At 34.3% G+C, this 72,089-nt stretch overlaps 5 protein-coding genes across 6 annotated transcripts in view; 3 read left to right on the top strand and 2 right to left on the bottom strand.

Annotated features, from left to right (window-relative positions):
• Nucleotides 1-40,243: 40,243 nt before the first annotated feature.
• On the top strand, nucleotides 40,244-45,071 carry LOC126656903 (uncharacterized). The gene is made up of 3 exons (XM_050351527.1): nucleotides 40,244-40,720; nucleotides 43,461-43,664; nucleotides 43,728-45,071. Exons 1-3 carry the CDS (start codon nucleotides 40,244-40,246, stop codon nucleotides 45,069-45,071), a joined length of 2,025 nt encoding a protein of 674 aa, XP_050207484.1.
• A 9,597-nt stretch (nucleotides 45,072-54,668) lies between these two features.
• Nucleotides 54,669-56,605, bottom strand: LOC126656902 (uncharacterized). Its single transcript, XM_050351526.1, has 2 exons — nucleotides 55,598-56,605; nucleotides 54,669-55,442 (listed from the first exon to the last, which is right to left on the bottom strand). Exons 1-2 carry the CDS (start codon nucleotides 56,603-56,605, stop codon nucleotides 54,669-54,671), a joined length of 1,782 nt encoding a protein of 593 aa, XP_050207483.1.
• An 8,668-nt stretch (nucleotides 56,606-65,273) lies between these two features.
• Nucleotides 65,274-66,835, top strand: LOC126656900 (uncharacterized). Of its 2 annotated transcripts, none has more exons than XM_056106459.1 (4): nucleotides 65,274-65,984; nucleotides 66,054-66,175; nucleotides 66,252-66,450; nucleotides 66,618-66,835. In XM_056106459.1, exons 1-4 carry the CDS (start codon nucleotides 65,757-65,759, stop codon nucleotides 66,720-66,722), a joined length of 654 nt encoding a protein of 217 aa, XP_055962434.1. In that variant the 5' UTR covers nucleotides 65,274-65,756; the 3' UTR covers nucleotides 66,723-66,835. The 2 variants fall into 2 exon arrangements, with proteins under 2 accessions (XP_055962434.1, XP_055962433.1); XM_056106458.1 differs by having other exon boundaries at nucleotides 66,252-66,528.
• A 379-nt stretch (nucleotides 66,836-67,214) lies between these two features.
• On the bottom strand, nucleotides 67,215-68,405 carry LOC126657654 (uncharacterized). Its single transcript, XM_056106484.1, has 2 exons — nucleotides 67,911-68,405; nucleotides 67,215-67,596 (listed from the first exon to the last, which is right to left on the bottom strand). The coding sequence occupies exons 1-2, from the start codon at nucleotides 68,049-68,051 to the stop codon at nucleotides 67,420-67,422; spliced, it is 318 nt and encodes a 105-aa protein (XP_055962459.1). The 5' UTR covers nucleotides 68,052-68,405; the 3' UTR covers nucleotides 67,215-67,419.
• A 3,173-nt stretch (nucleotides 68,406-71,578) lies between these two features.
• LOC126655276 (polyubiquitin) overlaps nucleotides 71,579-72,089 on the top strand; it is a 1,972-nt gene continuing 1,461 nt past the window's right edge. The window contains exon 1 of the mRNA XM_050349393.2: nucleotides 71,579-71,686. The gene's annotated coding sequence lies outside the window, so the exon portion shown is untranslated. The remainder of the gene's footprint in view (nucleotides 71,687-72,089) is intronic.

The following is a 72,089-nucleotide window of genomic DNA, read 5'->3' as shown; positions in this document are numbered from 1 at the left end:
AAAAAATTACAGAAATCTAAAATCGAGTTGAGAATGTCATAGCGCGAACGGAAGAGACGAACGGACTAGCGTGAATGGAAAAGACGAACAGAAAAACGACTGTAAACGACGAAAAATTCATCGGAAGTAGACGAACGGAAAACGAACGGAAAAGACGAACGGAAAAGTAACCGGAGGACAAAAAACAAAAAATCAAACGAAAAAGAAGAAAAAAAGAAGAGAGAACTTTGAGGGAGAAGAGAGAGAAAAAAGATTGGCTATGTAAAATTTTAATCTAAAATGAGATAAGACTTCTTTATATAGTGGGTATTTTTGGTAACTAAGTTAACTTATTAGGTAACGTAGGAAATAAGGAAAAGATGTGCCAAAATAGTGTAAATACTTTGCCAAAAATGGGTATTTGAAAAATAATTCCATATTTTAATAATAATTAACAGATAGTACTCCCTCCGTCCCAATAGAGTTGTCCACGATGAGAAATTTTTTTATCTCAAATTTTTTATCCATTTTCAAAAATTAACTAATTTTTATACTCAATTTTTTTATATTATCCCTATTTAAAATTCACTAGTGAGTAAATTGAAAGTGGATACTATATTAAATAGGGTTATGATAAGAAAGTAAAGAAAATTTTACAAAATCCATAAACAATAATTGCTTTTCTTAAACTGTGTGATAAATGTAAAGTGAACAACTCTATTGCAACGGAGATAATATATTATATATAATTTAAATCTATTAAATTAAATAAAAACAATAATTAATATAAACTAAAATTGTTCAAAAATAGTACATAATTTGAAATAGAATAAGTACAAAGCAAACTGCGGTTATTGTTATGTAATTTTTAACTCTTGTTTCTTCTGGTATTTGATGTAGAAAGCATTGCATTTGTCCGCACACTTGTAATACCACAAACTACTTATAACCTAAAATATATGCTTAGATAATAATATTACTAAATTACACAACTGACTCAAACAGCTCACGTTCTTTGATTAATGTTGCGAGCATATCACACAGTTCCCTGTATTCCGGTTTACGTTGACCAGGAAATTCGTCACGAAATACACACAAAAAATGCTCTACAAGCCACAGGTTACAGTGACAAAAATTGATAATACGCAATCCACAAATATGTTCTAAGAATTCAAGAGCTAACCTGGACACCTTTTCCTTGGCATCTTGTGCATTGTTATATAATAGCACACAACACTGAAATAGTAAAAATTCAAAAGCTAATAGCACACAACACTGAAATAGTAATCTGTTATCATGATGGCTATTAGTACTTTATTAAAAAAAAGGCAACACAATTACCAAACAAACCAAAGTTCACGTATTACAACATGTAATAATTAAAAATTCATGTGTAACCAAATTCGAAGTGCGCAGTACTACAAAAGTAAAAGAAAAACTGGAAAAAAAGAGCACATTAAATTTTCTTACATTAAATAAGAACAGAACAAAGAATAATAACATAATTATCACTTTGAAAAATATAAAATATAGTAGAATTTTTAAAATAGGTCAAATTTAACTAATACTTTAATTATAGTACCTGAAGGCTCAAAAACTTACAACAACTAAATTATTTACTAAATAATAAAGATTTTAAAAATAATTTTAAAACTACGCATGTCATATTATAAAATAAATCTAAACAATACTTGGCATCCCAAATAAAGGTGAAAGGTCCAATTTTGATGATCATATCCTTTAAATCTTTTATATTTTTACCTCAGGTCCTTGAATCTTAGCATCATCTGTATATATAACATGTCTTCCCCGCCGCAGTGTTCTAGAATATCCTCCATGCATTTTGTTAAAACTTATAAACATTTTGTGTTGTAATGATAAATTGCGACGTCAAATTCGCTTTTTAAAAAATTGACACCGCACTATGCAGTCATGTCTTTTGCATCCTCTTCGGAGATGTTGCTATGACCATAAAAATCAGCATTAATTGGACATTTAGTAGAGTTGATAAATGTAAAAACGATAGTCGCATACCATAGGAATGTACCCGCCCGATTAACAACATTATAAAAATATCGAGGCAATTTTAATTCCGATAACGTTATTGCAAGCAAGTAATTATACATAACAATAAGTTTCGGCATCTTGTTTAGGAAATACCTAAACGAATATGACCAAGTAGCGTGATTTGCAAAAAAAAAAGACGCGGATATATATGTTTGATTAATTAACAATTAGTAAATATCTGAAACACATGAACTTAAAATTATAAAGAAAAGTAAGGCACACTAACCCTTGTGCGGAGCAAGTTCAAATGTAGTGGGGAGTGACTATGTACACTATACTAGCCAATTAATATTTGAAATGATAGTATGCTTCGAAACAATACCAAATATAAATGTGAGTATGAGAAAAATGAAGCCCATATTAAAAATCATGTATTTAAGAAGCACAGGCTAAAACAGAGGTACTGCTTGATTTACGGTGAACAAAAGTATATTTTAGCCCATAAAAATGTGAATTTAACAATTCAGTCTACGTATAGACACGTAAAGGAAAGTTATAGCAATAACAATTGTTTTGAATGCCATTGATTTTTAAAAGAGTGGTAAATTGGAGATGGAATTGAAAAGTTGACGAATGAATATAAAAATTTATTTGTTGGTGTCCGGGTGTAAGACATCTATGCTTCAAAGCTTGCAAAGCCATTATTTTTAAAACAATCATATCCATTCCATGGAAAAAATATATGCTCATGATGCGTTTGAAAAGTTAACATGTAAGAAAATACCTTAAGGGTCCTTACTTGACCTTCAAGCCTATTTCCTTTCCCGTAATATGGTCTAATTAGGAATCTTATTTTCTATAGGAAGTAAGATATACCTAATTGATTTGGTTATTAAATAGGAGATCTTTTCCAATTATGACTCTACCTTGATGGACGGTTGAAATTAAGTTTTAGGGGAAACCCTAATTGGAATTTCGGCCCTCTCTTCTCCTATATATAGTGCTTTTGGACCATCACAAAATCACACAAAAAAACAAACACATAACTAAAAGATATATAGGCAAGAGGAGAGAAACCGAAACTCTTCATTATAGTATTTATTTTATTATTCCGCACTCTCAATCGCCATGGAAGGAGGTATTCTTCTATCCCTCCTTTATATTAGTCTATTTGTGATTATCATGTTTGTTCAAAGATCTTAGGGTTCATGTAAATTAACTTACATGTGGTATCAGAGCTTAGGTTAACGAACGCATGATTGTCCATTAAATAAATAGACCTATGTTAAAATTGTAATCAATTTGTTTTTCGCAATGATTAATTATGTTTCTAATTATTATGTTGCACTACGCCAATTTTAATTATTTTTTGTTTGCGGTCAAAATTTTATGATTTAAAGTTGTATAATGTCATTAAATGTTTTGTTTTTGTTTGGAACGCATGATCATTAATTTTTATGTGTTTCTATTGGCTATGAGTTATAATGTTGGATTAAAATTAAAGTTGATGTTTTGAAGAAAAGGAATTCTAAGTCTATTAAAACTGTTGATGATATTTTTATTCTGATTATGTTGTATCTTTTCTTAATCTTTAAGTTTCTTTATATTTTTTTATTTCTATATATAAGTTTACATACCATAATGTTCCATCTTTTACTTTCCTAGATAGGATTGTATTAATTACGAATATTATGTCAGTAATTTATATAACTAAATCAACTGTATTAATTTAGGAATTTAATATATTAAATTACAATATTAAATCCCATTAAAGATCACATATCACATTTTTGTATTACCATTATTATGATCTATTAGTCAATATATAAATTAATTAATTGTCCACAGATAATTAAAAATTATATTTTGATTAATAATAAAGAAGTGATGTATATATAGACTAAGAAATCCACAGATTTTTTTTATGCCTAATTAAAGTAAACATATTACTTAATTATGCATGATGAATATAATGACTTTAAATGGTATTATTTGTAGAATTTATCGTGACATCCCACAGGAGCACTATATTTTCTTGTCATATATATTCAAATTTTATGTGTTGCTTATGTCTTTTAAATGCCTTAAAATTTAATGAATCTCTACAAATTGCAGCATCTTTTCCTGCGCATTTGTCATCATTTGTCTCATCTGTCCCACTTCTCACGGGAATTAACTTATCAGAATGGAAAGAGAAAGTTGAATTCACCTTGGGAGTACTTGATTTGGATTTGGCTCTTCAAATTGAAGAGCCAACTCCTCTTACAGAAACAAGTAATGATGAACAAAAGACACTCCATAAAGCTTGGGAGAAGTCTAACAGATTGAGCCTTATGTTTTTACGTATGACAATTGCTAGCAACATCAAAACTTCCCTACCTAAACCGGTAAATGCTAAGGATTATTTACAAGTAATAGAAGATCGGTTTAAGACTGCGGACAAATCCCTTGCTGGGAAACTTATGGCAGATCTTACAACCATGAAGTTTGATGGCACACTCTCAATGCATGATCATGTCATTGAGATGACGAACCTTGCGGCGAAGCTAAAGAATTTAGAAATGATGGTGGACGATTCTTTTCTCGTTCAATTTATCCTAAATTCTTTGCCTTCTAAGTATGGACCTTTCCAAATTCATTACAACGCCATTAAGGATAAATGGACGGTGAATGAGTTGGCTAATAAATTGGTTCAAGAAGAGGGCAGGCTAAACCAACAAGGTATTAAGGTTGCACATCTTGTCCAAGGAGCTGGATTTAAAGTTGGGAAAAGGCATAACTCAAGCCATAAAAGAGCACCACCCAAAATCAATGATTCTAATCAATCAAAAGAGAAGAAGGCAAAGAAAGAGGCCAGGTGCAATTTTTGCAATAAACCTGGACACTTTAAAAAAGATTGCCAAAAACGAAAGGAATGGTTCGAAAAGAATGGTAACCCCATGGGTTTCGTAAGCTTTTTTTAATCAAACTTTTCTTATGTTACTTCTCATGCTTGGTGGATTGATTCTGGTGCTAATGTTCATGTTTCAAATTCCATGCAGGGATTTCTTACGACCCAAACCATAAGCCCAAGTGAAAACTTTTTATTCATGGGAAACCGAGACAAAGCGCCAGTTGAAGCTATTGGCACTTATCGTCTTATTTTGGATAGTGGATTTCAGTTAGATTTATTTCAAACTCTTTATTTTCCATCTATTTCTCGTAATTTAGTTTCAGTAAGTAAACTTGATAGTGCTGGTTTTAAAGTTAATCATGGAGATGGTTGTTTTAATTTATTTTTAAATTCTAGCCGTATTGGTTCTGGAATTCTAATTGATGGACTTTATAGATTTCATCTTGCTAGTCAAATTTCTGAAACTCATCTCACCCTGCATACTAATGGTGAAACAAAACATAAGTCGTCTAAAAACGACTCTTATTTCTTGTGGCATAAAAGGCTGGGACACATTTCTAGTGAAAGAATAAAGCGATTGGTGAAAGATGAAATTCTTCCAAGTCTTGATTTTACCAATCATAAAGCATGTGTAGATTGCATTAAAGGAAAGCAAACTAAACATACAAAGAAAGGAGCCACAAGAAGTACATAGCTTCTTGAAATCATACATACAGATATTTGTGGACCCTTCGACGTTCCAACGTTTGGAGGTGAGAAGTATTTCATTACTTTTATCGACGATTTCTCACGTTATTGTTATCTCTATTTATTGCATGAAAAATCTCAGTCTGTGGACGCTGTACAAGTGTTCATAACTGAAGTTGAAAGGCAATTAGATAGAAAAGTGAAAATCATAAGATCAGATAGAGGTGGTGAATTTTATGGAAGGTATGATGAAACAGGACAACATCCTGGACCTTTTGCAAAACTTCTCCAAAAACTTGGAATTGTTGCCCAATACACAACGCCTGGTTCTCCATGGCAGAATGATGTAGCTGAAAGGCGAAATCGTACTTATATGGGAATGGTTAGATCAATGATGAGTCATGCCAATTTACCAATATCCTTGTGGATGGATGCTTTACGAACCGCTGTTTACATTTTAAATCGGGTTCCTAGCAAAGCAGTTCCAAAGACCCCTTTTGAACTGTGGAAAGGCTGGAAACCTGGTTTAAAACATCTCCAAATTTGGGGATGCCCAGCTGAGGCTCGAATTTATAACCCACATGAAAAGAAATTGGACTTCAGAACGATCAGTGGTTACTTTATTGGTTACCCTGAGAAGTCCAAAGGATATAGGTTTTATTGTTCTAACCATAGTACAAGAATTGTTGAAACCGGAAATGCTAGATTCTATGAAAATGGCAAAATCAGTGGGAGTGATAAAGTACAAGATGTGATCATTCAGGAAATAAGGGTACCTATCCCTTTACCCTCAATTCCGAAAGGTGTTGGAAATCTCCAAGTTGTCGAACAAATTGACAATGAGGAATACCCAAACAATGATCCACAACTCCATAATGAGATTATTGCCAATAATGATCATATGGCTGAAGCACCAGAGGAACCAGCATTAAGAAGATCTACTCGTGAGAGAATATCAGCTATTTCCGATGATTATTTGCTTTACCAAGTAGAATCTGATATTGGGATTATTAAAGATCCGATTTCATACAAACAAGCCCTTAATTCTAATAAATGGATTGATGCCATGAAAGATGAATTAAAATCTATGGCTGAAAATGAAGTCTGGGACGTTGTTCAATTGCCTACAGGACATAAGCCAGTCGGGTGTAAATGGGTCTTCAAGACCAAATGCGACTGCAATGGCAATATCGAACGACATAAAGCTAGACTTGTAGCCAAAGGTTTTAATCAGAAAGAAGGCATTGATTATACTGAGACTTTTTCCCCAGTGTCCAGGAAAGACTCTCTTAGAATTATCTTGGCATTAGTAGCTCATTATGATCTAGAGTTACATCAAATGGATGTAAAAACCGCCTTTCTTAATGGAGACTTGCAAGAAGAAGTCTACATGCGTCAACCTGAAGGCTTCATTATCGAAGGTCAGGAAGACACGGTCTGCAAACTTAAGAAATCAATATATGGACTGAAACAAGCTTCGAGGCAATGGTATCTAAAGTTTGACGAAACCATTACTGTTTTTGGTTTTAAGGAAAACATTGTTGATCCATGTATATACCTCAAGATCAGTGGGAGTAAGTTCATATTTTTGGTACTGTATGTTGATGACATCTTATTGGCCAGTAGTGATCTTGGTCTTTTACATGAGACTAAGCGTTACTTATTTGAGAACTTTGAAATGAAAGATATGGGCGAGGCATCCTATGTGATTGGAATAGAGATATTCCGTGATAGATCACTTGGAATTTTGGGACTGTCTCTGAAAGCCTATATTGATAAAGTTCTTGAAAGATTTGGCATGATGACATGTTCTTCTAGTGTTGTTCCATTGTATAAAGGAGACAAACTTGATCTTGATCAATGTCCGCAGAATGAATTGGAACGTAAAGAAATGGAAAGTTATCCTTATGCTTCACTTGTTGGGAGTTTGATGTATGCACAAGTTTGCACGAGACCTGACATTAGCCATGCAGTTGGCATGTTAGGCAGATTTCAGAGTAACCCAGGACTCGCTCATTGGAAAGCTGCAAAGAAAGTGTTGAGATATTTAAAAGGAACAAGAAATTACATGCTCACATATAGAAAATCAACACATCTACAGATGGTTGGATTTTCTGATTCAGATTTTGGTGGATGTTTATATTCTAGACACTGCACTATTGGCTATATGTACCTCTTATCTGAAGGTGCAATATCATGGAAAAGCCAGAAATCTGAGTTGCTCTATACATCTACTATGGAAGCTGAATATGTGGCATGTTTTGAGGCTGCAAATCAAGGAGCATGGTTGCGAAATTTTGTCTCTCAGTTCGAGGCTTTGAGCTTCATCTCTAAGCCTTTGACTATTTACTGTGACAATAATGCTGCAATCCAATTCTCCAAGCATGATCGGATATCTAAAGGAGCCAAACACATGGAACTTAAATATCTATCACTGAAACAAGATGTTAGAAGAGGAAAGTTTGTCATTGATCACTTAGGCACGAATGATATGGTTGCAGACATATTTACGAAAGGACTACCTCCAAAGACTTTTCAGAAACACATTGAAAGTATGGGCCTTGAAGATAGCTCATAGTTATTACTTTTCTGACCATTTATTATGCTTGTATTTAACATTTATTATTGAGCTCTTAATAGAATTCTACATCTTTTCCATTCTGTTTTCCATTGTGTACACATATTATTTTTTGGACTAACGATAACAGAATTCGTCTTTTTAAGACATTATGGGACCATTATGAAAACTCCTGATAATGGCCTAATTATGATAGTTGTTAATGACGTGGTACATGGAAGGAAGCATGTTGCAAAATGATGTAACCGCCATGACTCACATTAACTACTAGATTAATCAAGGCACTTATGACAACCGACTAAAGACAGGTTTATCTTTTTATGCGCGCCTTATGATTTCTAATGAAAATATTAATGAATATTCCTAAAGACCAAGTGGGAGACTGTAAGAAAATACCTTAAGGGTCCTTACTTGACCCTCAAGCCTATTTCCTTTCCTGTAATGTGGTCTAATTAGGAATCTTATTTTCTATAGGAAGTAAGATATACCTAATTGATTTGGTTATTAAATAGGAGATCTTTTCCAATTATGACTCTACCTTGATGGACGGTTGAAATTAAGTTTTAGGGGAAACCCTAATTGGAATTTCGGTCCTCTCTTCTCCTATATATAGTGCTTTTGGACCATCACAAAATCACACAAAAAAACAAACACATAACTAAAAGATATATAGGCAAGAGGAGAGAAACCGAAACTCTTCATTATAGTATTTACTTTATTATTCCGCACTCTCAATCGCCATGGAAGGAGGTATTCTTCTATCCCTCCTTTATATTAGTCTATTTGTGATTATCATGTTTGTTTAAAGATCTTAGGGTTCATGTAAATTAACTTACATAACATTCATTAATTCACCATCCCCATAAAAAAATAACAATTAACAACTTTGCTACCTTAGAAAAATCCTTGTACAATGCACATGGATGTTCATGTTTTATGTATAAACTTTCTCAATCTATCATGAAACAGAAGTTCTAATTGCCTACACTTATTCTTTTATTGTACCAATATGTTAGATAAGAGATGTGTAAACTTTCATTTTAGCTAAATTACACTAAAGACATGTGAACTTTTAAAATCTGCTATCTAGGCGTTGATTTTTTGTTTTATTGGTGTTTATTTTGTTTAAAAATACAAATTTTGCACCGTTTGGATTGATGGATTCTAAACGATGAATTTTAAATAATCCATGGATTTGGACAAAATCTATCGTTTGCCTAGAAAAAAAATTAATAGAATCCATGAATTTATAAATTCCCTCATTTTCTACAATCCATCATTTTTGAGGGTTTTGATTTCCCACCTACTAGGTGGGAAAGTCCAAATCCACCATTTTTATAGATGATGGATTGTTATGCTATTTATTATTTTCAATAAATATTATTAAAAATCCATTGATTTTATATTCAATCCAAACGATGGAATTTTAAAATCTATTGATTTAAATTCCATTGATTTAAATTCCATCGATTTTGCTAAAATCCATGGATTTTAAAAATCCTCAATCCAAACGGTGCCAAATGGATATTAATTGCCTACACTTATTATTTTATTGTACCAATATGTTAATAAGGGATACATAAACTTCCATTTTAGCTAAATTACACCAAAAACGTGTGGACTTTTAAAATCTTCTATCTGGACGTTGACTTTTTGTTTTGTTGGTGTTTATTTTGTTTAAAAATACATAAAATGAATATTATTATCCATTTCTGATCATCAAATTACCGACGAGTGAATAAAGAGTTTTATTTTAGCTAGATTACGTAACAGGCGTCTACAGTTTTAAATTTTTGTGTTTGAACGTTTACACGTTATTTCTTTTTTGTTGTGTTTTAGCTTTTTTAAAAAATGTAAAATGCAGATTATTATCAATTTTTGGTTATCAAACTACTGTTGAATGAATAAAGGATCAAGTGGGAGCGAACCACGGTAATAAATTTAACAAAAAATTATTTTAGCTTAGTTTACTTAAGTTGATGTTCAGTTTACATTAAATTTTTATTTTATTTACATTAATATTAATTTAATTAGATTTAGTCAAATTTAAATTCATAATTAGTTAAATAATAAATGATAATTTAACTTACTTATTTTAAATTGCTATTAAATTTATATTAAATTTACACTGACGACAGCGGATCATAACACCACATATTTGGTCATAAATAATTTTAATTTAAATAATATATAAAATTTAATTAATATAAAATTTATAAAATATTTATTATATATTAAAATAAATATTATTATAATGGCACAATTTTTCAAGAAAGAGAATGAGATTTATAGTCCAACGAACAAAAAATAAAATGAAATATATATACTATTTAATTTTAAATTGAATGAATAAATGTTGTAAGCCTAAAAAAATTGAATGAACTGGCGTGTAAGCACAAATTAAAAATTGAATGAACAGGTAGGGAACAAATTAGATAACCAGGTGTGAAAAAAAAAAGAAAATGAACAGGTGTGGACAAAAATTAAATGAACAGATAGAAGATTAAGGCAATAATCACGTGATGTATGAGTAAATAGGAAGGAAGTTATTGTGTGTGATAGAAACACAATAGACAAAATATATTACAATTTACAGGAATAAAATAGGAATGATAATTATTTAAAGGTAGATATAATTTTTTTTTATAAAAATTAAGGGATTTCTGCTTAAAAATAAGCTAGGTCATTAACATAAAAATTTAAAATTTTAAGTGATCTACTATAATTTTTTCAATGATTATCAAGATATGGGGAAGAGATAGATCTCTGCTAGCTGTGACAAGCACTACGTGGCATTTTCATGTCCATCAAAGATAAGTAGGAAAATTTGAGCGGTCGCTGTTAAAATAATTACTCACTCAAAGATTCATCAAGTACTTATAAAATAAAATAAATTAATCTACTGAATATTATAAATTCCACGATTCTGTTTCAACTTAAGTATGTTGTATTCAATGTATGCTTTTTTATCATTAGTTCTTTTAAAGAATGTTCCTCCTATCCAAAACCAATTAAATAGTTAAACCACCATAAAAATCAATTACAAAGTTATATTTGGTATTGTTTAAGCTTTATTAGATGTGTTTGAGCTTTATTTAGTAGTCTTATTATAAAAACAGTTAATGGTACTATTAGTAGATTCGGATGACTGCCTGCAAATTAATTAGTTGAAATTACATAAACCTGACTAACTATCAACACCCTCTAAAGTTGTAGATCCAGACCCAAGATTAGGACAAAGTTCTGTCAATTGTGTTAGGGTCCATGAGATGTCATAACTAAATCTTGAGAGATTTATGAATTTACCTAAAAAAAGAAAATAATTTGAATTTCTACCTCAACACGGAAAAGTCAACAAAAATACTCCATGATATGACCACTTTGATGTTTTTACTCTTCATGTCTAACTTATTAGAATTTTACTCTGCCTATATATCAGGCTTCTCTGACACACACTCTCTCCCTTTCTCTCTCTCTTTTTTTTTTCTCTTTCTTTCTCTCTCTCTCTTTTTCCATACCTGACGTCTCTTTCTTTCTTTTTTTCAAACTTTTATTTTGTTTACTTGTTTCAAACTTTTTTTAAATTAGGTATTTTTTATTTCTTCATATTTTAAATTAACAAATTTGCTATTATAAATTACCAATAAATAAAATATATTTTTTTCATTTATTTCAGTATTATCAAATATTTTATAATTTATAACTATATACTACTATTTAAATATTTTATTATATTAATAGCATATTCAAAAATTATTTGAATTAAATAAAAAATCACAGTATCACATTATCATATGATTATCACTGTATCACTTTATCATATGATTATCACAGTTTCATCTTATCATGTAATTATCAGTGTATCCTATTGTATTGTCATCTTATTATCATATTATTATCAGTATCGTATGTAACAGATTATTATATGATAATGTGATGATACTGCTGGATAATATTAGACAAAATCATATTATCATATGATTATTATAATATTACATTATCATATGATTATCACAGTTTCATCTTATCATATAATTATCAATATATCATATTGCATTGTCATTTTATTATCATGTCATTATTAGTATCGTATGCAGCAGATTATTATCATCTCGTTATCATAATTTTTCTGTTATTTGTTTTTATATAGGTATCATATTATCATACCATTATCATTTTATTATCAATAAGAACCTTATCATACTACTCTATCTTCACATTATCATCTCGTTATTATAATTTTTATGCATTGTTTTCCATATTGGTATCATATTATCATACTATTATCATAACTTTATTATTTAATTATCATCTGGTTATCACTGGTATCATGAATTTTTTAGTAATTATATTTTCACGTACATTATCATCCAATTATCATATTTCATTATCATCTAGTTATCATACTGCAGTGTTATATGATAATAACATGATAATCAGATGTTGTTTTTTTCATGCAGTGTTATGATAACAAAATGATAATATAGTGATAATAACATGATAATCATGTTATTATCACCATATTATCATACTATTATCATAACTTTATTATTTAATTATCATCTGGTTGTCACTGGTATCATGAATCTTTTTGTAATTATATTTTCACGTACATTATTATCCAATTATCATACTACTCTATCTTCACATTATCATCTCGTTATCATAATTTTTATGCATTGTTTTCTATATAGGTATCATATTATTATACTATTATCATTACTTTATTATTTAATTATCATCTGGTTATCACCGATATCGTGAATCTTTTTTATAATTATATCTTCATGTACATTATCATTCAATTATCATAATCTTATCATATTTCATTATCATCTAGTTATCATACTGCAGTGTTATATGATAATATTATGATAATAACATGATAACCAGAGGTTTTTTTCCTGCAGTGTTATGATAACGAAATGATTATATATTGATAATAACATGATAATCAGAGGTTGTTTTTAATAAAAAAAATCAATTTTTTCTGCAGTGTTATGATACTTACATGATAATGCAGTGATGATACTCATATGATAATCAGAAGTTGTTGTTTTTTTTGCAGAAAATCAATTTTTGTGTATAAAATCGTTTTTAATGCAAATGTTTAGATCTAAAAATGAGAAAATTCAAGAGTAATTCTTTTAGATATGAAAATTAAAATAAATCGTATTAATCACCACGAGTTGAGAAAAAAAATTCAAAATTAAATATAAAAAACGGCGGAGCAATGAAAAAACGGCGGCGGAGCGACGAAGGAACGGCGGTGGAGCGATGAAGGACGGCGGTAGAGCAAAGAAAAAAAGAAAAAAAGAAAGAAGAAATAAAAAAGAAGAAAAAAGAACCAGAGAATAAAAAGAAGAAGAAGAAGAAGAAGAAAAGGACGATGAGAGAGGAGAGAGAAAAAGAAGACAAATATAAAAAAAAGCCAACTGTAACATGATAGGAGTAGGAAAAATATACTTGGAGTAAAAAATTAATAAATAGTAGGTATAATTATAATATAAATATGTTTTAGAGTAAAAAAATAAAAATATTAAAATGGTGAGGTATTTTCTATATCTTTTCCTTGTTGAGGTAGAAAATCAAATTATTTTTAAAAATAGAGTATTTATCCTAATTTTCTCCTAAATCTTTGTCTCTCAACTTGGGCTCATCATAATGCACTTGTATAATTAAATTGCATATATTTTTAAAAAGCTTAATTACTTAAAAAAAACACACCTTTAACTTTTATTTTGTTTATACCCTAACCTAAAAAACTGTCATATATACCCTTGACGTTGTCATTATGTTTCGCCTCTACCCTCGAGGTATTAAATTGAACTCTTTTTATTTGAAAAAGAGTTTAAAATAGTCTTTTTTTAGCATATATTCTAATTACACGTCAATGTTATTAATTATACTAAAACATCTTCTTCTTTAAAAAAATTCAACTAACAATAATAATTTAATTTATATTAATTATCAATAATTTTTTAAAAATTAAAAATTGTAAACAAATTTACATAAAACAAATAAAATATTCGAACTAACTAATTCCAACCTAACACCGTATTTTAATTTTAAAATCCGCTTATAATTTAAAAAAAAATTAAAAAAATAGCTCCTCCTCCGTGGGAGGAGGAGCCTTCTTCTTCCACCCATGGAGGAGGAGCTTTCTTCTTCCATGGGAGGAAGGAGCAGATCTGCTCCTTCCTCACATGGAGGAAGGAGGTCGCTTCTCCATGGGAGCTGCTCCTTCCTCACATAGAGGAAGGAGCAGGTCGCTGCTCCTTCCTCCCATGGAGGAGGAGATTAAAAATCCTAAAAAAATTAAAAATAATAATAACATTAGTGGTTTTTTAAATAGAAGTATGTGAAATCCCTAAATAGCTACCTTAGAGGGGGGTGAATAAGGTATAGTGGGTAATTAAAATTTAGGAGGAGTTTAAGAGAAGAGAAATTGATACAAGCAATTTAGAGTGGTTCGGATCACAACTCGATCCTACTCCACTACTCAATCAAGGACTGAGATTTTAGAATTCACAAATAGGGATTGTGCTTTAAAGCTAAACACAAACTTTACAACGAGATTTCTGAGAGATAATCTCAAACTCACAATGTGCTTTTCTAATGATAAACACAAACCTACAACACTAATGATTGAATCGCAATGATTAATCAATCAACAAAAAGAATAAGCAATCAATATATGATGCACAATAAGTTTAGAGAGAATAAATTGAATGCTTGAGTATGTTTTTTGTTGCTAGAGTGTCTAACCTAATAAATGAGTTAGACAAGGGGTATTTATAACCCCAACAACAAACACTTGAATCTTCTAGAAGAAAACTCAAGTTTGTGCTGAAAAACTCTATGTCGCGCCCGTGATGTCGTCCGTCGCGCCCGAGATATTTGAATGTGTAATACCCCAAAATATTTAAGTATTTAATTGGACCACATGCCCAGTGTTAAGTCGCAGAGTGGCGATATTGGAAAGATTTCCGGGAAATTAAGATAAATATTAAATTTTAACAAGACGGATTCGAAAGGATTATTGCGAGCGATTTAACATTATATTTCAGTTGTAAAGTTGGAATTGGAATTAGAAAAGAAAAATGTTAAGAAAGTCGCAAAATAAAGTACAGGGACTAAAATGGTAATTTAGCCATATAAATTCCGAAGTGAAAATTATTTCGCCAAGGTCCGCGAAATGTTTTATAATATATGTGGTAAAAGTTTCGGGTCAATCGGAGACCTTTTAAAATTTGGACGCGGATGCGTTTTGGGCTAAATTGCAATTTTTGAAAAGTTCAAGGACCAAATTGTAAATTAGCCAATTAAATATCGAGAATAGTAATTAGAAGATTATTGACGGAAAATAATAATTTTGGGATAGCATTATTTATTTAAATATAAATAATACGTAAGTAATTGAGTTAAAAGAATAATTTAACCGTTTGGTTAAATTAGAAAGTTTAAAAGAGAAATGGTTTAAGTTAAAGAAATGAAGGACCAAAGTGGAGAATTAGCCAATTTATATATATAAGAAAGTAAAGGAATCAGATGATTCCAGAGGAAGGAAATGGAGCAGAAGGTGATAGCTTTAGAGAAAGAAAAAAATGACGATCCAATACGATCCGTCGCCGCTTTGCCATTTCTCGTCCGTTTCCGACGTTCTATAGCTTGAATTGATCGTATTTCAACGGTGAATCACGGTAAGCTTGTCGTTTTACCGTTTAAATGGATATATTTGGAGTTAAATCGAGTTAAAGTTATAGGCCACGAAACGATTCAATTGTTTTAATGGTTTTGAGATTGAATTATAGTGTTTTGAACTTAGATTAAGTGTTATTAACACGTTTGGAGCGTTTTCACGCCGGAAGCACGTCGGAATGGCCGAGGGCGAGCTTTACACGGGCGCGTAAGTACGTTACGCGGGCGCGTAAGTACGTTACGCGGGCGCGTAAGTCTTACGCGGTACTTACGCGCCCATGTTAAGTACATTACGCGGGCGCGTAAGTACATTACGCGGGCGCGCAACCATATTGCGCGGGCGCGCAGCAAGACTATACAGGCGCATAGTTTATGTGAAGCACCTATACGGTATTTTCACCCCGCTATGACCCCGTTTTCTGACTTTAAGAGTGTCGGACATCAAAAAGGAAATACGGACCCCGAAAACGATAAATTTAGATATCGAATATGACGTATTGGATTAGGGTTTCGAGATATAAGAAACCTATGATTAGAAATCGATGAATAAGAGATATAACAAGTATCTCTTCTAAGTATTAAAACACAATCAAAGTTAAAAGACGTATTTAGAATAAGATCGAGTTAACCTAAGTTTATAACTTAGGGTTTTGATATTAAGCCTACGTTTATGAATTAAACGTACAGGTCACTCGACTAAGTAACGAACGCATCGGCGAGCTATCAGACCGATGAGCTAGAGTAGCTGTAAGATCAAACGATGCACGGAACCTACATGATCGGGTGACGATTATGCAGTTTTGGATAGCGGTCACTGTGAGTGGCAATTTACTTTTGCGTATTATCATGAAAGTTATTTTCATACCTTATTAGTATTATTATTATTATCCGTATATCGTTTTTATATGAACTGTTTATATGAGATGTTAGGTTTGATGAATTTGATTTTATAGATGTTGTGTATTCGTTGGTTTGAAGATGAATGTCTAGTGTGCGGTCCGAAGAGACCAACTACCTATTGGGTGTCAATAGGCTGCGTGATCATTAGTGAGTCAGTCTAAAGTGCCTGACTTTGTGATTAGAATTTAATATATATTTATACATGATATGATATGATTTCGATACGAGTGAGCACTCGGCTACGGTGTAGTCAGGAGTCCCCGTATCTAGTGGGCTGGGCCCACCAGTGGGTTGGACCCGCCAGTGAGCTGGACTCACACTTTATGATTTCGATACGAGTGAGCACTCGGCTACGGTGTAGTCTGGAAGTCCCCGTATCTAGTGAGTTGGACTCACACTTTTAAAATTAATAATGTTTGCTTGTATCATAAATTTATAGACGTATTGAGCGTGTGACGCTATATTTTGATAATACTATAAGTAACTTGCAAACTCACTCAGTATTTCCCCAAATACTGACCCCTCACTCTGATGTTTGCAGGTAAACAGAGTCGGATCAGATAAACCATCTCCACTGTGCCAGAAGTCATTGGACTTGCACAAGTATGAGTTCTTAAAGCTGCAGTAGTCAGTAGTTGTCAGTGTTAGATAGACGTTTTAACTTTAAATGATATTTTATATTGTAAACTCTGATATGATACTTTAATATCTATAAGTGTATTATTTAAAAGAGTTCTTCCGAAAATGTTTTAATATATATCATATATTATACTTTTATTTGCCAAAAATTATTAGTGGTTTAGGGCTTGCTACGGGTTTCGGAGCTACCACTCCCATTCCCTAGCGCCGGTCTCGGCTCAATAAATTGGGTCGTGACAATTGTGGTATCAGAGCAGTTGGTCCAGTTACCTCTGCTAAGATGTGTTTGTCGGTCAAGTAACCTAGGCACTACTGCAGCCATAGAGTTGAGTTTTGTCTGATCCCAGTCGTCTACGTAAAATGTTTTGTGATAAGTATAATAGATTGACTTGCGAAATGTTGTTTGCGTTTCGTGACACGTATATACAGGATATATACATATAATTTTGTTTTTGATAAGATGTGCTTGCATGATATGAGATCGATTTGTACGAGTTGAATCAGATACATCGGTTGGCTTCGCTATCGATGTCAGGCATATAGGATACATTAGTTGGCTTCGCTATCGATGTCAGGCATATAGGATACATCGGTTGGCTTCGCTATCGATGTCAGGCAGATAGGATACATCGGTTGGCTTCGCTATCGATGTCAGGCAGATAGAATACATCGGTTGGCTTCGCTATCGATGTCAGGCAGATAGGGTACATCGGTTGGCTTTGCTATCGATGTCAAACGAAAGAGATTAAGAATAATATGCTTTTTGAAATGAAGTTTCTAGGAGAGGTATTGCCTCCTATGAATAGAATATAATTGATGTGAATGTGATTTGATGTTATATATATGGGTGTTTAGCATCAGATAGCAGGAGATATGTTATTGGATTCGGTCGATCGAAATTTCAGAAAAAGTGAGAAGAAGGAATGCAAAGTTGTAGAAGTTGAGGAACTTTCCAGAAGCAGAGTTTAAAGGTCTAGAGAACTTACAAAACTCGAAGTTTATAACTTTTAAAAGTTATTTGTTTAACGATTCTGAAAGCATAATTGTGCCTAGACCCGATACAGAAATACATGATTGCCACGACATTGATAGAAATGCATCACTACATACATCAATACATGCATTAATAGAACATACATCATATGCATTTTGTTCAGACGAAGAGGTGAGATGTGGCAACTCTTTGGGGATGAGAGACGTCATCACCCTAGTGCACAATTTTGCTAAGATTTAAATGAAATTTTCAGATGAGTCGTTTTATTTGAAAGAGTTTTCAAAGAGTTTTGTTTTTAATGTGAGTATACCTAGACCAGAACTCTGTGACGAAAGTAAAGTGCTCGCGAGCAAGCTGTGATATAGGCTATGGGGCGAATGAATACGTATAGTTGTGAGAACATAGGATTTGTGCCTCTAGTTAATGAACTTAGCCTTGATTGAACAAACTAGTAAACGACCAGAATAGTAAATGTGTTCGGGTAATAATTTATATCCGATTTATAATGTATAGAACATGTATGATATGTTTTGATACTCATGATGTTTGATTAAGTCCATGTGAGCGGAATGCTCGCAAGACTTAAGATGCGATACGTAATCAAGAAAATCTAGGGGACACTGATTTTCTTGAATCCGGCCAACATAGATGCTTATAGCTACGATAGTAATATGTGTGTAACATATACAACGCGAGTATATGTTTTGATGATTCGCTAAGTCTACAATGAGTTAGAACACTCACAAGACTTGCAATAAGAAACGTAATCCTGAAAAGCCTAAAGGAAGGAGACATTCTTAAAGTCCAGCATACGTGGACAGCGATCAATTGTGATGATTAGTAGGTGTTATATTTTAAGGAATTCATCAGGATTCCTTTATGTATTCGCCATACTATGAATAAAGAACTGCGCGAACGCGCGCTGTTGCACAACAAGTATATGAGGCGCGAGAAGAAGATCGAGGTAACCAAAGTGAATGTAATCTACTCCAATTGGTCAGCAACGGCCAGAGACGAGATAAAGGACAACGGAAACTTAGCAAAGTAAAGTGGGAACATACAGGCATCGGAAGTGCCGCCGTAGCCAACGTCATTATGAATCAGTTAGCCGAAAAAGCAACTGATATAAGGAATTGTGTGCCAATTAAGACAATGGATATAAAGACAATATTAGCGTGAAGAAAGAGATACCTATGAAGGTTTAGTAAAACTGTGATGACTTTGAATTAAGCCATTGGAGCAAGTTAATACCAGGATATGACGTTTATAAGACGATTACCTAAGTATTAATCGCTGCGATCGTTGAATTAAGGGCTTGGATTAGTTTAATAGGAGTATCAATGGAAGATATATATGGATAAGGATGATGGGCCAAGAGGGCGTAGGACGAGAATACAAAAGACAGAGCATAGAATGTGATTAACTAGGTACAGTTAACGTCAGAGTTACATGAGATTGAATAGTTTGAAGTGTAAGATTTGGCTTGCTGAGTACAACCAACACCAACCCTGTATGAGAATGAATAGTTGGAGGTACACGATAAGAAAGATCAAGAGATGGACGACAAGTGTTGTAATAAGTGAACTAGAAGTTAGAATCTCCACCATAGGTTGTGATTATAAAGCAAATGAAAGAGTAGAATAAATATAAGTATGATAGATGTACGCGAAGCACGGAATACTAAGTTCGAGTTTGACTAATAAGGAGTAAAGTGAATAGTGCGATTGATCTAAAAGGTTAATAGTAACCCTAATGAGAAGATGTAGATATAATATATGAACGGTTAAGAGATGGTATATGACATCGAACGTGTCAGATATACGATTAAAGTTTAGTATGTTGAAATAAGTGACAGAATGTAAAGCAGAGACTCAATATTGGAATTGAGCCATACGAAAGAAAGTAATATCAGATAAATCGAACGAGAAATTAAGATGTGAAAGTAAGGTATGCTAAAGGTATAAGACATACATTCGATGAGAATTAAGAAGGGATTAAGGATATTAAGAAATCATTCAAGATGATAAGCATTAAGAAAGTGTGAATAGCTTGCGTATGTCGCAAGGAACTCTATAAGAGAGATTGAGGTAAGGAAAAGAGGGGTTACATGGGGAACAGTCAAGGAGATTAGAGAAATGGAACTCTGTGTACTCGTGAACACATAGGAACAAAGAAAGAAGGATAAAGATGACAGAGACATAGGATCCGATTCACTGACAGTTAAGATGTCAGTAAAGGTACAACAGTACCTATGTAAGTAATTGAGAACGCACTACGTCGATAATTCAGGCAAAGGATGCAATAGGAGATAATCAAGAAACACGATAAGAGCGTGAATAAGGAAAGCAAAAAGAATACCATAGGATCATAGCATTTAGACTATTAATCCTATTGGTTAGCTAAGGACAAGAAGTCAAGAAAGTTACGGAGAAGTATGTCTGCAATATAGATGAAAGTAGGAATAATAAGTGGAATAGCAAGTTTAACGCTACATAATAGTTAAAAGAAATAGTTTGGAAGCTAAGAGCCAAATTAAGATTAAGAATTGAAAAGGAGATATAGCAAAGAAAGAGTTGGATTATAACGATAAATGCTAAAAGCATCTTTGAATGTCAAGAGACAACAGAGAAGGGAAAAGCATAGATGAAATGATGAATAAAAATATCAAACATAGAGCAAGTAACGATTTCATTAGAGGACATTCTGACGTAAGTATATAATTGGAAGAGGATTAAGATTCTCATTTAAGAATTATAAGCAAAGGAAGCTTATCAAAGCATTGGTCACATGATGTCTTATTAAGATAAGATATTAGCGACCAATATGAAAATCCTATATGATTGGAAATCAGATTGATGTAAGGTAAGTAGAAACAAGGAATTTCAAAGAATAGTACGTCATGCTTAAAGGAAATAAATCAATGGATATGCAAACGAATAGAGAGGTATATGAAATATCAAGATGCAAGAAGAAGGTTAAGTAAGTTTTACAAGAAAGGTAAAGACCTTATAAGGGTACGTCCTGAGGATTCACCTCATAGATAATCATGATTAATGATGATAGCGAAAGAATCTTCTTACGAGAAGTGAAGTAATGAGATAAAAGGAGATAACAGATAGTGGGATAAATTCCTAGCGCTACTATAAATAATAATCGGACAACGGCAACAGTCATACAAGAGAGACTACGTAAGTAGTGAAGCATGAGTTGTTTGAGTGTCCACATCACTCAACAAGAAATAATGATATGATTAGACGATGTTGGAGAACAAGATCAAGTCGTGACAACGACCAAATAGAGAAGATTAACGGATTGTCTAAACAAGGAAGCCTAGTGACGAAGATTATAATTCTTAATGATAAAATATCATTAAGATGAGCTATCATTGAACATCAGTAAGGAACTGAAAGTTCAATTACGACTATAAGAGTTTATAGTAACGAATGTCAAACACATGGATTGTGTTGTAGAATAAAGAGAAGAGATCAAAGATAGATTGTCAATGATAGCTGACGTCAAAGTGCAAGAAGTACAGAAAGTAGGATAATGCTTCCTTGCGCTAACCAGTGTCGTAAGACGAACACGGTATTCCTACTATGAATAAAAATTCTAGATGTAAATGGGATTAAAGTAAGAAGAGTATATGAAAATTCGAGGACGAATTTTTATAAGGGGGGAAGAATGTAATACTCCAAAAAATTTAAGTATTTAATTGGACCACATGCCCAGTGTTAAGTCGCCAGAGTGGCGATATTGGAAAGATTTCCGGGAAATTAAGATAAATATTAAATTTTAACAGGACGGATTCGAAAGGATTATTGCGAGCGATTTAACATTATATTTCAGTTGTAAAGTTGGAATTGGAATTAGAAAAGAAAAATGTTAAGAAAGTCGCAAAATAAAGTACAGGGACTAAAATGGTAATTTAGCCATATAAATTCCGAAGTGAAAATTATTTCGCCAAGGTCCGCGAAATGTTTTATAATATATGCGGTAAAAGTTTCGGGTCAATCGGAGACCTTTTAAAATTTGGACGCGGATGCGTTTTGGGCTAAATTGCAATTTTTGAAAAGTTCAAGGACCAAATTGTAAATTAGCCAATTAAATATCGAGAATAGTAATTAGAAGATTATTGACGGAAAAAAATAATTTTGGGATAGCATTATTTATTTAAATATAAATAATACGTAAGTAATTGAGTTAAAAGAATAATTTAGCCGTTTGGTTAAATTAGAAAGTTTAAAAGAGAAATGGTTTAAGTTAAAGAAATGAAGGACCAAAATGGAGAATTAGCCAATTTATATATATAAGAAAGTAAAGGAATCAGATGATTCCAGAGAAAGGGAATGGAGCAGAAAGTGATAGCTTCAGAGAAAGAAAAAAATGACGATCCAATACGATCCGTCGCCGCTTCGCCGTTTCTCGTCCGTTTCCGACGTTCTATAGCTCGAATTGATCGTATTTCAACGGCGAATCACGGTAAGCTTGTCGTTTTACCGTTTAAATGGATATATTTGGAGTTATATCGAGTTAAAGCTTTAGGCCACGGAACGATTCAATCGTTTTAATGGTTTTAAGATTGAATTATAGTGTTTTGAACTTAGATTAAGTGTTATTAACACGTTTGGAGCGTTTTCATGCCGGAAGCCCGTCGGAATGTCCGAGGGCGAGCTTTACACGGGCGCGTAAGTACGTTGCGCGGGCGCGTAAGTACGTTGCGCGGGCGCGTAAGTACGTTGCGCGGGCGCGTAAGTACGTTGCGCGGGCGCGTAAGTCTTACGCGGTACTTACGCGCCCACGTTAAGTACATTACGCGGGCGCGTAAGTACATTACGCGGGCGCATAAGTACATTACGCGGGCGCGCAACCATATTGCGCGGTCGCGCAGCAAGACTATGCAGGCGCATAGTTAATGTGAAGCACCTATACGGTATTTTCACCCCGCTATGACCCCGTTTTCTGACTTTAAGAGTGTCGGACATCAAAAAGGAAATACGGACCCCGAAAACGATAAATTTAGATATCGAATATGACGTATTCGATTAGGGTTTCGAGATATAAGAAACCTATGATTAGAAATCGATGAATAAGAGATATAACAAGTATCTCTTCTAAGTATTAAAACATAATCAAAGTTAAAAGACGTATTTAGAATAAGATCGAGTTAACCTAAGTTTATAACTTAGGGTTTTGATATTAAGCCTACGTTTATGAATTAAACGTACAGGTCACTCGACTAAGTAACGGACGTATCGGCGAGCTATCAGACCGATGAGCTAGAGTAGCTGTAAGATCAAACGATGCACGGAACCTACGTGATCGGGTGACGATTATGCAGTTTTGGATAGCGGTCACTGTGAGTGGAAATTTACTTTTGCGTATTATCATGAAAGTTATTTTCATACCTTATTAGTATTATTATTATTATCCGTATATCGTTTTTATATGAACTGTTTATATGAGATGTTAGGTTTGATGAATTTGATTATATAGATGTTGTGTATTCGTTGGTTTGAAGATGAATGTCTAGTGTGCGGTCCGAAGAGACCAACTACCTATTGGGTGTCAATAGGCTGCATGATCATTAGTGAGTCAGTCTAAAGTGCCTGACTTTGTGATTAGAATTTAATATATATTTATACATGATATGATATGATTTCGATACGAGTGAGCACTCGGCTACGGTGTAGTCTGGAGTCCCCGTATCTAGTGGGCTGGGCCCACCAGTGGGTTGGACCCACCAGTGAGTTGGACTCACACTTTATGATTTCGATACGAGTGAGCACTCGGCTACGGTGTAGTCTGGAAGTCCCCGTATCTAGTGAGTTGGACTCACACTTTTAAAATTAATAATATTTGCTTGTATCATAAATTTATATACGTATTGAGCGTGTGACGCTATATTTTGATAATACTATAAGTAACTTGCAAACTCACTCAGTATTTCCCCAAATACTGACCCCTCACTCTGATGTTTGCAGGTAGACAGAGTCGGATCAGATAAACCATCTCCACTGTGCCAGAAGTCATTGGACTTGCACAAGTATGAGTTCTTAAAGCTGCAATAGTCAGTAGTTGTCAGTGTTAGATAAACGCTTTAACTTTAAATGATATTTTATATTGTAAACTCTGATATGATACTTTAATATCTATAAGTGTATTATTTAAAAGAGTTCTTCCGAAAATGTTTTAATATATATCATATATTATACTTTTATTTGCCAAAAATTATTAGTGGTTTAGGGCTTGCTACGGGTTTCGGAGCTACCACTCCCATTCCCTAGCGCCGGTCTCGGCTCAATAAATTGGGTCGTGACAGAATGTCAGGAATTCAACCAATGGTTGAAGGCCACTTGGCAAGCAACTGATGGAGGGCTCTGAATTAGCCGTTGGACCTTCAACGGTCATATTCATCGCGCTCGTGATGCATATGTAGCGCCCGCGATATACTTGATGAGCCAAAGGTGTTTAGATTCCTGGTATATCGCGCCCGCGATGTGGTTTGTGGGAAATCCGATTTTTCGATTCTCTCTAGAAAGCTCTGATTCGACCCTTTAAATTGATTGTCAAACTCAAAATTAGGGTTCAAATGGGACTTGGTCCAACAATATGGTTATAAGTAGAAACTAATAAAATTAATTGGTTTTAGGATTTATTTGAACGTTTTTGAAGATAAAGTATCTGTTTATACATTTTTTAATAGAAAAAGTATAAAATAACCCTTATATTTAGTTGTTTTCAATAAATCATCTTTTGTTTTGAAATTTAGGGTAGAGGTGAAACATAAAGACAACGTCAAGGGTATATGTGACATTTTTCCTAGGTCAGGGTATAAACGAAATAAAGATTAAAGGTGAGGGTTTTTTTAAGTAATTAAGCCTTTTTAAAATAATCTTGTCCATTAGTTTTTTTTCCAAACTTGTCCATTACTTAAACAAAAAACAACAGATTATTGTATTGAAATTTGTGTATTTGTGATGATAGGACATGAGAGTTGATTTTTTTAGCACAATTAATATAGATTCCCACCAACACATTATGCTAGCCATAGCACAATTTAAATTTAATTTAACTCATGGCTCGTGAAGAACTGCACAATGTACAATTTTTTTATTTCCACCAACACATTATGTTAACTATAAGACAATTCAAATGTAATTTAACCCATGCCCCGTAAAGAATTATACAATGTACATGGTTTTAAACTTCAACTTTAGAATATAGAATATAGAATTGTAAATAATAATTAATATAGTCTAGGTTTGTTCAAAACAGTACATAATTTGAAATAGAAAAGGTACAAAACAGACTGCAACTATAATAATATTTTACATAACCGATTCAAGCAGCTTACATAACATAAAACACATATACCAATAATAATAATAATAATATATTACATAACCGATTCAAGCATCTCACATTCTTTGATTAATGTCGCAAGCATTTCACACAGTTCCGTATATTCCAGTTTACGTTGGCAGATCGTGGTGACAGGAATCGATAATACGCAATCCAAAAACCTCTTCTAAGAATTCAAGAGCCAACCTAGACGCCTTTTCTTTAGCATCTTGTGCATTGTCAGATCGCGCAATACAGACTTTCTCAACCAAATCATTGGATTGGCGATGTCTATATGTAAATTTGACATTGCAATAATGCACACCGTTTGTCGTACGATCAGTTTCGTCAGTTGGAGCCGGCATATGTAACAATTTCAATCCAGCTAATAGTAGATACACACAACTAACTGACACAACAGGCATCTGCATATCAAAAAACTTGGCTTACAAAGTCTCCCATAAACTTCACACAACCAAACCATTTTAGAAAATAAATTCCAAATTATATTACTTATAAAATCACCGGAAAAAAATATAGGTTAAATAATGAGTTTTAAAATGCATCAGCCATGAGTTAAAGTTTAATGCATTCATTACATTTCAAAATAAAGAATGCAAATTGCAAACATGACAAAGAAAAACAAAGAACATATAACACTCGAATATTAATATATTGTCATGACAGGTATTAATGTTTTACTTAAAAGGGAAATAATTACCAAACAAAACAATACTCAATATTACAACATATAATAATTAAAGTTCACTTTAAAAAAATATAAAATGCAAAAGAACTCTAGAATAGACCGAATTTAACTAACACTTCAACTATATTACTCAAACGCTCAAAAGCTTACAACAACTAAATTATTTGTTAAATCTTAAAATTTTCATATAATTTTAAAACTATGTACGTCATATAATAAAACAGATCTAAACAATATTTGGCATCCGAAATAAAGGTGAAAGGTCCAATCTTAATGTTCGTAGTCTTTGAGTCTTTTATATTTTTTTTAGGTCCTTATATCTTAGCATCACCCCAATATATAAAATGTCTTGCCCACCGCAATACTTTAAAATATCATCCATGCATTTTGTTATAACTTCTAATTGTTGTGTGTTGTAATGATTAATTACGACGTCAAATTCAATTTTTAAAAAATCAACACCGCATTGTGCAGCCATCTCTTTCGCATCCTCTTCGGAAATGTTGCTATGACCATGAAACTCAGCATTAATTGGACCGTTAGTAGAGTCGGTAAATGTAAAAACAACAGTCGCGTCCCATATGAATGTACCGGCATGATTAACAACATTATAAAAATGTCGAGTCAACTTTAATTCCGATAACGTTAACGCAAGCAAGTAATCGTACGTGACAATAAGGTCTGGCTCCTGTTTAGAATATAGCTAAAGGAATATGATCAAGTAACATCGTTAATTAAAAATAAATGCGGACATATATATTTGGCAAACTAATAGTTCGTACAAACATGGAACACAAAAACTTAAACGTATGAAGAGAAAGTAAGACAAACTAACCACTGTATGCAGAGGAAGTTCAAGCCAGTGCTGAGTGTCAATGGACACAACAATAATCAATTTATATATTGAGGCGAAGAGTAATGCATTTCTAAAGAATAAAAAATAAAATAAAAATGTTAGTATGAGAAGGATGAGGGCCACATTAAAGGTGATATATGTAAGAAGGACAGACTAAAGAAGAGGCAGTCCTTGATTCACGGAGAATAAAAGTATATATTAGCCCCATTAAAAAAGTGAATTTAACAATTAAAATCTATGCGTAGACACGTAGGGGAAAGCTGTAGCAGTAATTATTGTAGTGAATGCTATTAATTTAAAAAAAAAATCGATTGGAGATGGGATGGAAAAGCTGACAAATGAATATATTTTTTTTGTTCCGACATTTTTCAAAAGTAATAATAACAATCACAAGACAACAAATTTAAGCTTGTGATGCGATTGTAAGGTTGACAGTAATTAATTCATCGTCCCTACATGAAAAAAACAAAGCAATGCAAAATTAACAATTTTGCTACCTTCGAAAAACCATGTGCAATGCACATGGATTTTCACATTCAAATATTCAACCGTTCTTAATCTATTATGAAATAATAGTTCTATCTGTACATATTTATCATTAATTGTAATGTTTTTGTAAAATATAAAATGAAAATTAATATCACGTTCTTATCGTCAAATTAATGCTAATTGAATAAAGTATTCTTTTCTATTCAGATCACGTAACAGACGGCCATACTTATAAATGTTGTTTAAACGTCTACACGCTTTTTTTTATTGTGTCACTTTTTCTAAGTGTGTCAGATGTAGATTATTGGAAAATTTCGGTCAACAAATGACCGTTGAAAAAATACAACCGCTAGTGAGAGCGAACTACGGTGCAATGTTTGATACAACATTAATTATTTCAATTTTCTTCACCAATATAGGTATGTTGTTCATATAAATAGAACAATAAGACAACTAACAAAATCTAAATTATTTACCTATAAAATTAACGTGAGTAAGCTGAAAACACCATTAGGAAAAATAGTAATCAGCAAAATTACACCTTTGCCAACACAAACGTCTTCTTGTGCTGGCCCAGTAGCGACTTTAGTAGTGCAAATTGCTGATTTATTAAAAGCATTTTGTTGATCTGCTATATTATAAAATTGATATTAAAAAAAGCCATATCCATAAATTAACAATACACAATTATACGACCAATGCTTTGCTGCTAGAACACAACTGTGTAATGATAATTGATAAGCAAGCTACTTTGTAATAAATAATTTTATTTAATTAAACATTGGTAGGACAACTACATAGTTAAGTATAAAAGGTACACTGATGACACTGCGAACTAAGAAAATAAATATTTTTCTACAACTTGTAACGCCTGAACGTTCATTCTTGCGACAAAAAGAACCCAACTTGTGGCTGTCACCTGCAATTACGCAATCACTATACGATATACTCGAAACAGAAGACACATCAATGATGATAGTGCAAACTGTTGCAATGACAAATAAATTATGCTACGGTAATCAAACTATATCACATAATCTATAATTAGTGATATAGCTAACAGTGGGCCAATAATAAGAACAAATAAAATTAATAACAAAATTCGTTTTCGGAGAGATGGAACATGGTAATTATAAATAGAACAATTAAAACTATAATAAAAAACATAAGAAATTTCATTTTAAAGTGGGATGTGAAAAATAGAAACTATATGAGAGGATTGATGCAAATTAGCAAATAAAAAAAAAGAGTATAAGTAGTAAAAAATGTAGCCGTTTATTACCGTTTTAATATGACCGTTATTTCAAAAAGTTAGATAAAACAATAATGATGTTATGTATAAATTTAGAACGTAGCACTATTTGTAAACTATTCAAATTGTTTTAATGGAATTCTTTCAAAAAGATTGTAGATTTTAAAAAATTAAATTTATAATATAAAATAGTTAATATTTAATTATACACAAATATTAATCTAACATATATACAGATTTCTTCTTATAGTAAAGTTTTTTTTGTGCAAAATGAGATGCATTAGAAATTAGAATTAATGTAATCATAGTTTGTCAAATAATTAATTATCGATAAATGAGCTACCATTTTTTTAAATAGCAAGGACATATCTATTAATAAGAAACTAATTAACCTTAAATTAAACACATTTATTAATATAATATATTTACGGCTTAATGCCTTAAAAAAACCCCGACCTTTCATCCCCTTTTCAATCCTACCCTGACGTTGAAAATTTGTCAATTTTACCCCATTATGCATTTTTTCATTTCAATTGTACCCTGAAGCATAAAATTAACCTTATTTAGTTGACAAAATTTCAAAAGAATTCTTCAAAAATAGTCAATTTAATATAAAAAGTTAATTTAATGCAAAAAGGATCGATTTAGAGAATTTTTGCCAAATAAAAAAAGAGTCAATTTTATATTTTAGGGTACATTGAAATGGAAAAAATATACAAAATAAGGTACAATTGACTGATTTGCAACGTCAGGGTAGGATTGAAAAGGGGATGAAAGGTCAGGGTTTTTTTTAAGACATTAGGCCTATATTTACAGATATTTTCTCATAATAATTTTGTTGTGCAAACTGGGATGCATTAGAGCTTAAACTATTGTAACAACAGTTCGTTAAATAATCGCGTATCAAACTATGTGTTACCTTTATTTAAAATATGGTTAATCACATATAAAATCATCACCTTTACACGAATTTTCAAAAATAACACGACCTTTAAAACGTGTCAATTCAGGTCATCACCTTTTATTTATTTTCAAAAACAACATAGGCACGTTTTTAGATAAAATTTTGCTGATTTGGACACCCAATAAAAGTGCCACGTGTCATGTCACGTCAGCAAAAATGCCATTAAATAGGTGCCCGTGTTGTTTTTGAAAAGAAATGAAAGGTGATGCCCTGAATTGCCACGTTTTAAAGGTCGTGTTATTTTTGCAATTTCGTGTAAAGCTGGTGATTTTATATGTAATTAACCCTTTAAAATAAAAGGAACACATCTGTAAACTGATATATTTGATAAAAAAAATAATATGACAATAATTAACTAACCAACGACGCATCATCACATTTTTTTCACATCTAGTAACAATACATATATATCTATTAATAATTAATTTTCTAGTAGTCACATGGTCTTACTATGTTTTGTTCATTACATATTATATATTGACTGAATGTAACATAATTCTAAATCACTTATAATCTGGTCAGACCTAAAAGCTGCATTCCCAATTTGTAGTCAACAAATTCAACATCAAAAAGTGGAAGCCGACATGTGACTATGTACACAATATCCATGAATCATTTTTCCTAACAGATTTGTAGTTGTGCGGAATAGTCGTTCAAAAACGTAGCATTTGAGTCTGTTTGGCATAAGAACTTTGATATTTGTCATCCAATAATATCTTTCTTTGATTAAATATTTTTTTCCATAATAACGCTCCTAGCTGAAAAATGTAAATGTATTGAAAGATACAAAATTGCTTAGTTTGCAATTACAATTGAGCAAATAACGCACCTTGAATGTTAGTTTTGCCTATGTTCTTCGCAGACTGGAAAAAACAAATCATGTAATAGAAACGAAAAATATAGTGGCTAGTGGAATGTGTAATTCTGAGACCATGATGTTTATATTATTTGTTGTGGGAGTGTATGGTAAAGCGAAAGAAAGTTGGGTGGACAACGACCATCTCTGTCGTTGATTAGTCATCGATAGAATCAGCCGATACATTGAGTGAAACCCCGTATTTCAAGCTGACTGCTAAGATTGTGTACCAATAATGCAGATTTTTTCATACCATAGCTGTAATACTGACAAGAAGACTAACTTTAAAGTTGGCCGACATTATACTATTAAATAGAGGAGTATCTCGTAATTTAAAAAACAAAATATGTCCTGCAATTATATTTAGAAAAACACATCATGCATAAATACAATGTACAATTAAGTTTATTTCAGTAACTACCAACATTATTTCCGTCTTGAACAGTTATATTATGAATCATAACTTTTATCGAGCACATACGACTATATTTTAAATAGCACATTAATAAATATAACCAAGCAAATAAGTGTACAACAACAATTAAATGTCAAAGTAAAAAAAAAGATATGCAAAGTCTAAAATAGAAAAAATACAAATATTCAAACCATAACTTTAAAAGTGTTTTATAGATCGATAATATGCTTCAATTCATGCTAGAAAAACTCTGGGGCAGGTCCCCTAGTCAATTTTCTGTTTCTTACTTCCTTGCAAGGATGAAGAAGATTCCTCGTCTGAGAATTGCAAAGTACGACAAACCTTGGATGGTATTGTAGGAGACAATCGCGTGCGTACCACCGATTCCGAAGGTGGCAACGAAGGGGAAATTGGGAAGTTATCCATGCTGCTTTCAGCATCGCTGAACACTTAGACCACCTTGAACGCCATTTCTGAACAATCTTGGATGCGGTCACTTATTTGAAGTTGAAATACACGGTGTAACCCACAATTTTTTTTCCAGAAAGGGCGGCACATCGTATATGTCCTTCGCCATACTTGATAGAGTAAACGTATGCAATCCAATTAAATTTGCAGCCATATTGCCGAATAAAATAATCGGGACCTTGTTGGTCGCATCCGCAATTATTACAGTGACCCTATACCTAACAAATATATGATATTATATTAGTATGAAAGTTATATAAATAAACAAAGCTATTATAGATTAAATTATTTACCATGGTATAGGCATAGCTTCCAACAAACTGCATTTCTTACAATAAATATTTTGATCATACGTTTGCACGCCACTTTTACATCTTGGGCACGCACGATACCACCATCCCTCACTCGAATCAATCTCTCTGATGACAGCTTCGCATGTGTATTTATTTTTCCTAATAAACAATACTTGTTACTCAATATGAGGAAATCTGATTATATAAATTTTTACATATGAACAGCGTAGAAGAAGGGCATTACCTTATCTGTGTGGAAATCGAGCTGCAACAATTCATTCACAGTCTTTCGATTCTCATTCCTTTCTGTTTTGGGATCCGTCAAAGGGGCTTTCTCATTTATAATAACTTCCAATTCTGATGGTTTTATTGACAAACTAAATAATATGTGTAAATAAAACAGGCACTGTCACCTAGTGAATAAGAAATGAATATAATAAACTAAACGGAATAACAAACGGCTATATCAGCCAGCCACACCTTTCCATAAAGGATTCAACCTCCGGCAACTCAGGATTCACAAAGAACTTACTTGCCGCTGTTGCCGCTAACACGGGTTCTCCTGAAACTGAATTAGCGTATAACTGTAAAATCATGGCAACTTAATTTATAAATGTTAATGAAATTACCATAATGTGGCTTCACGGCTAATGATGTTATGACAAAAATAATTGGGCCTTCTTTGGCACATTCAATAATATGTGCTTCACGAAAGTCCCGTGCAGCTTTTTCCCATAGTGTAACACTCATTTTCTCCCTCCTAAATTTCAAAAAAAGTAAATAAATTTCAAATGTCTAGCAATAAGCAAATTGAGTGTAAAAATATTCGAACCCAATCATATTTAACAGCGTTAACATGGTAACTATAATGAAATTGCGATAGTTCATTCAAATGTATCAAAGGTCAGAATGATTGTGTGCAGTCACCCTATAGAATTAAAGAACTAAGTAGCATAATACAATGTCAAAAAACATAAACATGGATACATACTGTAAATTCTGAAGAGTTATTGATCGTTTGGTTTTAATGTTGTCGGAAAATCGAGTCTGCTCAACACCTTCGAGGACCACCAGTTGCCCTATCGTATCTAAAAAAAACATTGCGTTAATAATGTAATTAGTATAAACATACGTTACGTAATTTTTAAAATTTTCAACAAACCATTCGGAAAGTTAACTGGTTAACGCGTCCTTTTAAATCGTCGAAGGATAGGAAATTGAACTTGTCAAACGGAATGGCAGGGGTTTTTAAATCATCGATTTGCCTAGCAATCGCGCTTTTCGGCAACATGAGACGAAAAGCATGCGGACTTATGCGATAGTTAGCATGCGCAGGCATAACCGAAAAATCAGATATGGCAACTTCACCCTCGACCAATAATTCACGGAACTGTGTTTTCGCACCCCTGCCTGCAACGCCCTGAATTGTATCACCCTAACATCATACATGACATTGTCAGTATGCATCGATATAGTACGACTATAACTACACACAAACAAACCATGCAAAGTAAGTAATTTAAAATGAACCTTGTAATCAATCAAAAGAAACTCGAATATCACGACCCAAAATATTGAGCCGCAACCGGCGCTAGGGAACGGGAGTGGTAGCTCCGGAACCCGTAGCAAGCCTCAAAGCACTATTAATTTTTTGCAAATAATAAACAAATAATACAACACAACAGAAGCAAATATACAAATCATATATACACCAACATTTACACTAACTGTTCTGTTAACCTCGCGGGCTCTAGTTACCGTACCCTGTACGAACTGGCCTCGCGGTAATATATACAAAAGTTAGTGTATCAAAACATACCACTGGTATCTGGGGCCGTGGATAAAACATAAAACACATAGACTATCAAAACGTATAAACAAGACATCATGTAATATGTACAATCAAAATGTACTGCTGTCTAGGCTACGACTCTGTCACACGGGACCACAATTGCAGCATTCACAGAAGTCAGAAACTATACATACACAGCTGACTTCTGGACTTAAAAATTGGCTTCTAGCTAAGTCCATACACTAAGCACCTGAAAGGCATCAAAGGTGAGGGGTCAGTATTTGGGAAAATACTGAGTGAGTTTGCATTTACTAACGGTATTATTATAAAAACATAGCATCGCATCTCAAGAAAACAATAATATAAAACATATAAACAGGTATTTGATCCGTACGAAACTAATATCCTAGCATGCGACATAACTTTCAAATAATCAAATCATACTAATTCAGATAGCCCGACCCGGGAGTGCTCACACTCTACCCATCGATCGCGACCTATCTCTTAATCCCAAAGTGTGAGTCCAACTCACTAGATACGGGGACTCCAGACTACACCGTAGCCGAGTGCTCACTAGTATTAAATTTATTATCCAACTTCGAAATTCGTATTCAAATCATGCCATACACATCAAATCATTTTTCAAATGCAAACACACTAGACCGACTCGATACTGGTGATCACACAGCCTATTGACACCCAATAGGTAGCTAGTTTCTTCGGATCGCATACTAGTTCTCGTATATAACTTAATAGAAACATATAACACTTAATCAATTCATATATTATGCGATGCGTATAAACATTATATATATCTATATAAAATAACTTTAATATACAATACACGAAAGTAAAGTGCAACTCACAGTGACCGCTATCCAAGTAATGATGTGGTCGATCTGATAGTACGCTCTCGCTAGTCCGCGTCTACTGACCCCACTACTTGCTGACACGTCTGACAAATTGTTTAATAGTTAGACGTGAAACTCATACTTTTACACGTATAATACTTCTAAGTTTTAGGGTTTAGTTTCATTCCGATGAAGTTTCAAGGAGTTTTCAGGACAATACGCAAGTGCTGCCTGCACACTGACACTGTTTAGTAAAACGGTGATCTCTCCCAATTGAACCGTTGGACGAAACAAGTGATGAGGAACCGGAGGAGGAAGAGTCTAGTGATGAGGAGACTAAGGATTCCTTCCACAATGTGTCTAGTATCAATGTGGCTTTGAACTCTTATCCGGGCATGATTACACCTAGTCCGGATTATAATAGTTCAAGTGAGGAATCCATAACAACCTTGAATAAGTTTTTGGAACCGGTTGTGGTGCCCCCACCAATGGTAACAATCCTTAGCCCAATCATCATCCATGATGATGAGCCTATTCCCGCCCCTAATAAGAGTTGGTTCCAAAGAACAATTTTTGAGGAAGAGGCGGATAGGGATTACTTGTCCTATTTGAGTACTAGAGAGGAATTTTGTGAACCTTATGAATTGGAGGATGAGGTTGTAGAGATGGTTCGGGCTAGAGGTCGTCCAAGGATCATGAGAGAAGGAAAGGTTGGTCGTCCTAGGAAGGTTTATTGCATGAAACCAAAAATTCAGTAGGGAGGCGGAAGGCTATGGAATTGGACTAGTTGTCGTTTTTATTTTACCTTTGTTATGTTTCGTTTTGTTGTTTGTTTTACTTTCCTTGTTATGTTTGTGTTGTTTGTCATTTTCAATTCAATAATAAAGTCCAATGTTGTTTGTTATTATTTTTATCCAGATTTTCATTTTGTTATTTTATTAGGTTTATTGTGTTAATTATTTAATAAATTAAATCAAGAAAAAAAAATCAAAATATAAATTATTGTTTTCAGAACCTCAACCGGTCCTGAACCGGCTCTTAATCGAGCACCGGATGAACGCCGGTTGAGGTACTGTTTTGTTTTTTTTGAAAGCAGTCCTTCAACCGGCGCCTAACTGGCGCTCGATTAATCACCGGTTGGACGCCGGTTGATCAACTGATACGTGTAATACGTATCAGTTGGGTCTTTTTCAGACCTCTCTCCCTTTCCTATCAAATTTTGTCTCTCAAACTCAAGCATTCATTCGGAAATGGGGTAGAATTTTGGCATTGCAATCTCTTTTATGCATTACACTCCATTTGCATTCACCTATTCTCCAAGAAGGATTCAAATTCCACAAAAATCAAAGGTATGTGTTCTTTAACTTTTATTTTTAAATTCTTTGATTTAGGCTCAAAATTGATAAAATTGATTGTTGCATAGGGTGTTTTTAGTGTTTAACCTCATTACCCACCATCAATTATGATTTGCATTGCAAGAAATTGAGTCAAAATGGAATTAAGAACATAAACCCTAGTTTTTCCAAATTAGGGATTTTCAATAAATTGATCCACCAAGTCTATTCAGTTGTTTTAGAAGACAAATTGAGGGTGCTAATGACTTAATCTAAACAATAACAAGTGTTTTCAATAGTTGAGCATTGATTTATAATTTATATTTTTCTTGTTTGTGCTTAACCTATTGTTAATCTCTGAATTTCAGTTGCTTTAGTCTTTATAACTTTGTTTCAGTCACCATTGAACCTGGGTTGCGATAATTAACAGACTTATATAGTTGTTGTGCTTGTTGATTTACATGTGGTGGGTTGGCTTGCAATGAGTGGTGATTCCGGCCGGAGAGCCAAAATTCACAGAGCGCCGTGATGTAGTTACATATGAGACGATAGACCGCCTGCATTACAAGAAAATTCATGGCATTTGGCGGAATATTCAGAGATTTCCTATTTAGGAGGGAGAGGTCTCCCCACCGCCAGTCGTTGAGCCGCTTATCCCTCCACAGGTTCCGACAGACGAACCACTTCGACCAGCTGCACCAGCACGAGTCCCAGTGTGCACTCTACTTCGGACACTAACTCGCATTTGTCGCAGTGTTCAGAAAGATGTGGCAGATACTAGAGCAGCTGTTGAGAGAATTGAGAACGAGGTGAGAGCAATCTGAGCTAACCAACAGGGGAATCCAGCTCCTATAGGATCCCGCTCACACCGAGGGAGTAGTATTTGATTTCTTTTATGTTCATTTAGTTTCAGTTCTTTTCGCTTATTTTGAGATATTGTATATCAATTTTTCATGAACATTATATTAGTTCGTTTTGAGATATTTTATTAATTTTGTAGTTTATTTTGGTATTTTAACCATATTTGTCAGACTTTGTAAATTCAGCAGCTCTTTTGTGGATTTCGCTGCCCCAAACGAAAAAGGGAAGATCTCTTTCCTTATCTTTTACGTTTTGCAATTTTTGTACATTGAGGATAATGCAACGTTTTAGTGTGGGGTGAATAAAGTCCGAGGAACAAATATTTTCTCAAAATAAAAAAGAAAATTTATTGTTTGTTTTCAAGAATTATTGTAACAGTAAATTTATAATTTGTATCACTTTAACTCAATAGTCAATTTAACCCATAAATTAGATTTTTGACTTGTGTAGATTGGTAAAGGAAAATGAAAGATTAATTTACAATTTTTTTTGACATAGTCTTCTTTAATTGTCATGTAATGTCCCAAATTTTGGCAAAACCACACTTAACATATTGAATCATTCACTTGAACTAATTGGAGAGATTTTGAGCCCAAAAGCATTTTCATGCTTATTGAGTGACCTGATTGTAAATACTGTTTTTCAGAACTTGCTCTAACATGAAAATTGAGACTTGTTGAAAAATTGTGACATTAAAATGATATGGGCAATTAGGATTAACCCCATATTCTTTCTCTTTTTCTGTCTACCCTGCAAAACTCCCTTAGATAAACCAAGTTTGAGCACAAGCCAATTTTTTCTTTCTTACACTTCATTGAACTTACTTCCATTTTTTTATATACCCCTCTTTGACTACACATTTAAAGGTAGAATTGACTGGTTCTTAATTTTTCAGTACACCATTTGTTGTCATTTTTTAAAAGCAAATGCTCAGGGTAATAAAAATTCCGAAAAACAAAAGCAAAAGAGCCAAGAAAAATTAAAAATAAAATAAAAATAAAAATTATTGTTTTTGAAAAAGAAGCAAATCTATAAAAGAAAGGGAGCAATAACAAGAATGATTCCCAAGAAATAAAAGAAAAAAAATTATTATATATATATATATATATATATAAATAAATTTCGGAATAAATTGAGCATAGTATACAAATGGTGAAGTCAAAAGAGACAGTCAAATTTTAGTTTTAATTAACCCTGTATAATCTTTTTCATACCTTACCCTTACATTAACCCCAATAAAATCTTTAATAAAAGTCCCATTGATTTTTGTTATAATTTTTCTAAATAGTGGATTTTTGATGATTTTGCAAGCCTATGGTAAAACGCATTTACAAATAAGTTGAGAGAAATTCATTCCCTAAACACTTGTGTGTTAAAGAGAGATATCTTGCGAGGGTGATGATTCAATTTGTTGTATGTAGTTAAGCCAAATTTTTGTAAATTTGTGATAATTAGTTTTGACTTATGTTAAAAAAGTAAAAATTCAAAAGTTTTCCTTGAAAATTTTCGCAAGTCAATTAATTAATTAAAAAGGGATAAATTGAAAATAGAGGATTAGTATGCAGTTATAACAATTTACTTGTATATTAATTTTGCTTGAGGACAAGCAATATTCCTAGTGTGGGGTAGTTTGATAAGACTCTATTTTACGTAATTTTTATATTAATTTTAATTCATTTTAGAATCATTTTTTACGGAAAATAGAGGCGTTTTTAGTAACTTGTACTCCTTTTATAGTTTGTAATGTAAAATGAAAATAATTAACATTTGTAGAGTATTTTTGAATAAAACAGAGCTTAATTGGAGAAATAATCAAGTCAGGCTGATTTGGGTCAAAAATAAGACAGTCAACCAAAGCCCGACTCAGACCGGTCAGAAATCAGTCAAACCGGAGGGAGGAAGCCAAACCAAAGCCTCAACCGGCTCTTGACCGGCCCCCGATATTAGACCGGTCGAGGACCAGTCGAGCTTCTGCCAATAAAATTAAGACCAACCGGCCCTCAACCGGTGCTCGATACCAAACCGGTTCAAGGCCGGTTGACACTCTGAATATGGTCAAATCATCCGTTTCGGGCACTTCCGGAAGCCTTGCTAGGTGCATATTGACACTCATATGAACATATCATGTGTTCACACTCAAAATGGGATCTTTCCTTGGCTTGCACATAAAGAAATGACCTTGCCAATTACTCCATCTCATTATGGAAATGAGACTTGCAAGCTTGACTCATATCAAACCATACAAGGCAAGAAAGAGATCAAGCTTGGATCCCACTCAAGATGAGCTAAGGAAAGAAGATCTTGGAAGACTTGGCTACCACTCCTTTTATGCCTATAAATAGGACACATTTGTGTAGAGAAAAGACATTCACTTACACTTGCAATTGTGTAAACACTTACTCTAAGATAGTTCTTATCAATCATTATTTCTCTTTTCATTTCTCTTCTCATATGTTCTCAAGGGTACAACAATCACATTGTTATTTTCAATATGACAATGGATTGCTAAACCTTTAAACTAGGATTAGGGATGTAACCTAGTTGAAGGGGAAGTCTTAATTATGTATTAGTGCATCTCATTAATGTTGTTAAACAAGAGTTTTCTTTAAATCTCTTATGGTGATCATGAATATTAAGATTAGCTACCTTAATGTTTTTATCCTAGAATGAATGTGAAGTACCTATCAGTGAAGCATGAATTTGGATCTAGAGATTTAAACACAATTTACTTAAGAATAGAGATATGTCTAAGGAATTGTGATGACGTTAATTGTTTTGCTTAATGGGTTTAATTAATTAACATGGTAATTGAGAAATATCCAGAATTAATTAAACACAAGTTTATGTCTCGAGAGAGAATAAACATATCGTAGAAACAATTGTCATGGAAAAGCTTTTGAGATGTTTTATTGCATATGATAGAATTTCCCCTCGACTACGGTGAAACCCGAAATCCTAGTTGTTTTAAATCTTGATATTTTATCCAAAATATTCTTTCATTTTATATTACTTAATTAATTGTTTTCAACATCAAATCAAATTAACAGAACGGTTACTTTACAAAAGTTAAATTAAGTAACATTTTAAAGAGTTCGTCCTTTGTGGATTCGACCTCGGAATACTCCGAGTATTACTTGCTACAATTGATTCTGTGCACTTGTAGAATTAAGCGATCAAGGTTTTGGCGCCGTTGCCGGGGACGACGGTTTAAAATTATTATTTCTTTAATTTTTGTCTTGTTATTTCTGAACTCTTCCAAGTGTGAATTTCAGGTAGTATATGCAACGAAGGCGTTCTAAGAACACTAACAGCGCATAAATATTACCCTTGAACCCAGAGATCGAACGCACTTGCAGAAGGAATCGAAAGGAAAAGAGACAAACAATGGAAAATCAATTCATTCCTATAGTTAATGCGCCCGCTGCGCATCAACTAAGAGATATTCAAAGGCAAGTAGTAGTGAACAATCCTTCAGAAGCTCGGAACTATGAGCTTAAAACGATTCATCTTAATATGTTGCCTCAATTCAATGGAATGACGGTTGACGACCCTTTGGCATTCATCAAAGAATTCTACGGTGTGGTTGAAACTTTTCCATTGAATAGATTGACAGAGGAGGAACTAAGGAAAAGATGTTTTCCTTATTGCATGAAGTTGAGTGCAAGAACTTGGCTTTTGAACTTGCCTGAAGGATCATTCAGTATGTGGGAAGAAGTGTATAATGCTTTCATTACAAAATATTATTCCCCGCAAAAGACTCTTGATCTTCGCGGCAAGATCTATAATATTACCCAATTGGATGGCGAACCATTCCATGAGGCGTGGGAACGCTTCAAGATGCTTCTTGCTCAATGCCCACATGTCACGACCCAAATTATTGAGCCGAGACCGGCGCTAGGGAATGGGAGTGGTAGCTCCAAAACCCGTAGCAAGCCTAAAACCGTTATTAATTTTTCGCGAATTAAAACATATTACTATATATAAAACGTTTTCAGACATCTTCTTTAAATAATATAATTCAAATATCGAAATATTGTATCCCTTTCCTGAAAACGTTTGCAGCACAATTCCTTAGAAACCAGGGTCTTACCGAGCGATATCTCATATCCAGCACCGCCCTGTTTCTGACCACAAACATAACCAATTCCTCTCAAGGCAATTGGTACTCAATTCAAACGGATAAAACATCACCTTTATAAATGACTTATTTATAAAATTATGTCAGAGTTTACTTTTCAAATACCGTTTGAAATCGAATCATAAACTTTATACTGACACCTATTGACTACTGCAGCTCTATAAAACTCATACTTTGTGTGAGCCAAAAGGGCTGCTGATACAAAGGAGATGGTCTGTCTGATCCGACTTTCACTACCTGCAAACAAAAGTGAGGGGTCAGTATTTGGGAAATACTGAGTGAGTTTGCATTTACTAACAGTATTACATTAAAGACACAGCATCACATTTTAAGGAAACGGTATTATAAAACATATAACATGTATTTGATCCGTACGAAACTAATATCCTAGCATGCGACACATCTCTCGAATAATTATATATCGTTCAACCCAATCGTAAATATCAATTGCGAGTCCAACTCGCTGGTGGCCCAGCCACTAGATACGGGGACTTCCAGGCTACACCGTAGCCGAGTTCACTCTGCGTATCGAAATCATAACTCAATCGTAAATATCATATTCATCATCAGCTCCCAGCTGAGTTATATCAATTCATCACTCATATGCAAACATACTAGACCGACTCGGTACTGGTGATCACACAGCCTATTGACACCCAATAGGTAGCTAGTTTCTTCGGATCGCATACTAGTTCTCGTATATAGAAATTAAGAAAGCATATAACCTTTCAGTCATTTATATAACATGCGATGCGTATAAACAGTATATGTATATCTATGCAAAATAACTTTATACTAATAATACGCGAAAGTAAATTGCCACTCACAGTGACCGCTATCCAAAACTGCATTATTATAATCCCGCAAGCGTAAGCTCCATGCGTTGTCCAATCACGTGCCCTCTCCAGCTAAATGGCTTGGTAGCTTGTCGGTATGTCAGCTACTTAATCGAGTTACCTATATGTTTAATCCATAAACGTGGGCTTAGTATTCAAACTCCTAAGTTATAAACTTAGGTTAACACAATCGTATCTCTAATACGATTCTTAACTTTGATAATCTCTTAATCATACTTCTCTTTTAAACGTCCTAGTTTATGTTTTGATATTCAATCGAATCACGATTGATTACACGACTTGAAATTGTTTGAAATCGAGTTTCTGCGTCGCGTCAGGGCCCAGAAAGCCCAAAACTAACAATTCCCGCTAACGAAGGACTGCACGTTCGTGCAGCAGTGTACTGCACGTTCGTGCAGAACGTGCAGTACGCTGCACGTTCGTGCAGAACGTGCAGTACGCTGCACGATCGTGCAGTTGCTGTGCTGCACGTTCGTGCAGCACTTGCTACACGTTCGTGCAGCAGTCTGCACGAACGTGCAGTCTGCTGCACGTTCGTGCAGCCTTTGGCTGTACGATGTGCAGCCCCGGGGTTCGTTCCCCGGGCCATTTCCGACGTGCTTAAACGTCCAAAATCGATTCTAGCACGATTTCCATTAATAACCATCTCAAATATCATCAAAAACGCCAATAGAAACGCGATTACGATTCGTTTAATTCGTTAAAACGAAATAACCCTTATTTATCAATTCTCATAATAAAAACGTCAAACTTACCTTGATTTGAAGCTTAGCGATGATAGAGAATCGAATTCTGGACGAATCGATATAAAGAACTCGCGATTTGGACGAGAAACGGCGAAACGGCGACGGATCGTAATCGATCGTCGAAAGCTTCTGTTACTTTCCCAATTCCTCTGCGCATCATTTCATTCCCTTTCTCTTAAGGAAGGTTATCATATATCTTGGATAATTGTCCATTTTGGTCCTTCATTTCTTTAACTTAAACCATTTCTCTTTTAAACTTTCTAATTTAACCAAACGGTTAAATTATCCTTTTAACTCGAGTCGATACGTATTATTTATATTCATATAAATAATATTAACTCAATATTATTATTTTCCGTCAATAATCTTTTAATTACTATTCTCGAGACTTAATTGGCTAATTTACACTTTAGCCCTTAAACTTCTCAAAAGTGACAATTTAGCCCAAAACGCATCCGCGTCCAAATTTTAAAAGGTCTCCGATTGACCCAAAACTTTTACCACATATACTATAAAACATTTCGCGGACCTTGGCGAAATAATATCCCTTCGGGTTTTATATGGTTAAATTACCATTTTAGTCCCTGTACTTTATTTTGCGACTTTCTTAGTATTTTTCTTTTCCAATTCTAATTCCAACTTTTAGAACTGAAATATAATATTAAATTCCTCGCAATAATCCTTTCGAGTCCGTCCTGCTAAAATTTAATACTTATCCTAATCTCTCGGAAATCTTTCTGATATCGCCACTCTAGCGACTTAACACTGGACACGTGGTCCAATTAAATACTTAAATATTTTGGGGTATTACACCACATCATTGCTTTGATGAGTTATTACTAACTCAAATCTTCTTTGAGGGATTGACTATGAGTGGACAAACTTTGGTCGAAACGGCATCTGGAGGAAATTATGGAGAAAAGACGGCAGCTGAAATCAACCAAATCTATGAGAATGTCGCTTTAAATTCTCAACACAGAGCTATTAGAGGACGAAGGGCAGCCGTACATGAGGTGTCTTCACAACATGACATTGTATCAGAAGTTGTTGAGCTAACTAAGCAAGTGAAGATGTTGTTTAGTCAAAATCAGCATTCAACGGAAACTTTTGCTGTCTGTGGCATCTAGGGGCATATTGCAACTTCTTACAATTATACCAACGAAGTTCAATCAGAGGAAGCCAATTTTGTTAGCTACAATCAAAACAGACAACCAAGGAATGATCCTTACTCAAATACATATAATCCAGGGTGGCGGAATCATCCAAATTTTTCATGGAGAGATGGAAACAACACTAAACCGCAAGGACCACCTGGATTTCAACAAAATAGAGCGGCACCTCCACCTCCACAACAAGAAAAGAAACCATCTCTCGAAGATATGATGGCACAATTTATGGCAAATCAAGATGGCCATAATAAGAAGATGGAACAGCGAATGTGCCAAATCGAGAATGCGCATCAATCTTCGATTCATAATGTGGAACGTCAACTTGGGCAATTAGCCAAAAAGATAGCTAAAAGAGAACAAGGAAAATTCCCAAGCAACACCGAGACCAATCCTAAGGAAGGAGCTATGACTATCTCTTCAAGGAGTGGCAAGGAAGTTGACAACTCACCAAAAGAGAAAAAGAAAGAAAACCACATTGTGATTGAGGAAGAGGAGGCCGGTAAAAATATGGAGGAGGAAATTACTGTGGAAAAATCTCCACCAACAGTCAAGGCATACGTTCCTCTGATACCATACCCTCAGCGACAAAGGAAGAGGATAAACGAGCTACATTTTCAGAATTTTCTTGATATTTTCAAGAAAATTCAAATCAACATTCCATTCGCCGAGGCATTGGCGCAAATGCCCTCGTACGCAAAGTTCTTGAAGGAGATTGTCTCTAACAAGAACAAATTGGAGGAATATTCAATGGTGGCTCTGACTGAGGAGTGTAGTGCAATACTGCAAAAGAAACTACCGCCAAAGCTAAATGATTCAGGGAGTTTTTCCATTCCCTGTACTATTGGAAATGTTAACGTTGCTAGTTGTTTATGTGATTTAGGTGCTAGCATCAATCTGATGCCACTATCTTTGGTACGGAAGTTGGGGATTACTGAAATGAAACCTACCACAGTTTCATTACAGTTGGCAGACAGATCAGTAAAGAGACCACTTGGCATAGTGGAGGATTTATTGGTAAAAGTTGGTAAAATCTATTTACCTGCTGATTTTTTGGTCCTTGATATGAATGACGATGTGGACTTATCCATTATTCTAGGCAGACCATTTTTGGCTACAGGACGAGTGTTGATAGATGTGCAAAGCGGAAAATTGACATTTAGGGCAGGTGAAGACATAGAAGAATTCAACATCATTAAATCCCTAAAGAACTCTGAATTTGTTGACTCATGTAACAGTGTTGATATAATCGATAAGATTGTAGAAGAAATATTTGTGAAAGAGTCATATAATGAACCGCTATAAGCATGTTTAGCTATGAGCCTAGATGAAACAAATGATGCTGTAGAGATCATTGAATATGCACTTAGCTTGGAGGATAACGGTTTTAAGAAATTCAAACATTTTGTTAAGTTCGAAGAACTTGGAGAAGGTAAGAAAAAACCAGAACCTTCTGAAAAGGTGCCACCCAAGGTAGAATTAAAAACTTTACCTGCCCATCTGAAATATGCATTTTTAGGAGCTAATAACACTGATCCTGTGATTGTTTCTGCTAAACTAAGTTCCACAGAAGAAGAAAAGTTGTTGAGGATTTTGAGAAATCGCATGAATACGATAGCTTGGACTATAGCCGACATCAAAGGCATTAGTCCATCTATATGCATGCACAAGATCCTGATGGAGGACGAATTTAAACCAAGTGTTCAAGGTCAGAGGCGATTAAATCCCAACATGAAGGAAGTTGTGCGAGCTGAAGTAATCAAATTACTTGATGCATGTATCATTTATCCAATTTCTGATAGTTCCAAAAGAAGGAGGCACAACTGTGGTGAAAAATGAAAATAACGAGCTAATCCCAACCAGAGTGGTTACTGGTTGGAGAGTGTGCATAGACTATCGAAAGTTAAACACAGCTACCCGCAAAGACCATTTTCCCTTACCTTTCATCGATCAAATGCTTGAGCGATTAGCTGGCTATGCATACTATTGTTTTTTGGATGGCTATTCGGGGTATAACCAAATTGCGATTGAACCAGAGGATCAATAGAAAACAACATTCACATGCCCCTACGGTACATTTGCATATCGTCGTATGCCATTCGGTTTGTGTAATGCCCCCGCTACCTTTCAACGTTGCATGATGTCTATCTTTTCTGACATGGTAGAAGACATCATTGAAATCTTTATGGATGATTTTTTCGTGTTTGGATCATCTTTTGATACTTGTCTCGCAAATTTAGACAAAGTTTTGCAACGATGTGAGGAAACTAACCTTGTTTTGAATTGGGAAAAATGTCATTTCATGGTACAAGAGGGCATAGTTCTTGGCCATAAAATTTCAGAAAAAGGAATGGAGGTAGATCGAGCAAAGATTGAGGTAATTGAAAAATTACCACCTCCAACTAATGTTAAAGCAATCCGAAGTTTTCTTGGGCATGCTGGTTTTTACAGAAGATTCATTAAAGATTTCTCAAAAATTGCAAACCTTTATGCTCACTGCTTGTTAAAGATGTTTCTTTCGTGTTTGATAATGCTTGTCTGAAAGCATTCCAAAAGTTAAAAGAGGCTTTAATCTCCGCACCAATTATAGCATCACCTGACTGGAGTTTACCATTTGAAATAATGTGTGATGCCACTGATTATGTGTTGGGGTCAGTTTTGGGCCAGCGGAAAGACAAGAAATTACATGTCATTTATTATGCAAGCAAAGTGCTTAATGATGCTCAAATAAACTACACAACGACTGAAAAAGAATTGTTAGTAGTTGTGTACTCATTTGAAAAATTTAGATCTTATCTCGTTGGCTCGAAAGCTATTGTATATACAGATCATGCGGCGATCAAATATCTTTTGGCAAAAAAGGATGCAAAACCAACATTAATTCGTTGGGTAATTCTTTTACAAGAATTTAACTTCGAAATTAGAGACAAGAAGGGGGCAGAAAATGTAGTAGCCGATCATCTTTCTCGAATGGAACAAGGAGTAGAAGATGATGGAGATGAAATCAATGATTCATTTCCGGACGATAAACTCTGGGCAATTAAGGAACTACCATGGTTTGCGGACATAGTGAACTTTTTAGCATCAAAAGTCTTACCCGAGAATTTAAATTTCCACCAAAAGAGAAATTTTTTATCTGAGATAAAATTTTACATGTGGGATGAACCTCTGTTGTTCAGAACTTGTGCAGATGGAATAATAAGAAGATGCGTGCCTAACGAAGAGATGCATTTGATCCTAAATGAATGTCATTCTTCACCATACGGAGGATATCATGGTCTTGACAAAACAGCGGCAAAAGTGTTGCAATGTGGTTTTTTCTGGCCCACATTATTCAAAGACGCTAGGAGTTTCATCATGACTTGTGATCGGTGTCAAAGAACAGGCAACATTGGCAAGGGAAATGAAATGCCACAACAAGGAATTTTGGAGGTAGAATTGTTTGATGTGTGGGGAATCGACTTCATGGGTCCATTCCCGCCCTTGTGCGGTAACGCTTACATATTAGTTGTTGTCGATTACGTGTCCAAGTGGGTGGAAGCTATAGCATTACCCGATTACACTGCGAATAGCGTTGTCAAGTTTGTGAAGAAACGAATTTTCAATGTTTTCGGTGTTCCTCGGGCCATCATTAGTGATAATGGAGTGCATTTCCAGAATTATAAGTTGAAAAATCTTTTAAGAAAAAATGGTTGCCAACACCGTGTTGGAACAACTTACCACCCTCAAACGAGTGGTCAAGTTGAAATTTCTAATAGAGAACTTAAACAAATTTTGGAGAAAACAGTTGGTGCGTCCAGAAAAGATTGGGCTATTAAATTGGACGATGCTTTGTGGGCATATAGACGGCCTATAAAACTCCCTTAGGGGTGTCGCCTTATAGGTTAGTTTTTGGCAAACCGTGTCATTTACCCGTCGAGTTGGAACATAGAGCTTATTGGGCGATAAAACAACTGAACTATAATTTCAAATCCGCGGGTGAAAAAAGACTTTTGCAGCATGATTCGTTCGAAAATGCGCGGATATACAAAGAACGCACCAAAGTTTGGCACGACAAGCGGATCAAACGGAGAGAGTTCAAGGAAGGACAAAAAGTGTTGTTGTTCAACTCCCGTCTTAAACTCTTTCCGGAAAAACTCAAGTCGAGATGGTCCGGACCATTTCGTATCTCGAAAGTCCATCCCCATGGAGCACTTAAGATTGACAATCACTTCAATGGTAGTAAGTTTCTTGTCAATGGTCAAAGAGCAAAACACTACTATGAAGGTGAGCAATTAGGTAGTGTATGCACTTTCAAATTTGAAACTTGAATTGGATAAAACGTCGAGCCATGACGTTAAATAAAGCGTTTGTTAGGAGGCACCCTAACATTAGTTTGGTACGTTTTCTATTAAGTTTTCAGTCAAAAATTTTCCGTGTCTAAAAATAATTTTTTTTTTAAAAAGAAAAAAATTCAAAATTCAAAGTCTTGGGCAGTGGCTGAACCGGCCCTTAACCGGTCCTCGTAGTCGGACCGGTTGAACACCGGTTCAAAACACTGATTGGAATCAGAGCCTCAACCAGCTCTGATCCGGTCCTCGTAACTGGGCCGCTCCAGCACCGGCCCATACGACTGATTGTGAATTTTTTTTCTTAAATTTGTTTTACGTCCATACATGAATAGTTTTATTTTTAGCGATTATTTCTGTCTGATTTTCTTTCTTTGCTGAGTCCAATGTAAACAAATCATTAAGAATCACTCCATATCAATTCCTTATTTTATTTTGACATTCCTTGTGAAAATTTTTCTTAACCTTCAACTTCCTTTTTTGAATTCCTTCCTTTGTCAAATTGTTTCCTTTATTCTTGCTAAAAATTCTCCCTATAAATTGATTGTTTTTGCTGAGCCAATTCATCACTATCTCAAGGTTTTTCTTGCTCTTTAAGAAAAATAAACACTCAATTTCAACAACATTTTTCAAAGCTTTCATGGGTTACAATTACTCCGATTCTGATTCCGATTCCGAGTCGGAACGCCAATTTTACCGGAATGTAGAGAATCGGTCTCGCCATCAAGAGTACCCTGATTTCTTTTGGAGTGATGATTCTTTTGGATCCGTTGGTCATTCATCTATGATGACGGATTCCCTTTTCCCTCCAATTACTTGATGGAGGATGTTTGTGATGTTTCTTCTCCTCCTACTCGAATCATCATTAGTGATGATGAGGACGATGAGAAAGAGGAGGAAGAGGAGGAAGTTGCTCCAGAAGAGATTGACCAATCCGATCTGGAGTTGGACGAAACAAGTGATGAGGAACCGGAGGAGGAAGAGTCTAGTGATGAGGAGACTAAGGATTCCTTCCACAATGTGTCTAGTATCAATGTGGCTTTGAACTCTTATCCGGGCATGATTACACCTAGTCCGGATTATAATAGTTCAAGTGAGGAATCCATAACAACCTTGAATAAGTTTTTGGAACCGGTTGTGGTGCACCCACCAATGGGAACAATCCTTAGCCCAATCATAATCCATGATGATGAGCCTATTCCCGCCCCTAATAAGAGTTGGTTCCAAAGAACAATTTTTGAGGAAGAGGCGGATAGGGATTACTTGTCCTATTTGAGTACTAGAGAGGAATTTTGTGAACCTTATGAATTGGAGGATGAAGTTGTAGAGATGGTTCGGGCTAGAGGTCGTCCAAGGATCATGAGAGAAGGAAAGGTTGGTCGTCCTAGGAAGGTTTATTGCATGAAACCAAAAATTCAGTAGGGAGGCGGAAGGCTATGGAATTGGACTAGTTGTCATTTTTATTTTACCTTTGTTATGTTTCGTTTTGTTGTTTGTTTTATTTTCCTTATTATGTTTGTGTTGTTTGTCATTTTCAATTCAATAATAAAGTCCAATGTTGTTTGTTATTATTTTTTTCCAGATTTTCAATTTGTTATTTTATTAGGTTTATTGTGTTAATTATTTAATAAATTAAATCAAGAAAAAAAATCAAAATATAAATTATTATTTTCAGAACCTCAACCGGTCCTGAATCGGCTCTTAATCGAGCACCGGATGAACGCCGGTTGAGGTACTGTTTCGTTTTTTTGAAAGCAGTCCTTCAACCGGCGCCTAACCGGCGCTCGATTAATCACCGGTTGGACGCCGGTTGATCAACTGATACATTTAATACGTATCAGTTGGGTCTTTTTCAGACCCCTCTCTCTCTCTCAAATTTTGTCTCTCAAACTCAAGCATTCATTCGGAAATGGGGTAGAATTTTGGCATTGCAATCTCTTTTATGCATTACACTCCATTTGCATTCACCTATTCTCCAAGAAGGATTCAAATTCCACAAAAATCAAAGGTATGTGTTCTTTAACTTTTATTTTTAAATTCTTTGATTTAGGTTCAAAATTGATAAAATTGATTGTTGCATAGGGTGTTTTTAGTGTTTAACCTCATTACCCACCATCAATTATGCTTTGCATTGTAAGAAATTGAGTCAAAATGGAACTAAGAACATAAACCCTAGTTTTTCCAAATTAGGGATTTTCAATAAATTGATCCACCAAGTCTATTCAGTTGTTTTAGAAGACAAATTGAGGGTGCTAATGACTTAATCTGAACAGTAACAAGTGTTTTCAGTAGTTGAGCATTGATTTATAACTTATATTTTTCTTGTTTGTGCTTAACCTACTGTTGATCTCTGAATTTCAGTTGCTTTAGTCTTTATAACTTTGTTTCAGTCACCATTGAACCTGGGTTGCGATAATTAACAGACTTATATAGTTGTTGTGCTTGTTGATTTACATGTGGTGGGTTGGCTTGCAATTTTCATTTTCAGGAACGACAACGACGAGAAAATCCACTGCCGCAACAACTTCAAGGGGGAAACAACAGGTGCGAAAGCGGAAAGGTGTGCCACATGATTCGGGGAAATTCTCATCACAGGCGAATAGTGACTGGTTTGATGCCACTACCACAAACACAATAATCATTGAGAAGACAGTGCATCCGGAGGTAGATGAGCAGTTAGAAATTAGATCTGCATTTGCAGCGCTAGGTTACGCTAAGATTCTGGACTTATCCGGTGAGTACTATCCTACCCTTGTACGTGAGTTTTATACAAATATCAAATATAAAAATCAGCAAAGGGTACCTGTGATTGAGAGTTATGTGAGAGGAAGGCAAGTTTCTATCTCAATGGACATGCTAAATGAAATGTTCGAACTCCCTGTTCAGCAGGTAGAAATTCGGCCTGAGTTTCATGCTTATAAGACTGAAATTGTTAGTGATCAGGAATGGATGCTTGATGCGGCTAGAGCTAGGTTGCATATTGAATGGACTTTAGAAAGGGGGCGGATGCTACTTTTAGCTAGGAAACTGAATCTCCGACCTCGCTTGCTTGCTTATTTGTTTTCATTTAATGTTGCACCTAAGGCTAATGGGTTAAACGAGATTAGAGTTACTGATCTCTATTGGATGGATAGGATGTTGTTTGGATTTTCAGAACAGGTTCAAGGGGTACCATTGGCTTCTATTATCATGAGTCATATTTTTGATGCTTCGCGATCCAAAGCGAAAACCTTGGTTTTCCCTATTTTGATTAGCAGGGTACTTCAGAGAGCACGAGTGGTGATTCTGGCCGGAGAGCCAAAATTCACAGAGCGCCGTGATGTAGTTACATATGAGACGATAGACCGCCTGTATTATAAGAAAATCCATGGCATTTGGCGGAATATTCAGACATTTCCTATTCAGGAGGGAGAGGTCTCCCCACTGCCAGTCGTTGAGCCGCTTATCCCTCCATAGGTTCCGACAGACGAACCAGTTCGACCAGCTGCACCAGCACGAGTCCCAGTGCGCACTCTACTTCGGAGACTAACTCGCATTTGTCGCAGTGTTTCAGAAAGATGTGGCAGATACTAGAGCAGCTGTTGAGAGAATTGAGAACGAGGTGAGAGAAATCTGAGCTAACCAACAGGGGAATCCAGCTCCTATGGGATCCCGCTCACACCGAGGGAGTAGTATTTGATTTCTTTTATTTTCATTTAGTTTCAGTTCTTTTCGCTTATTTTGAGATATTGTACATCACTTTTTCATGAACATTATATTAGTTCGTTTTGAGATATTTTATTAATTTTATAGTTTATTTTGGTATTTTAACCATATTTGTCAGACTTTATAAATTCAGCAGCTCTTTTGTGGATTTCGCTGCCCCAAAACGAAAAAGGGAAAATCTCTTTCCTTATCTTTTACGTTTTGCAATTTTTGTACATTGAGGACAATGCAACGTTTTATTGTGGGGTGAATAAAGTCTGAGGAACAAATATTTTCTCAAAATAAAAATGAATATTTATTGTTTGTTTTCAAGAATTATTGTAACAGTAAATTTATAATTTGTATCACTTTGACTCAATAGTCAATTTAACCCATAAATTAGATTTTTGACTTGTGTAGATTGGTAAAGGAAAATGAAAGATTAATTTTCAATTTTTTTTTGACATAGTCTTTTTTAATTGTCATGTAATGTCCCAAATTTTGGCAAAACCACACTTAACATATTGAATCATTCACTTGAACTAACTGGAGAGATTTTGAGCCCAAAAGCATTTTCATGCTTTAATTCTTGTTGAGTGACCTGATTGTAAATACTGTTTTTCAGAACTTGCTCTAACATGCAAAGTGAGACTTGTTGAAAAATTGTGACATTAAAATGATATGGGCAATTAGGATTAACCCCATATTCTTTCTCTTTTTCTGTCTACCCTGCAAAACTCCTTTAGATAAACCAAATTTGAGCACAAGCCAATTTTTTCTTTCTTACACTTCATTGAACTTACTTCCATTTTTTTTATATACCCCTCTTTGACTACACATTTAAAGATAGAATTGACTGGTTCGTAATTTTTCAGTTCACCATTTGTTGTAATTTTGTAAAAGCAAATGCTCAGGGTAATAAAAATTCCGAAAAACAAAAGCAAAAGAGCCAAGAAAAATCAAAAAGAAAATAAAAATAAAAATTATTGTTTTTGAAAAAGAATAAAATCTATAAAAGAAAGGAAGCAATAACAAGAAAGATTCCCAAGAAAGAAAAAAAAAAGATAAATTATATATATATATATATATATATATATAAAATAAATTTCGGAATAAATTGAGCATAGTATAATGCATACAAATGGTGAAGTCAAAAGAGACAGTCAAATTTTAGTTTTAAATTAACCTTGTATAGTCTTTTTCAAACCTTACCCTTACATTAACCCCAATAAAACCTTTAATAAAATTCTCATTGATTTTTGTTATAATTTTTCTAAATAGTGGATTTTTGATGATTTTGCAAGCCTATGGTAAAACGCATTTACAAATCAGTTGAGAGAAATTCATTCGCTAAACACTTGTGTGTTAAAGAGAGATATCTTGCGAGGGTGATGATTCAATTTGTTGTATGTAATTAAGCCAAATTTTTGTACATTTGTGATAATTAGTTTTGACTTATGTTAAAAAAGTAAAAATTCAAAAGTTTTTCTTGAAAATTTTCGCAAGTCAATTAATTAATTAAAAAAGGATAAATTGAAAATAGAGGATTAGTATGCAGTTATAACAATTTACTTGTACATTAATTTTGCTTGAGGACAAGCAATTGTCCTAGTCGAGCTTCTGCCTATAAAATTAAGACCAACCGGCCCTCAACCGGTGCTCGATACCAAACCGGTTCAAGGCCGGTTGACACTCTGAATATGGTCAAATCATCCGTTTCGGGCACTTCCGGAAGCCTTGCTAGGTGCATATTGACACTCATATGAACATATCATGTGTTCACACTCAAAATGAGATCTTTCCTTGGCTTGCACATAAAGAAATGACCTTGCCAATTACTCCATCTCATTATGGAAATGAGACTTGCAAGCTTGACTCATATCAAACCATACAAGGCAAGAAAGAGATCAAGCTTGGATCCCACTCAAGATGAGCTAAGGAAAGAAGATCTTGGAAGACTTGGCTACCACTCCTTTTATGCCTATAAATAGGACACATTTGTGTAAAGAAAAGGCATTCACTTACACTTGCCATTGTATAAACACTTACTCTAAGATAGTTCTTATCAATCATTATTTCTCTTTTCATTTCTCTTCTCATATGTTCTCAAGGTACAACAATTACATTGTTATTTTCAATATGACAATGGATTGCTAAACCTTTAAACTAGGATTAGGGATGTAACCTAGTTGAAGGGGAAGTCTTGATTATGTATTAGTGCATCTCATTAATGTTGTTAAACAAGAGTTTTCTTTAAATCTCTTATGGTGATCATGAATATTAAGATTAGCTACCTTAATGTTTTTATCCTAGAATGAATGTGAAGTACCTATCGGTGAAGCATGAATTTGGATCTAGGGATTTAAACACAATTTACTTAAGAATAGAGATATGTCTAAGGAATTGTGATGACGTTAATTGTTTTGCTTAATGGGTTTAAATAATTAACATGGTAATTGAGAAATATCCAGAATTAATTAAACACAAGTTTATGTCTCGAGAGAGAATAAACATATCGTAGAAACAATTGTCATGGAAAAGCTTTTGAGATGTATTATTGCATATGATAGAATTTCCCCTCGACTACGGTGAAACCCGAAATCCTAGTTGTTTTAAATCTTGATATTTTATCCAAAATATTCTTTCATTTTATATTACTTAATTAATTGTTTTCAACATCAAATCAAATTAACAGAATGGTTAATTTACAAAAGTTAAATTAAATAACATTTTAAAGAGTTCGTCCTTTATGAATTCGACCTCGGAATACTCCGAGTATTACTTGCTACAATTGATTCTATGCACTTGCAGAATTAAGCGATCAGATAACATGATAAGCATATTTACAGGTCTTGCAAATTTTTTGAATAAACAATGTTCTTTGTATAGTTCAAATATATGCCTTCAGCATCTTTGTCGTTTTTTTTATTAACAAACTTATACCGTTTTCATTCATGACACGTGATAATGCAACATATAACTGTCCATGCGTAAATACAGGGTGGTCTAAGAAAATTTCTATTTTACTTAAAGTTTGCCCTTGACTTTTATTGATTGTCATGGTATAGCAAATACGTAAAGGAAATTGTCGACGTTTTAAAATAAAAGGCCATTTTTTATCTATTGCTGACAAAACTATACGCGGGATGAAAACCCGATCACCGGCAAATGAACCTGTCATAATTTGAGCTTCAATCACACGTACACCTAATTGAATTATCAATAACCGAGTTCCATTGCACAGACCTACTGAAGGATTCAAATTGCATAGCAACATCACAAGTGTGTCTAGTTTCAGTTTCAAGGCATGTTGTGGGAAGCCATCCAATTGAAGAGTGTTTAAAAATTCAACAGGATAAAGCAATAACAATTCTTCTAAATTACTCGAATTATTACATATACTATCGTAACTATAATATACGTGATCTTGTTCAGGTACTAAATCCAACACGACAGAATTTATTATTTCAACCACTTCGTTTCGAGGACATAAAATTGCCCTTTCCTGTAAATATGTAAGGTGCATATAACTTTCCATAAATTCAGTATATACATAGGTAATAATACTATCAATTGGATTGTCATCATAAGTAATTATAAATTTAGAAGGTATGTTTATCCAATTATTTTCCTCGTCAAACATTCGATTTGTCTTGACATGTATCTGCCATCTCCAATATACAACAACCACTGGGAAAATGAACAATTAGGCAGAAAATCAGAAGCGCTTGTACTTTCATTTACGCGCATATTAATATTAAGCTTATAAACGTTAAATAATTTCCACAAATAAGACTTTGTGATAGACACGTTTAATACATCTTCTTTCGTTCCTTGGGGCACAATAGGCAAGATCTGCCGGAAATCACCACCCAATACAAAAGTCTTACCACCAAACGGCAAATTTTTAAAATTTTCACAGGACGTAGATAAAATATCACGAAAACAACGATCAATGGCTTCAAAACAATGGCAGCGGTTCATGGGCGCTTTGTCCCAAATAACCAAGGCAGACTGTTTGATTAGCTCTGATAACTGTGTACCCCTTTTAATTTCACACGAGGAATAGTCATCTAAGTTAATTGGAATTTTAAATCTTGAATGTGCAGTTCGACCACCCGGTAATAGTAGCGACGCAATACCAGATGATGCAACAACTAAAACTATCTTGCCTTCTGACCTGAACTTGTATATAATTGTTTTGTATAAATAAGTTTTCCCAGTTCCGCCATGTCCATAAATGAAAAAAAGCCTACCATCCCCAGATTGAACTGAATTATCGATATCATCGTGAATTGTATTATGTACATTATTTAGAGTGTTTACCATCAATTCATATTTTATTTTTAAATCAAACGGGTCAAACAATAGTTCCTCAACAATAAGCTTGTTTGTGGAATTAGCAAATACAGAGCATGCAGGCAAAGGAAGATTGTAATCTGGAAGCGAATTTCCTTTACGATTCAATAACTTTTCAAGCTCGAAAAGCACGTGTTTTTTCACGAATTCGTCTGGTATAGTGGTATACGCAATACCAAAAATGCGAAGCATATTATATTCAACATCGTCCGCCAAAGTACGCCAAAACGTATTGAATAACCTCACAGGATCACCGACATCACAGAAAATAAGTAATATGACAAAAAGTCTACGCAACTGTTGCGATGAAGCCCATGCTGTAGATTCATCCAAAACTTGAATCCACTCCTTATCATCGTATAATAAACCATAAGCCATGCAAGTCACTTGGAGAGCTGGATATTGAATTTCACCTACTGTCCTTATGTCTTCAAAACTGCGAGGCCCTTTAACTATATTTAATAGCATTTGCAAATAATATAATTCCCCTGCATTTGGGTGCACAAATGTCACTCAACCTATGCTACATCTACGTTTTTGCAATTCCTAAATTTTATCCCTGGAATTTCAAACCCACTTCGAGGGAAATTCTGAATAAGTAAGTTCGCGCGCCTCCTCAAACCGAGCATTTATGGAAAACCATTATGTAAGCATATTTTTTCTAATATTGTCATTATAATACAGGCGCCTAATGCCTACGTGTTCACTAAAGTAAACAGACTTCATGTTTGGTAAGTGCACAACTAATTTTTTGAAGGCAGATTCTAGATGTTGAATAGGAAATTCAAATATTCTCCAAGCTGCCTCACATGGAGATATGTAGCGACAATCTAAATAATTCTTCACCTCATCTCGAGGAGCTGTTTTTTTGCCCGTAGCATCAGTACCATTTTCAAGAACGGAACGTACTCTATCAGAACCTTTGCTAATGTACTTGAATAAATACTTAACTAATGATGAATAACAACAAAATTCTACATTTAAATGCGCTTCAAAATCTTTTAACAATTTTGGATTGTACGGTACTACAAACCTATTGTCAATTTTAACACCATTTTCTCGACATACATTCCATTGTCTCGCCGTTTGTATATTCCAAACCCTTTTTCATCCATATAAGTTTCATCTCTAAATTTTTTAGGGAAATGCTTTGAACATTTTCCTTTGCGCATGCGTGGGCTTTTTTCATTCAAAACATCACACGGGCCGTGAATCATAAATTTAATTACTAACTTACTGCATTGTGAATCAACTTCAGGATCTGGTAATTCAGCACATATAAAGTTATCTATTTGGGCGGTTGTGAGCGGTTTCAGCGATGTAGCAAGCCAAATCAAACAGTGAATGTGTGGAAGGCCTCTTTTTTGAAATTCTATTGTATATAAGAAAGCACTAACTGGCCCAAAGTACTTTCCATTCTTTATGTCTTTGCTAAGCATGTCAACGTTAAATTTAAAAACACGAGCAACAATGTCAGGCCGATTTTCTGCCGTTTGTCCATCAATAACCGCTAACATATCAGAAATTTCAGACCATGCAGGGTTGCATGTGAATGTAGCAAACAGATCAGGATGACCGAAGACACGACAAATATCCATGGCATCATGGTAATGTTCCATCATATATCGTCGACTCCCATTGTAAGAGGCAGGCAATATGACATGTTTGCCTATGTTATTACTTTCAATATCACCACGAAAAAAAGCGTCGCGCATACCACTATATATCTCTGAGTGAAGAGCCTTCTAATTTCGTTTAATAAAATCTAAACGTTCTTGTTCTATACACGTGAAAGCATCCACAATAAATTGTTGAAATAGACGACCAACTCGCGTTGTTGCATGAAATAAGCATAATATTCTCGCATTGTAATATGCGCCCGCTTTACGCGTCTATTTCTAGTGGTAGGTGCGTACGGAATGTCTATTGTATAACCTCTTTCGCCATACGGGAATAATATGGGAAACTGCATCGCCATGAAACTGGGATGCAAACAGCTAATTCTTCGTAAATCCCCAGTTTTATATTCGACCACAATATCATGATTCTTGTCATAATAACTGAAATCCCCAACTAAAAGTCCAGCAATTTCACTCGCTACTGGAGCAGCGTATTGATCAGTGTCATATTCTCTTCGACCAACTAACTTCAATTTTATTGGCACTAAAGAATCTTCAATAAATCTATCTCGCGCCATTCTAATTGATTTAGAAATGTCGTTGCATTCATCAAACATTTCAATAAGTCTACCGACAATTGTTTCATCAATCGATTTTGTAGGATTATTTTGGTCAAAGCATGATATTCGATTGCTAACTTTGTTAATTGTATCAAAAACATATAATTGGGCAAATTTAGGCTTCTCTCCATTGACTGGCAAAAGAGAACCTATCGCATGATAATTCTGCCCACTAATACGAAATACACACGGTCCTGGTTTTTTTATTAATGTCGTAATCAATCTTTCCACCTGCCGAGGTAAATTCAAACATTGAATTGTAAATGCGAATACATTCACGAAATTTCTTAGATTCTGTATATACTGTGTCATTTAGTAGAGCATCAAGAAAATCCGGGGGTTTTTGCAATGCTGGCAAGCGAACCATGCCTTTCTTTCAACACATATTAAACTCCGGAAAGCAGCGACCCGCAGTCTGTTTTATTGCTTCGGCACGCCAGAAAAGAGCTCCACAATCTGGATACTCGCATCCAAGTCCCTCGTATACATTGACAATGGCGTTTTGTAGCTTTGTCGATTTAGCATGTTCATTGGATTGGGAATTTAGCATCAAATCATGTCGACGCTTGCGGCGTCGCGAAATAAAATGCTTAGACATCTACAATTGTAACCTGACAAACCCTGAAATTATGGAATTCGCCATTTAAAGGTAACATTTTACTTATAATGACAATCAACAACACAACAATTACATTAACGTAGTTATAACAGTGTAATCAAAACGCTAAGAGAACCGCTTACAGAACATGCCTATAATATTTTAGTTTTTTAAAACGCAAACATTTAAAATATGCAAACGAAATGTTGTAAAACCAAACACGACAAATAGCTAGACCGATTTTAGAGTCGGAAAGGTAAAGTCAATCCACTCGTCGCCCTGCATGGTAATCGGCATAGCCGTCTCAAGCATTTCACACTCCCTAAGTACTGCTTCATAAAGAGCGCAAAGTTCTCTGTAATCAGGCTTACGCTGGCCTGGAAATTCTGCGCCAAAAAACACCGAAAAACGCTTAATTCGGCGCAGGTCCGCAAAACTGGGATTAATAATTTGCAATCCGCAAGCCTCTTCCAAGAATTCTAGAGCCAATCTAGATGTTGTCTCCCTTGCATCTCTTGCATTGTCACAACGCGCAATTATAATTTTATCAACCAGATCTTTTGATCGAAGATGTCTATATGTGAACGTCACACAGTAAAAAAACCAATCGATCACTGTGTGGTCTGTATCAAAAATTGGGGCTGGCATCGATAAGATTTTCAAGCCACCAACTAACAATGATTCACAACTTACCGATAGCACAGGCATATGCACATCACAGAGGTCAACTTAGAAAATTGAGATCGAACAAATACCAGCGCGATTTGCAGAAACATTGTCGAGAATCTGGGGGCTCCGTTAATTACATTGTCTATAATGTCAAAAAATCTTTTGGAGACAGCGCGGGAATAAAGAAACCTTTTGTGTTACAATTAAACGCTATTAAAATAGGTTTGGAACAACCAAAAAGACTGATTGCCATGCTACAATAGAGACACGGAGTGTTCTACGCGCGAGGCGCGTATTGTATCATCCGCCCGAAGTGTACTACATGTACCCAATGCTATCAGGAGAGCAAAGCAAGCAAAATGGTTCTTTTCAACCCTAATGAATGACTAAACAGTCCAAAACAAAATCCATTATGTTTATCTAATTGCGTGTGCACTTTTAACGTTATAACTTAAGTTATGAGTTTATAAGTTCAACGCTATGTTCATCGGGCTCATATATAGATACCTGAGTTAGACACCCATACGAATGTCCACCCGGCAACCTTCTAATGTGAAAATACAGATTGCGGATGCAAATCAGTTATATTTTTTTGAGACCCGTGTGGTAGTATATTTTGCAGTCTGCGTGTTATGTAATTATATGAATCACGAACATTGTAATTTTACAAATCTAGGTAATACGCAATGATAACAAAATTAATATCATGCATTACAATTAATAAAGCAACTCACTGGTTTATTTTGAAAATTCCGCTAAGCAGAATGTACGAATTCCAGCAAAAACCTGTAGTTTTGGCAGAAAAACAGGCGAAAATGCTCAGGTTGTTTGAAATTGCAATGCGTCCAAGCTAAAAATCAAATCCAATGAAAAGTGAAAGTGTTAATTATCGTAATTGCTTTTGTAATCGATACCAATACGCTTCTATATGCCGTGCTATAAAGAGGTTAGACTTTTGACAATTATTTAAATAATAGATTAATGGACAACATAAGAAATTCACTAATATAACATAAATACAGTATACAACAAACAACCCACACAATAAACTACAAAGCTTGTACATATGCCCTCAAATTTCTCTAAGGCAAAGGAAACATGAAATTGCAGTAATTACGATTTTAAGTCTTTCATATTTTTGCCTTGTGGCCTTGTACCTAACCATCAACCCTATGTATAACATAGGGTCTCCACCACAATGTTCGAGAATAGTGTACATAGATTTAGTCAAAATTTCCAATTGATGTGTATGGTAATAATTTATTTGAACGTCGAACTTGTTTTTCAAAAATTCAAGTTCACTTTGGGCAGCCAGATCTTTTGCATCGTCTTCAAAAATATTGCTTTGCCCATGGAATTCGACATTAGTCAAACCTAAGCCAACTTCTGTAAATGTTAAAACCACTATCGCATCCCACAAGAATGTCCTAGAGTGCTTATGTACTTGTAAAAATGTGGCCGACAGTGAAAATTAGATAGCGTAAATATAAGCAAGTAGTCAGACGTCGCGATAAGTTGCGACATCTAGGTAACAAAAATACTCAACTGGTTAAGTTCTGGCAACAGCACCGGAAATGCGAGTCAAAACATAATCATATTAATGGAAAAATATACAATTAAATATGTAGTTGTCTATTAATACGATAATAGACATAAAAAAGTTAATAGGTAGTAAATATTTCTAATGCATGTCGATGTCTAGTCGTTGTGCATATCAACCCGTCAAATTTTGTTAGGACCAACTGCATTTTAGTATGAAGTAATTGCTTTTTAAAATTACAGATAAGATTGTTGTATGCCGATGCGAGAGCCCACAAAAAAGTTAGAATGGAAACATAACGCAAAGATAATGACAAAGGCAAAGAAAAATAACATCAGGACTGGGATTTGTGCAAGGAGCTTAGTAACGCTAACCAATTTATAGTTGTATGGTACGGCTAGCTTAATTGTAAAAAAATTATATTTATTTTCATGGGGAAGTGAGAAAAAGAGATAACGCAAAGAGACATGAAAGGAAAGGTTGCCTGTGATCCACGGTGATTAAAGGTATGTTTTTTATTCTTTAAAAAGTTGCTGTAGATCTGGTTTTATTTATATTTTCTATCAATATTGGTTTTGTTTATAAATCCAACTTTTGTGCTTTGTTCTACAGTCAGAGATCTGATATTTAACAAAAAAAAAAATAGATTTCCAGGTAGATGGATCCACGGTGATTAAAGGTACGTTTTTTTATTCTTTAAAAATTTGCTGCAGATCTGGTGTTATTTATATTTTCTATCAATATTGATTTTGTTTAATAGATCCAACTTTTATGCTTTGTTCTACGGTTAGAAATCTGATATTTAACCAAAAAAATTTAGATTTTCAGGTAGATGTTTATTTAATTTATTGATATTTTTAACGTGTATCTATAATTTTTTTAACTGTAATTTTTTCTAAATATTTGTTGTAGTTTTTCATTCTAATGATCTTAATGTTTTTCTGGTTTTAAATTTGTGCAGGTGCTTCGATTGATAGACTCATATGATCTACAGTGTTAGGCTCAGTTTTAATAGTTCTTGAAGAAAATGTTAAACAGTAAATGAAAATTATAGCGATGTAAATAAATCATGTATTTTTTTATATATCTCCTCTTAAGATTTGTGGCTGGAAATTTTATGTGTTTTTCAATAGTAAAACAAAGGCCAAACCCATTCTGAAGTCCATAAACTATTAACTTTTATTTTACTTAGTCCCTGTCAATTTTTTTGCATTTAAGTAGTCCTTGTACCATTGTTTTTTAACACCCGTGGTCCTTCGACTGACTTCCGTTAGAGCATGCATTTTACGGATTGGGGGTGCGAGTTTTTTTTCAGAAAAGTGAAGCCACGTGGCACATTTAATTGCCAGCGTGTCTATTTTAAAAAACGGGGTCGTTTTTCCTCTGAGACAGTTATGTCTGTGCTTACAAACAACGGCGCCGTTTTTGTTTCTCTTTAGTGAGTTTCTAGGGTTGAAGGAACCCTTTTGTGCTCTTACTCCTCTATCACTGTCGAACACAAACCTGTTTCAACTCCTACTTCATTTGAACGAATTAAACACGATGGTACTCAGATTGGTGGAAAGATAGGGGTTTATAATCGAATTTGGGGGTTTTAATCGTATTTAAGAGTTCAAATCACAGTTAGGGTTTCTAATCGCATTTAGGGGTTCAAATCGCAGTTAGGGTTCTTCGCAACAACAAGAAAGGAGTTCAGACTAGGGTTCGTTTGTGTGGGAAAGAAAAAGGACAACATCTTCTCTTTGGTGGACAAACTGATTTCAGGTAGGATTTCTTATGACAACATCTTTTATTTGTTGATTTTAATGTTTGAAAAAGTGGTGTAATTGTGGACCATACTTCTGAATATATGAATTATATGTTAGTTGCTAGGTTGTAAATATTTTTTTAATGAATGTGGACCTACATCTTTTGTCCTCATTTATTGATATTTTATAAACTAAGTCTGGACCTACATGTTTATTGTCTTTATCCTTGCATTTTTTAGTATAAAATATGGTAAAGGTGAGCTTTGTTTTATGTATTTATGTAGGATTGTTGGCCTGTCTGTTTTGTGGACCTGAGTCAATAAATGCAGTTATATGTGTTGTGAAGTGGTGTAATTGTGGACCACTGTTTTTGAATATGCTGTGAAGTGGTGTAATTATAGACCACTATTTTTGAATATGTTCTCTCTTTTAAAGTGCAGGTAAAAATGTTCTGCATTCCTATGACTTTAGTCATTCACTATGGAGGTGTGGTCCTTAGGGGTGAAAACAGTACATATGTAGGTGGGGAGAAACTTAGGCTAGAACCCTTTGACCTTGATAAATTGTCCTTCCCATCCATAATGTCATTTGTTAGGGGGAGATTAAATTACAATAGGATAGCTGGGCTTCATTACCTTCATATGGGCCAGTTTGTGCTTTGTGAGTATGATAGAGATGTTATAGCTTACAGTAGGAATTTTGGAGCAGGAGATGTCATAAACTTTTACGTAGAACACTTAGAAAATGAGGGTAGGATTGAGGAAATCATTGATGATGCAATGGGTGAGAGAGAGGATGTAGTGGCAGAAGGTGAAGTCCATGTTGATGATGGGGCAGTGGGTGAGGGGCCTGTTGGGGCAGTTGGTGAGGGTGATATAGGGGCAGTGGGTGAGGGTGATGCAGAATTCAATTTGACATTTGATGATTTATGCAACTTAGGAAATATGATATCAGATGATGAGGAGGATGAGCTTCAACAGTCCAGAAAGAATGTGTCTGAATTTAGAAACAGGGCTCGTAGGTATGCTGAAGTTGGTGAGGAGGGGGAACCTGAAGTTAATGAGGTTGATGAGGTTGATAAGGTTTATAGTAGTGATAGTGAGTCTAGTGATGATGGAACAGGTAGTGTATATTTTGATAGTGATGATGCGGGTAGCTATTACAGCGAATCAGAAGATGAAGCACGTAGGAGGCCTAGTAATAGAACCTCATATGACCCTACTTCACTTGTTCCTTGTTTTGCCGTAGGGATGATATTTAAGAATTTGGAAGAGGTGAGAGACGCCATGCATAAGTATGCAATAGTTAAGTCTCTGAGGATCTGTTTTATAAAGAATGACAAAGACAGAGTTAGATGTAAATGTTTTGTCAACTGTCCTTGGGTGTTTATGGCTTCTAAAGATGGTAGAGATGACACATTTACAGTTAAAACTTATATGTCAGCCCATAAGTGCCAACGTGTCACTGTAAACCCTATGGCCAGTAGTGCATACCTTGCCAAGCATTTAAGACAGAGGTTAATGCCCCAACCTTATATCAAGCAAAGGGAGTTGAAACTGCTTTGTAGGACTAAGCTACATCTGAAAATTAGCAATACCCTTTGTAGAAACATTAAGAAGAGGCTAATGAAGGACTTGCACAGCTCTTATGTAGAGGAGTATATGCGTTTGCATGATTATGTTCAGGAAATCATTACTAGCAATCCGGGGACAACATGTATTGTTAATGCAAGTCCAGAAGAGGGTGGGGAGATCAATTACTTTAGACCGTTGTATGTTTGCTTTGACGCATGCAAGAGAGGGTGGATGGAGGGTTGTAGAAAGATTTTTGGAGTTGATGGTTGTTTCCTAAAAGGGGTATGCAAGGGACAGCTACTATGTGCAATAGGGAGAGATGCAAATAACCAGATATTTCCAATAGCTTGGGCAGTAGTGTCCGTGGAGAACACAGAAAATTGGGCATGGTTCCTTCGTTGTCTGAAGCGTGACCTTCCTTTGGGGTTCGGAGATGGGTACACCATAATATCCGATATGCAAAAGGTAATAAAATTTTCCTTAAATGCCTTGAATTTATTATATAAGGAGTTTATGCTAATTTTTTTAAGTGTTCCATTTGTTACAGGGCCTTGAAGTTGCCATAAAGGATATGTTACCTAACATTGAACATAGGATGTGTGCTAGGCACATTTATGCTAATTGGGCTAAGAAATGGCGAGGTGAAGAAAGAAAGATTGCATTTTGGAGCTGTGCAAAGTCTACTTTCAAGCAATATTTGCAATTGAAATTGAAGGTCTTAGATCCTCTCGGAGAGAACATTGTTAAAAGGATCTGCTACACTACGATGTAGAGAAGTTCTGCAAGGCGTATTTCAAAACTGAAAGTCAGTGTGACATGGTCGATAACAACCTCTCTGAAACCTTCAATGGCTGGATACTTGAAGCAAGGTGCAAGCCAATTATAACCATGTTGGAGGAGATACGAGTCCAAGTCATGAAGAGGTTGCACGTTAAAAGAAGAGTTGGAACCACATGGATTACTAACATAGCTCCGAGGGCATTGCAGCGCTTAGATAAAGCAACATTTAAGAGTCATGACTAGGAACTGGATTGGAATGGCGATGATGATTATGAAGTAAAATCTGTTTATAACTCTGAAAATAGGCATATTGTCAATTTAGCAAGACAGACATGTACGTGCAGGGAATGGGATTTGTGTGGTATCCCTTGCTGCCATGCTGTATGTGCCATTTCCAGTGCTGGTAAAGATCCTAACAAGTATGTGGCTCACTGGTATAAGAAGGAGGCTTATGCGACGACTTACTCCCACATGATGCAACCTGTTAGGGGTAACTTGTTTTGGGAAGAAACTGGGAAAGAAGCTATTGCTCCACCACGAGTGATGAAGTTACCTGGCAGGCCTAAAAAGGCAAGAACCAGGGATCCGAATGAACCACGAAAGAAGACCGGCAAGCTATCTCGATTTGGCCGTGTCATGACTTGTAGAATTTGCAAAGCCCCTGACCATAATATCAGACGATGTCCACAATATCAGCAGGTGATTTCATTTGTTTGAATTTTAATTTTTTTTAATTTTGTTAACTAATCTGTTTGATTTTTTTTACAGGAGGGTGTTAATATTACTACCAATCGTAGAAAACGCAATCGAAACACTAACCCTGAAACCTCAAATAATGTTTCTGCTTCTGCTTCTCTGTTAAGAGATCACATTAGGGATAAGAATACAAGGTAATGTTCTGCTTCTCTGTTAATAACATCTTTGTTACTGCTTCTTCTTCTCTGTTAATAACATCTTTGTTACTAGGTCTGTCCGTGGAAGAGCAAGTACCAGCCAGCCTACTACTAGCCAGCCAACTCCAACTATACCCAGCCAGCCAACTCCTAGGCCACCAACAAGCTACAGCCAACCACCTCTGAGACCAACAACTAGGAGTCAAGTCAATGACAAAGGAAAAGCTCCTGCAACTTCAAGTGCTCGTAATGGAAAGAGTAAAGAACCTATGGTAAGTTATTTCAAGAGAGGTAGAATTTCTGGGTTAGGAGTTTATATTGATGAGAGGACCGGGGTGGCAGTTTGGAATGTAAGTTGGTGAATATAATTATATGTAATGTTTGGCATAAGTAAGTTAAAACTATGGCTTTGTAATCTTGTGATATATGTTGTTTGCAGCCTGGTACAAGGTCAGCTAGAAATGTGTTCGGAGGCTATGGTAGCTCGAGCCAAAGTCCACGCCGTGGAAGGTCCAACTCAAGGCAGCTTCACATTGATGGTTGATGAAGGCAGCTTGTAGTTATTTTGTATAGTTAACAAAATATGACATTGTTAACAGCTTTTTTGTGCAATTGCTCAGATTAGCTTTTTGAGCAATTTAGCATAGCTAACTATAATATTTTGAGCAAAGTATATTTGCTAACTACAGTATTTTGAGCAAAGTACATTTGCTAAGTAAAGGTTTTTGAGCAATATAGGTTTGCTAAGTGCAGGTTTTTGATAAAAAAAAATATTTGCTTAGGCACAGGTTTTTGTGACTTCAGGTCATTTTCAATGTAATTATCTATTTACCTATTTTGGATGTAATGTGAATTTGAGGCTTTTTCTGTTATCAAATAGCTATAAATTTATATGTGATCTAATTTCAGGCAGTATTTGCTATATGACAGTACTTGTAAATTTCAGGCAGTAATAGACTATTAAATGTGCATAGTACTTTTAAGACTACCAAATCAAAAAAACACCTAAAAAGAGCTAATAAGAGTACCAATTACAGAAAAATAGCTAGTGAGAGTACATTTAACTACCAAATTACATATTTAATAGTCCTATTACAGCCACACAACAATCTAAAATTTCTTCAATATGATTAATAGCAAAACAGCAGCTACAACACCACACACCATTTTGCACATATCCTTTAATTTTCTAAGCTCCTTCAACTCCTTAACATCCTCTTCATGTTGCTTTATTGTCTCTTTTAAATATCACTTTCCATTTCCAAGAAATCTGCAGTAGCCGCTCTCTCATTTAGCCATTTCAGACGAAACACCTCTTCAACCAAATGGGAGTTATCTCTCTTCAGTGTAATAAGCAAATGGTTGATATGTTCACTGTATATGTCATCAATCCAACTAAAGTATTTACACTGGCTCCCCTATAGTTTAACAAATTGCAAATTAAACAAACTAAAAAAAGCAAATAGCACATTGACATTAAGAAAACCACAATATGTTCATTTTTTGTGCAAAACAATACAAAACCACACTGAGCATTAAAAACTTAGCAATTTAGCATATTCATGTTCATGTTTAACATAACAATTCTGCCAGAATTCATCTCAAAGGGACAAAGCTGAGCATTAATTACTAGAAAGAAAACCTTAAAGTCATTAAACAAATTAGAAGAAGCAATTATACACTTTTGTTATGAATAATAATGATAATCTGAAATAGAATCAGATACGCTTACCTGTTTATCGGCGCAACGGAAGAAACGACGGCCTGGATTTTTGTCAGTCCATGAAACGAAAACGCGAGCACCTCGTCCACAAAAACAATTTTCCATTTTGTTCAGTGGAGGTATGCCATCGTATGATCCCTCCTTCGTCATTACTAGGTAGAGATCAAGCAAAAATGGAAGATGAAGGAAACAAATGAAAGAAGGAAAGAAAGAAATTAACAAAAATGGAAGAAGAAACTGACCTAACAGAAACGGAAGAAGGAAAGATAGAAAATTAACCCAATTCCAACCTAACCCGTTTATCAAATAAACCAAACCCGTATAATTATAATCCGCCTAGGTGGAGTCCACGTGTAATTTCAGGTGTGAATAAACTCCACATAAGCTGCTGATGTGGAAAAAACTTAACGACGTTAGGCTAGTTTGAATGCACGCTCTAACGGAAGTCAGTCGAAGGACCACGGGTGTTCAAAAACAATGGTACAAGGACTACTTAAATGCAAAACATTTAACAGGGACTAAGTAAAATAAAAGTTAATAGTACCGGGACTTCAGAATGGGTTTGTCCTAAAACAAACAATAAAAACCATCCCTATTTTATGGCTTTTTTTCTTTTATATTTTTATGAATTTGCAATCAACCCTTAAATAAAAGCACAAAAATTAAATATTAACAGATTTGAGATATGAAAGAAAAAAACTATGTAAATCATATATCTTAAAGCGTCACGTAATTTTTTTTAATTCTTATGAATATAGTCCGACCACAATTAGAAATCCAGAAACTTAATAATAACGAATAAATTTTCGGATGAAAGACGAAAATGACAAAATTGTAAGGATTAAAATGAAATTGTGATTTCAGCACTGAATCATTGTACTTTTACTGTTAAAATTAGAGTCTTAAACCTATAACCTTGTACCTGCTGGATCCATAAACAGTGCTAATTAACAGCAATCCAGTATGTCCCTAAACTTTACAGCTTTATGTAGTTATTTTTTTATTTTTTTTTCCAAAAAAGACATTTACTTTATATGATTATTTTAATCAGCTCAACTTATTACACCATCAAAATTAAACTCATCACTTTTACTAATAATTATAAATAATTTGTATATTTTAAATAATAAATTTATCATATTATTACATGGTCAAGGTTAAAATTTATTTAAAATTTAAGTAATGTTAAAAAATACTATTTACATTATAAAAAGAGTACACGTCTGGCTTTCTTTTTGACTAAAAAAAGGGTAATGAAACTTGCTAAAATCATATCCACCATGTATTCAGAAAATTATTTTGGCAATTAAATAGGTAATAATAAAAGACAGGTGCATAACTGATATATTTGATATATTTTGCAACGCATCTTATTGTGAACCAAAATTGTTGAAAGCAATGGGTCCTACATGCCATCTATCCCAATTTATATTTTGAAACTTTGTAATTCAGTGAAGAAAGACCACTTTTTATTATAAAATGTGATGTATTTGTTATGACATGACATGAGAATTGAATTTTTTTTGATATAATTAATAACTTTGCCTACAAATACATAACGTTAGACGTACCCATAAACCAAAATCCTATTCAACCCATGGCGCATAGGCAATAGTAAAATATACATGGATTTGCCCTTCACCTTTTACGTATCAAATGGAGCTATTTACGTTTAAAATTGTATCCCCCTGATTTAAGATATAATGCTTCTCAATTTTTAATAAACCAATATTTCAGATAAGTAAAGGATCAAAGCAAAACGTAGCAGTCATTTGACGATCATTAAAAAAACACAACAAAATAATAATTTGTTGTATGGTGGTATTACCTTAATTTATTTTGTGACAACAATTGTGATAAATCTGCATAGAGAAAAATATCATTTAGAGAACGCACCAAAAATAATCGAAAACTAAAATAGTAAAAATTCTAACCTTACTATGCAGAAATAGAGTGGGTAATGTGAGAGTAAAGCTGGTGCAATGACCAGTGGCGGAACTACGTGAAGGCTCGGGTAGGCTAGAGCCCTGCCTGCCGCCAAAGGATCGCTGGAGGTCTTGTGAAGGTCCGGTGGAGTTTCAATAGCAATGGTTCTGTTTTAGACGAATAGCCCAGGCTGCAACGGCTGTTTAGAGGAAGAAGATGAAGTCATTTTCTGTTTAGGTCTAATTTGGTCCCTAATTTAAATTGTGAAGAGTCTAGTTTACCCTTTTTTTAACTTAATAATTAATTTGGCCCAGTAAAGTCTAATTAGTTTGGCCCAACAATTTCTTTTCCTTTGTTGTAACTTGTAAGTAAACTTTCTAAACTCTTAAATGAATTATCTAATTATTATTATTTCTAATTATTATTTATCAATCAAATTTATTTTTTGGTCTTTAATTTATTTTTATTTTCAAAATTTTAACCTAATTTTCTGGATTTCTTAGCCTAAATCTCTCAATTTTTTTTACATTTTAAAATCAAACTAAATTTTTCGATAAAAAAATTACCAATTCTAATTTTCTAATTTTTTTCTTTTCAAAATCAAACCACATCTAGTTTTGAGTTTTTTTTAGGTTATTAAAATTGATTTAGTCATAAAAATAATAAATTTGATTAGACTACGACTAATTTTTTTAATTATTGTAATTTTATTTTATTTTATGTCGGTAATTGCTTTATGGTGTTGAGTATTGATTTTATTTTATTTAGAAATAATTGCACTTTGTTGACACCTTACGAAATATAATTTTGTAAATTTGTTTGTAAATATTAGATAAATGAATTAATTAAAAGTAAAATGAGTCAATTTAAGGTATGGATAAATGTATTGTTAGAACATAAAAAAAAGTCAATTTTCAAAATATAGTAGTCAATTTGAAAGGACGTGTTTAGTCCGGGCTGAAAAAAATTATGGGGTCCGCCACTGGTAATGACCTATTTATAAGCTGAACGAAGGCTAGTATAATGCGTGTGGATATGAAGTCTATTTTTTTTGGGAAATTAGAAAGCCAAAAATAAAACAGCGATTTAAAGAATCATCCGCCAAAGCAAAGGTCTACCGTATTTCACGGAGGATAAAGGTATATTTTGGTCCTTGTAATATGAACTCAACATTTAAGTCTATATTCATAGGCACATAGTGGAAGGCGATAATATTTATTATCGTTTCTAATGCCACAGGCTTTTGTAAACTTGGAAGGCAGTGTGATAGGACATAAAAGTTGACGAATAAAAAACAGGCTGAAAAAAATTTGTAACAGCTAATACATTTTAGTCCCATATGAAAAAAACTAAAATATTTGAAGACCGAGGCAAATGAATTTTAAGGGCCAATAAAATGAAATAATGCGCAAAAAGACAAATGACAAAACACCCCATATCACTTTATGTATTTTTACACCAGCACATTAATTATTCATCCATATGAGGACCCTATGTATTATATGGTCTGACACTATGTATTATATGGTCTGACATCTAATTCAAGTCATGTTTATCATTTTGATATTCACATCATTTCGATTCTATAATATAGAGCATTGCACAATGTACATGAATTTTCATTTCAGTTTTAGAATATAGAATGTAGATATAGATTCAATAAAATAAGCGCGTGATATCCAAACGGACAAAAGTAGAACGCACGGCGTCGGCAACTTATTCTTAAATACTGAGGGTAGCTTCGTCATTTGATTAGGTCATATGTAGTATAAATAGGGGAGGTCGACTCTTATCATCTCACAGTTCAATTTAATTTGATTCATTCAATTCTACAAACCCTAATTCAAAATTATCTCAAGGTATGCCTTTTTTGTCTTCTTTTGTTATTAGTTTATGAATCTGCGATCTTATGTTTATGTCTGTGGCTGTGATAATCTATTGATAACCTTGATTTATTTTATCGGTGGGTTTGAATTGTCAATTGAGATTAGGATTGTTAGCTGCTGTTTTTAGGTCTAATTTAAATCCATCTTAAAGGGGTTCTTTTGTTATCGTTCTGATCGAATGGACTTCTTTTTATTTCATCTACTTCTGTTAAATTTTAGATCTTATATTGCTAAATTATCACTCTGAAATACATGTTTCCATGTATTTAAATGAATTATTCAATGATACATTTTTTAATTTTCTTTAATTGCTTTTCTGAGATTTATCTCTAAGAATTCAACAATAAAGCTTTCAAAATTTTGACAAGGGGATTTG

The sequence above is a fragment of the Mercurialis annua genome, linkage group LG7, assembly GCF_937616625.2.
Source record: "Mercurialis annua linkage group LG7, ddMerAnnu1.2, whole genome shotgun sequence".
NCBI lineage: Eukaryota > Viridiplantae > Streptophyta > Magnoliopsida > Malpighiales > Euphorbiaceae > Mercurialis > Mercurialis annua.
This window is presented reverse-complemented; position numbering and strand designations above follow the sequence as displayed.

Coding starts and splice junctions, on each gene's coding strand:
- LOC126656902 (XM_050351526.1), bottom strand. CDS start 56,605: ATGCTATTAAATATAGTTAAAGGGCCTCGCAGTTTTGAAGACATAAGG. Junction 55,443..55,597: donor CCCAAGGAACGAAAGAAGAT/GTATTAAACGTG, acceptor TGGAGATGGCAG/ATACATGTCAAGACAAATCG.
- LOC126657654 (XM_056106484.1), bottom strand. CDS start 68,051: ATGACGAAGGAGGGATCATACGATGGCATACCTCCACTGAACAAAATG. Junction 67,597..67,910: donor TCCGTTGCGCCGATAAACAG/GTAAGCGTATCT, acceptor GTTAAACTATAG/GGGAGCCAGTGTAAATACTT.
- LOC126656900 (XM_056106458.1), top strand. CDS start 65,757: ATGATGCAACCTGTTAGGGGTAACTTGTTTTGGGAAGAAACTGGGAAA. Junction 65,985..66,053: donor GATGTCCACAATATCAGCAG/GTGATTTCATTT, acceptor TTTTTTTTACAG/GAGGGTGTTAATATTACTAC. Junction 66,529..66,617: donor CCGGGGTGGCAGTTTGGAAT/GTAAGTTGGTGA, acceptor TGTTGTTTGCAG/CCTGGTACAAGGTCAGCTAG.
- LOC126656903 (XM_050351527.1), top strand. CDS start 40,244: ATGGAAAATCAATTCATTCCTATAGTTAATGCGCCCGCTGCGCATCAA. Junction 40,721..43,460: donor TTCTTGCTCAATGCCCACAT/GTCACGACCCAA, acceptor ATCTTCTTTGAG/GGATTGACTATGAGTGGACA. Junction 43,665..43,727: donor TTGTTGAGCTAACTAAGCAA/GTGAAGATGTTG, acceptor TGTGGCATCTAG/GGGCATATTGCAACTTCTTA.